This window comes from Pseudorasbora parva, chromosome 12 (assembly GCF_024679245.1).
Source record: "Pseudorasbora parva isolate DD20220531a chromosome 12, ASM2467924v1, whole genome shotgun sequence".
NCBI lineage: Eukaryota > Metazoa > Chordata > Actinopteri > Cypriniformes > Gobionidae > Pseudorasbora > Pseudorasbora parva.
The window spans coordinates 17,974,166-18,035,113 of NC_090183.1; the positions used below are offsets into that span (position 1 = coordinate 17,974,166).

Sequence of the window (60,948 nt, forward strand, 5' to 3'; positions counted from 1 at the left end):
GGGTGCATCTAGATTTCTATGCTAAGAGTAACTGTGAAATTATTAAAAGAAAAAAAACACCTTTCCAAACTAGAGTCTGCCTAGTGAATTTTGTCCATTTTCACCACTGGGTAGACGTGATCAGCTGACAGTCAGCTGATGCGAGCTTGACTAACGTGACCTGCCAGAACATATGCTTCAATGATTTCTGAGCATTTTTATCGAGAGCCTTATGGCTCAGCTCCTTCTTCACCACGACAGATCGGTACATCTCTGCTGTCAATCTCCCGTTCCATCCTTCCCTCACTCGTGAACAAGACCCCAAGATACGTGAACTCCTCCACTTGAGGCAGGAACTCTCCACCAACCTGAAGTGGGCAATCCAACCCCAAGGGCAATCCATGGCCGTGGACTTTGAGGTGTTGTTTCTTATCCGGCCGCTTCACACTCAGCTGCAAACCGCTACAGTGTATGCTGAAGGTCTTGGTATGAGGTTGCCAACATGACAACATCATCTGCAAAGAGCCGTGACGAAATCGTGTGGTCCCCAAACTAAACCCTCTCCGGCCCTTGGCTGTGTCTAGAAATTCTGGGAACAGATCAGATCGGACATGTAATGTTATGGGCCAGGAGGCTCGCAAAGCCCAACATTCCAGGGCCATGTGTTTTCCAGACTGGCTACCAAAACATAAGCACGTCGACAGGCCGGTGAATCTTAAATAGTGAAATAACATTAATTTCTTGATCTGTTCACTCTCTTGACTTGATATTTAAAGAGCATGTGCTTTGAGCTTTTGTCCACCGATAAGAAGGGCAAAGTAATAAAACATTAAATAAATTGCGGGTGGATGAGAGATAAATCATTGTATTTGTTTGATAAATAAATTTTGTGAGCCCTGTTAGAGAATTATTCCGGTTGCCACTTTTAAAACAATCCCTCCCGTGAACTGACAAGGGAGTTGAATGTCATTAAATATGCAAATCTTCTCCAAAGTCTACAGTGCCACACACCCATCAAAACTGAGTGTTCTGGAGAGAGCCTCAAAACCAGTGTAGAAAATAGCCTATTTTTGAGATTTATAATTGAGAGAACAGTACCAGGAAAAAGTACATTTCACTGAAGGGGAAGGCCTCCATGACATAGTGACAATAAGAGGGAAGGCATCACAAATTATACAATCTTATTTCAGTGAACAAGAAAAGGATTAGTAATCACAGAAACAAGCAATCATTCAAACAGCTGCGCGATTGATCAAAAGTGATATCAAGTCCAATGTCCCATCCATTATGGATCAGCACAAAGTCATTTGAGCTTGATTCCTGCCAGTTATGACCAGAAGACTGCTGCCCCAGAAAACCTCCTACAGATAAATAAATGAGGCATTATATACTGCACACTAAAAGTGCTTTACACTCATGTCAGGGGTTTCTCCTCAACCACCACCAGTGTGCAGAATCCACTTGGATGATGCGACAGCCGCCACTGTACAACGGCGCCAGTACACTCACCACACACCAGCTATAGGTGGACAAGAGAGAGGGTGATAGAGCCAATTCAGTGGATGGGGGTTACTAGGACTCCATGACTGGTAAGGGCCAATGGAGGGAACATGGCCAGGACACCGGGGTTACACCCCTACTCTTTACGAGAAGTGCCATGGGAGATTTAATGACCACAGAGAGTCAGGACCTCAGTTTAACGTCTCTTCCGAAGAATGTAGCTTGTTACAGTACAGTGTCCCCATCACTATACTACGGTGTAAGGACCCACACAGACCACAGGGTGAGCACCCCCTGCTGGCCTCACTAAGACCTCTCCCAGAAGCTAACTAGTTTTTCCCAGTTGGTCTCCCATCCAGGTACTGACCAGACTCAGCCCTGCTTAGCTTCAGTGGGAAACCTTGGACTACTAATTGCACAATTGTCTGCCGAACACAATAGTGCAGTTGCAGGGCATATGGACTACCATGTATGCAGGAAGACAGTCGCCATTTTTAAAATGGGGACTTTTTTGGAGTCAAACTTTGGTAAAGTTTTAGTATGTTTTTAAGTACATCTGATACTAATATAAACCACTAAGAAACCTTTTGTTAGAATTTTTTGGGGTCAAACGTCTCGGTTACGTATGTAACCCTCGTTCCCTGAAGGAGGGAACGGAGACGTACGTCAGAACTGAACCAACAAATTGGGATCTGAACTCAATTCGTCGGTTCAGTTCTGACGTACGTCGAACATGACCGACTGAAAGGGAACCATATTTGCAGCTGACTATACATTTTGTAGAAATATGTTGTCAAAAAACAATATATGTGAAAAATTGTTTCATGTGGTAACATTAGTAACACCTTAGAATACTGTTCCATCATTAATGAATAACTACACAGGAACAAATGAGTAATGCATTATTAACATTCTAGTAGTAACTACTATTAAAGCTACAGTGTGTAAACTTTTTAGCTTATTCTTTGCTAAAAACACTTAGTTCTTTCAAAAATATATGTGCTCATTAATTTATATTTACTTCTTTCAAGTAATAAAGTATTCTTGTAAGTTTATAATATGCCATTGAAAATACATACGGGTGAGGGGTTTGAATGCCGGTCGCCATGTTGCCCCTCCATCTTGACAGTACATTAGTCAAAGTGGGACATACCCGTAAATTCAAGCTTCAATTTTCGCGTTTTAACACTCGATGGCACTCATTGACGAGGCCAAACTGGAAGCCAAATCGGCCACCGTAGGAGTTAAAACGAAATCAAAATTGAGAGGAACAGAAATTAATATTCACTGGATTGTCATATACCTTTACACCGCTAGATGGGGGAAAATATCACACAGTGTAGCTTTAACAAGAAACTCTGATTAGTGTCAGTCCTCTGGGAGGTGTGAAAAAAATGTGTTGATTAACTGATAGTTAACTACCACAATAATTGAGCACTTCTAATTTGTAAATGAATTTCTTGTTATTTAATATTAATTACTAGAATGTTAATAGTGCAGTACTCATTTGTTCCTATGTAAATATTCATTAATGACAAAATGGTATTCTAAAGTTTTACTCATTAATTGATTCTATTCAAACAAAAAATGTAATTTAACATTACTGAATCAACCTAAATATCAATCAATCAACTTTATTTATATAGTGCTTTTACAATGACGATTGTTTCAAAGCAGCTTCACAGTGTTAAACCGGACAATATTGCAACAAAATTAGATTTGGCTGTACAGTCTTTCAGGAGAAAACAGTGATGTTATCAACTTAAAATCATCAACTTAAAATGTATCATATAGCGACAATGTTGGCAGATCAGTATTATAGTTTATAGAATTAAATAAGACCTAATTAATTAATTTTATTTGTATATTTAGTTAAATAACTTGGATCATAATTTTAGTGTCCCCAACTGAGCAAGCCAAGCCAAAGGTGACAGGGGCAAGGAACCAAAACTCCATCTGTGCATGATGGAGAAAATTAACCTTGGGAGAAACCAGACTCAGTCTGGGTGCCAATTCTCCTCTGGCTATTATCAAACAGTGTATGATAATTATTCTGGCAACCTTACAGGTCATAAATCATATTAGATCGGAATATTCTAAATTTCTGGGTATTGATGCCACTCTTTTTATGATTGACGAGACAGGTGTTTGTATTGACATCAGGTGTTATGGGAAGTGTTCCCGGTTCCGGCTGACCTAGTTAATGCAGCCTAAAAATCCCTCAATTGATTTGAATAATGAAAGATAAAAAACATTTCTATGTGTATGCCATAGTAAACAATTGCGTTTTTAGTCTAGATTTAAACTGGCAGAGTGTGTCTGCTTCCCGAACAATGCTAGGAAGACTATTCCAGAGTTTAGGAGCTAAATAGGAAAAGGATTGACCGCCTGCAGTTGATTTAGATATTCTAGGTATTATCAACTGGCCAGAGTTTTGAGACCGCAATAGACGTGATGGAGTATAATGAGTTAAGAGCTCGCTTAAGTACTGGGGAGCTAAACTATTTAGTGCTTTGTAAGTAATAAGCAAGATTTTAAAATGTATGCAATGTTTAATAGGGAGCCAGTGCAGTGTTGACAGAACTGGACTAATATGATCATACTTCCAGGTTCGAGTAAGAACTCGAGCTGCTGTGTTTTGGACTAGTTGGAGTTTGTTTATTAAGCAAGCAGGGCAAACACCCAGTAGAGCATTACAATAATCTAGCCTTGAGCTCATGAACGCATGTACTAACTGTTCAGCATTTTGCATTGAAAGAATGTGCCGTAATTTAGATATATTTTTACGATGGTAGAATGCATGTATGAATTTTTTTTATGATGTAGAATGTTTTACAGATGCTAGAAATGTGGCTTTCAAATGAAAGATTGGTATCAAAGAGCACACCCAGGTTCCTGACTGACGACGCGGGCTTGACAGAGCAGTCATCAAGTGTTAGACAGTATTCTAGGTTACTACTTGTGGAGCTTTTCTGTACAATAATTTAAAAAATCTGTTTTATCTGATTTAAGTTGCAGGAAATTACTATTCATCCAATTTTTTAAATCAGCTATGCATTCGTCAGGGCGTGAAAAAATATAGAGCTGAGTATCGTCAGCATAACAATGAAAACTAACGGCATGCTTCTTAATGATATCTCCCAGTGGTAGCACATACAGGGTGAAAAGCAACGGTCCTAACACTGAGCCTTGCGGTACCCCATACTGAACTTGTGATCGGTGTGACATCTCTTCATTTACTGCTACAAACTGATAACGGTCAGATAAGTACGATTTAAACCATGCCAATGCAATTCCACTAATGCCAACATAATTTTCGAGCCTATTCAAAAGAATATTGTGATCGAACGCAGCGCTAAGATCGAGTAACACTAATAGAGAGATACAACCATGATCAGATGATAAGAGTAAATCATTTGTAACTCTAATTAGAGCAGTCTCAGTACTATGATACGGTCAAAATCCTGACTGGAAATCCTCACATATACCATTTCTTTCTAAAAAGGAACATAATTGTGAAGACACAGCCTTTTCTAGTATTTTTGATAGAAACAGTAGATTCGCCTGTAATTGACTAATTCTTTAGGATCCGATTTTTTTTTAATAAGTGGCTTAATTATAGCCAACTTTAAAGTTTTCAGTACATATCCTAATGTCAAGGATGAATTAATAATATTAAGCAGAGGATATATGACACCTGGAAGCATCTCTTTTAATAGTCGATATTGGGTTAAGCATACATGTTGTTGATTTTGATGATTTAACAAGTTTAGCCAATTCTAAGCCAATGAGCCCACTCCGGCTCCAGCCCAAATCCAGGCTTCAGCCCATGAGGCCGCTCTGGCTCCAGCCCAAGTCCAGGCTCCAGCCCATGCCCAGGCTCCAGGCTCCAGCCCATGAGCCCGCACTTGGCTCCAGCCCTCGTCCAGGCTCCAGGCCACGTCCACGTTTCAGCCCACGAGCCCATAGCTTCCCCCTAGAAATTTTTTGTGGGGGAGAGGGGCACATCTAGGCCATGCTGCCGGGGCCCCTTGACCTGCCTCTACCGCCATGGCCTCCCAAACTGCCTCTACCACCATGCCCACTTGAACTGCCGTTACCGCCTTGTCTTCGCCATCCCTGGGGGGATTATGTATGGGATCTGTCACAGGGTTTTTTGGTGTTGGTTTCATGTTTTAAGGTTTTGATGTTCACTGTCATGTTTTGTCATGCACTTCCTGGTTTTATCATGTGTTCCCTTGTCATGCAACTCTGCCATCATGTGTTCCTGCCTTGTGTTCCTGTGTCATGTTGTCATTGGTTTATAGGTTAAGCATTGTTCACAGGTGTCCCTTGTCTTGTCATTAGTCCTTGTGTATTTAAGCCCTCATCTTTGCTATAGTCTTTGTCAGTTATTGTCAATGTAAACTGCTGTCGGTGAGTGTCTGTTCATGTTTAGTCACATTAAGTTTAGCCATGTCTTTTGTTTTATGTTTATGATTGTTTTCAATAAAGTAACTGCACTTGGGTTCTCAACCTCGCCATCCAGAGGATCAATTGTAACAGGATTGAATATTCAGCAACCCGAGTTTTATCAATTGTATTTTCTGTTCATCTGTATTATATCTGTTGTTTATTTGTTGGACGTCAATTAAATTTTTACTGTTAAATGGTTTTTATATTTTTTTGCATTTACTAATTTGGGGGAACAGACAGTCTCTATGTTATATCTAGGTGAAAGAGTCTCTATGTGCTGGGATTTAGCTGAACACTATAGTATTAGGTTAAACCAACAAAGCTACATTTAAGGGTAAGATCAGGTGTAAATAGCTCTTTAATGTAACAATAGGCTACCACTTTTTACTGTATTGTAGATACTCCTTTAAAGGGTTACTTCAGCGATTAGCATATGGCTTTGTATCAGTAGAAACCCTGGAGTATATTTGAATGATTGTGCTCCCCCAGGCGTTGTGCTAAAATAAAAGGAGCCATACAATAGCTGTGTCTGAAAACAATTAGAGCTACTTTGTATTGACGTGAGTTAAAGGGGCGTCTACTTATTAAAATTCCTGCAATATCCCAAATCGTGTACGCGCATTCACCGGCAGCTCTGAACATCACCATAATCGTGTGCGCGCGCGCAGAGAAGAAATAGCCAAACGGGACAACGGAGACGCCGTGGTGTTGGTAAAGCCGCGAAACGAAGTGCTCTTCGTTCAGATGTTTTTTCTTTTCTTTTTTTTCTTTCGGGTTATTAATTACAACAACGCGCGACGTACGCCTCTCGCTGATGTTCCAGCTTTCGATCTGCTCTCGCTCGTCTGCGGAAGGAAGATCCATCATTGAGATCTTGACAGCTTTACAGCCGATGAGAGGTGCACCGGATATGCTATTTATACCCAGACACATTGAGCAGCAATAATGCGTATTGCCGAATTTGTCATAGACATTTATTTTGCAATGTAATCTCAGTCGTTTCGCCAGCATTGTTGCAAGGAGAGCGGAGGTGGAAAGGAACAGAACGTTTTTTTTAATTATTATTATTCACCTAATGCATTATCATAACAACGCTTCCATCAATTATTTAATTGTTTCATGATCAATTCTGGTGTGACAAGAGGACTTATTGTGTCTGGTAAATCAAATCAAGGAAGGACACCGCTTACATCTTTACTACTTCAAATCAGACAAATCTTTATCTCCAGTCAGTGGACTCGCGGCAGAAGCGCATTTCTGAGGGTACCGGTGGGGTAGATAGGGGGAGATAGAGACGCCGGAAATAGCAGAAACAAATCACAGGAGAGTAGAGACGAGAGGAGCAAGCGAGAAAAAAAAATGCTACCTTCGCAAGAAGCCTCAAAGATTTACCATGACAACTATATGCGTAACTCTCGAGCCATCGGTGTCCTGTGGGCCATCTTCACCATCTGCTTCGCTACCATCAACGTGGTAGTCTTCATCCAGCCTTACTGGATCGGGGACAGCGTGAGTACACCACATGCCGGTTACTTCGGGTTGTTCCATTACTGCGTGGGCGACGGTAACTCGAACCGGGAGCTGATTTGCCAGGGAACATTTTCCGACTTCAGTTCCATCCCGTCCGGCGCTTTTAAGGCGGCCTCTTTCTTCGTGCTGCTGTCCATGGTGCTCATTTTGAGCTGCATCGGCTGTATGGCGCTCTTCTTCTTCTGCAACACCGCCACTGTCTACAAAACCTGCGCTTGGATGCAGCTGCTTTGCGGTGAGTATTTATTAGTATTATTATGATGAAGGCTTTTGTTGGAAATGGGTGAATCTAGAAATACAGCACCATTTACCTTCTTTTCCACAAACCCAATGTAAACGTTTGATGTAGAACTGATGCTTGTTTTTTTTTAATTGAGCTCATTGAAGGTGCGTGTGTTTTCAGGGGGTTCAGTAGAGCTGTTTGTCACTGATGATCATGCCTTCATGTTGCCTTGCTATAGCTCTGAGGTAGCGCAGAAGGAAATGTTAATTAGATATATTTGCCGTATTCATTTAAAACAAATAACACACACACACACACACACACACACACACACACACACACACACACACACACACACACACACACACACACTTTTGTGTGTGTCTTTGTATGTTTTTATTTAATCAAGCACATTTATGTTTGTGATATTTATTATTACAAAATACTGTTGGTTATTTCTCTATTTTTTAACAACAGAACAAACTGGTATGAATAAAAAGAAATAAAGCACTGTGTTTTCTGTGCACTTTATGAACCTCTTTTTTATGTTTTCAATATTTAATGCTGTTGATTTCTTCATGACAGAGTTCAGATTTGCTATAGAAGACAATACATCTACTATTGCTATACTATTCCCTGGAAAAACAGACCTTCCACCATGCTGATGGTTGCCAGGTGTTGCTATTTGGTTGCTAAGGTGTTATATGACTATAGAAAAGACATACTATAATGTTTAGATAGAGGGATAAAACCTTAAAAGGAATACATGGCAGGCACATATTAATTATGTACATATACCAAATACAGTGTAGTTATAATGTCTAATAATATTTTAAATGTTAAATAATTGTTAAATATTATTACATTGTTTACTGTGTTACTGATTGAGATAATTTGCATTGTTATTGATTAAATTGTTATCTGTGGAGTCACAGTTAATCCGTTTAATACACATTGCAGTTTCAAGTGGATAGCTTCAATTAATATTAACTAAATCATAATTATTATTGATTTTCAGCAGAAGTTTAACTTAAAAGCCTTAATGATAACCGCATAATTTATTATTACCGCATAATGCTGCTTTCAAAGTTTACAGCAAGGTTTTTGAGTAGCTGTATGGCTAATTGTGAACACTGGAGGGTTTTTTTTAAACATAGTGTCTGTTTAATTAATGATGCTGGCTTATTTAATGAACTATGGAAAATAATTGTTATGTGTCTCTTTCCATCCTTGTTTTTCTTCTCCTCCACGTTTTTCTTTTTAGAAATCATATTTTTATGGTGGTTTTGACAGCTAATTTGTTACAACAAATACAGCTGTTCAATACACAGCCATATGCCTATTCAAACACAGTTAAACACATACAAAATCATTTCCATATTCTTACATTTAGGCTATAAACCTTTTGTATGGTTTCTTTAAAATCTGTTATCTGTTTCTCTTCGTCTGCCTAGCAAGCCAACAAGTAAAGCCAGGTCTGCAATAGTAGGTTGGTGTAATTTCTTGTGTGTATGAAAACATCTTTGTCCCCAATTTCTGTTCTCTATATAGATCATCAGTATATACACATCTTTAACATTGTGGATTGCGGTAGTGTGAAGTTTAATGGTTAAACTGATTTGTTTGGAGCAAAATTAACCAGGAACTCAGGAAATCAGGCCGTGCCAAATGTCAGTATACTTTACGACTCTACCATCAGAAATACTCTTGGCTTACATGGGAAACTGTGGAACTGTGGAAAATTCACAGAAGCTTGTCTCACATCTGCTACTGTATGTAGCAATTGGATAACCCTCAAGAATCCTTGAACAATATGGACAAATTGTGTAATTTTTTGGTTGACATTGGCCCTGTTATGTTTGATGAAATCCAAACACTGCATTTCATGAGAAGAATAGTGGAGGTAGTGTTATGGTTTGGGGATGGTTTGCTACATCTGGAACTGGACAAAGAACTGTAATTTGTGCTCTTTATCAAAAGCAAAAGGTTAAAGCAGCAAGATGATGCATACCTCAGAATGTATTTAAAAAATCCTATTATGCTTTTCCAATTTTTCAACTTTAGTAAGTGTGCGATGTTGCTGTTTGAGCATAAAAAATATATGCAAGGTTGCAAAACTCAAAATCCACTCCAAAGGGAGATATTTTTAATAGGGGTGATTATTGATTAATCAACTTTCCCTTGAGCTTTTGATATATAAAAGGTCATGGAAATATAAGAATATCCTGTAAGTTTCAGAGCTGAAAACTCCCTTGTTAGTCAAAGAAAAGCTTTTATAGATACCAGGCCCAGAAAATGATCTTGTGCGCAACTTGACGTCATCGAGTGATGAAATACCGCTTCTAAAGAATAATAAGCATGTGTATTTCAGTAGCCCCACCCACCAACTCATGGAGGTGTTCGGATCACGCTAGCCAGCAGCATTAAACATGCCGAAGAAGATAGCAAGATATTGTGGAAGAACACAGTCGCTGCATAAGCTTCCTTCAGATCCTAATATTAGGAATGTGTGATACTTCATTTATTTTTAATGAAGTTACAGCTCATGCGGGGAAGACATGTTTGTATGTTTGCTGCAGAATTGTTTGTAAACAAGTCTCAGGTCGATGCTGGATTTGCAGACACAATGTTGTGCTTTCTATATTGGATCCGACAGAAATGGTGCAACACACTTATGTGAGTCAAACATATTTTTTATATGTAATAATAGTTCCGGGGCTACATGTTTTCCAGACAGGCTACCAAAACGGAAACCCGTCAGCAGGCCGGTGAATCTCAAATAGTGAAATAATATTCCTTTCTTGATCTGGGCAGACGCACACGTGCGTGCACCCGGTTCGTGCTTATATGCACCGATTGTGCGGGCCAAGTAATACAGAAATAATATTCCAATCAATCGCGGGTGGATGAGAAATGAATCATTGTATTTATTTGATAAAGATGTTTACGAGCCCTGTGATCGAGAGAATCATTCCGGTTGCAGCTTTCAAAACAATCCCTTCCTCGTGTGAACTGACATGGGAGCTTAAGCTCATTAAATATGCAAATCTTAAACAATAATAGCCGTCGGCGTTTACTTCCAAGTCTCCAGTGCATCACGCCCATCAAAACCCAGCATTCAGGAGAGAGCCTCAAAACTATTGTAGAAAATAGCCTATTACTTATTAGTTATGTTTTTTGAATGTAAAAACCACACGAACATCATTAGTTGACCTCAGACAACAGTATAAAAAATGTAAAAAGCCAGTTCATGACACCTTTAACATAATCCCTTTTTTAAGAACTACAATGAGCAGCTCATTTTGGACTACAACATGATTTTTGGGGGGATCTTATGAAGTCACAATATTAGTCATTTAAATAATCCACGCTCACGGAATATGCAAAAAGGGGAGAAGGCCTGGTTGAGCTGCATTAGAAAAGACAGTGTTTTTGCTATGCCAAAGATTTTCCTAAGGCTGACAAGAGTGGTTAAAATTGATTTGAAAGATTATTATAACCCCAACATTTATTGTGCGCTGCATATTTTATAGAGAACAGCTTGTTTTTATTTGCTTTAGTATGCTCTCACTTTTGTAAGACGGCTAAGCTCTCCTTAGGAAATTAACCATGGTTTTGTGATCGATTGCTGTTTGTATTGACAAATATTGCGATTGAATGGGGATAACATCATAACTATAACGTATAAGAATTTTTTTTTTTTTTTAAAACATACCACTCTGAAACATCCTGTGAAATCCGTGCTTACAAAGTCTGTGCATGAAATCCGTTCTGCATGATCCGCTTGCTAATTTATATTTTCAGGGTCTGAATCGGGATTGAATTGGTTTGAAATGTACGCCTTCCTTAATATTTACACTAGAGAAAAACTCAAATTTTTTAAGGGGTAGGACATTTCCCAAATTTTCACTATAAAGCTGATAAAAATAAAATAAAGCTAAAAAAGTGGCCATCCTCTAGGTCCAAGCATGTCGATGTTCAAATGTGGAGGATATGAATATAGCTGTTTTGGTGTCAGTATCCAACTTCTTTGATCAGAGTAAAAGGGGTCATTAATTTTTTGTACTGTTGTCTGAGGTCAACTTATGACATTTACGTGATTTTTACATTCAAAAACATCATAATGAATAAGTAATAGGCTATTTTCTACCCTGGTTTTAAAACTCTCTCATGGAACGCTGGGTTTTTATGGGCATGACTTATAAGTAAATGCTCGCTGCTATAATTGGATAAGCTTTACATATTATAATGAGCTCCGGCTCCCCTGAGACACGTTAGGGATTGTTTTGAAAGTGTGTGGGAAAATGGCAACCGGAATGATTCGCCCACACTGCTCGCAAACACATTCTTTCTTTATCAAACAAACAAAATGATTTCTCTCACATCCACCCACTATTAATTGGAATTTAAAAAAATTATTAATTGACCAACCCGATATAACCGTGAACGGGCATCACTAACACATTTATTTTTCCTTCATATATCAAGTCAAGAGAATAAACAACGCACCTCTAGAAAGGAATTTTATTTCGCTGTTATTCACCGGCCTGCCGATGGGCTTACATTTTGGTAGCCCTTATGGAAAACACATAAATTAGCCCCAGGACGTTGGGCTTTGCAAGCCATGGCCCATACATGTCAGTCTGATCACACAATAAACCAACAACACCTCAAATAAGGTTCTAAAGTATGTTCAGTTAGACACGTACACATAATCAATAGATATCAAATGATCTATAACAATGCAGTAGTATCGCATATAAAAAAAATCCTTAATTTATTCATGTAATCTCGTCCTGTCTGCAAATCAAGTCTCTTGTTTAAAAATGAATCTGTAGTGAAATGAAGGAACAAACATGCAATGTTTTACTCACGTAAGCTGGATCGTCATTAACTCTTTCCCCACCACCGTTTTTAAAAAAAGTTGCCAGGGTTTTTGAACATTTTCACCAAATTGAATAGCCCATAGAGTATTTTGTTTTATGAATATCTGAGCATGCAATATATCAAAAAAAGAGCTGACCCTCTTATTTTAAACAAAAATTCTAGCTTCTTGCATTCGTTCTTTTATCAGCACTTGATTATGGGTAAGTTTATTTTAAAAAAGCTGAGAAAATCACGTTTTTGTGAAAGACTGTTTCCAGATCAGATTCGGAACGAGGATCAAACACAGATGGAGTAGATCGAATCCATCAACACCCCTAATGCTTTCACAGTCCTGTAGCTCATTCTGGGTCCACATTTCATTCACTAAAATTAGGCAGTTTTTATATCGTTTTATGATGTTTAATGATGATGATCACGTTATTTTTCATATGCATATGATTACATATGATCGCTTGTTTTACACAGTCTTACTCGTGTGTGTTTTGATCAGGAGATTCAGTACTCATTCAGAAGATGCGTATAAGCGCCCCCTATCGCCTAACAGTGAAAACACAGAAACCCGGATAATTCTGTTTTTGGCCTGGATGCGTTTTCTAATAAATAACGGAAAATTCTGTGTTTGGCGGGGAAAGAGTTAAAAATAAAGTTCACATTAAACATTCCTAATATTAGAATCCGAAGGAAGCTTATGTAGCAACTGTGTTCTTCCACAACCAGGCACAGAGCAATATCTTGCCATCTTAGGCACGTTTATTGCTTGATTTTTTTAGCTCCATGAGTCAGTGGGTGGGGCTACAGAATCAGGCATACTTATTTTACTGGTGGCGTTTCACCACACGCTGACGTCATAGGGAGGCAGATTCTGAGATTGAGCGTTTGCTGGGCCAGGTGTCAATAAAAACGTTTCTTTGACTAACAAGGAAGTTTTCAGCTCTGAAACAGGATATTCTTATATCACAATTAGCTTTTATATATATCAAAGGCTGAATGAAAAGTTGATTTCTCAATTCATGACCCCTTTAAGGGATTTCTCAAGCTATAACAAATCATTCAAGATACTAAAAACCTTTTGATTGACTGCAATGCTCCTCGAGGCAACGTTGCTTAAAGTGAGGAGGCAAATCATTTAATATGAATTATGTGTGACAAACACTTTTGAGTGTAGAGCCATTTATATAAATATATAACATGATATGGTTTTGAATATTGGCCATATTTTTAAAATTGTACACATTCCTTTTGGGTTTGGGAGGCAAACCATGATACTGGGTATTCAACTTTCAAGGTTTCACACTTCACATTCACACAACCTCTTTAAATAACAGCTTATCAAGACAATTCAAGTCACCTTATCGAAATATACAGATAGTTTCAAAGCAGCTTTACGGTGATAATAGAAAAATAATGCAACAAAGTTTGTTTTGACTGTACAGCAGCGCTAGAAGAAAATAGTGTCATTGTCTAGCTTAAGTAAGTTCAGTATTGATTAATTTCTGCTGTAAAAAAGTCATAGTTACTTTATCTATATAGCAGCTTTGGAGAAAACGGTGATGTCATTGTTCAGTTCAGTTCTCATACAATGGTGTCAATGTAAGCAAATCAATAATATTGTTGAACACTTGTCTCTCTTGTGTATCAGTTGTGCTTATAAATCTGAAGGTAACAACAGTTGGTCCTGAACAGATTTTTTTGGACCATACAACAATGGATTAAAACATTTAAAAATAAGATATTCTTCACTCCAATTAATATGTTTTCAATGACTAAAGAATGTGAATATTTATTATGGGCAAATTACGTTTAATTGGTGATTTGTTTGTTGCTAAACAATTGGCCATTATACACTGCTCAAAAAAAAATAAAAAGAACACTTTTTAATCAGAGAATAGCATCAGGTCAGTTAAACTCCTGGGATATTGATCTGGTCAGTTAAGTAACATAAGGGGTTGGTATTGTAATCAGTTTCAGCTGCTTTAGTGTTAATGAAATTAACAACAGGTGCACTAGATGGGCAACAGTGAGACGAACCCCCAAACAGGCCACATGTTTTACCCTACTAATCTTTTTTGACTGTTTTTCACCAGTTTTGCATTTGGCTAGGGTCAGTGTCACTACTGGTAGCATAAGGTGAAACTTGGACCCTATAGAGGTTGTGCAAGCAGTCCAACTCCTCCAGGGTGGCTTATCAGTATGTGGCATTGCCAGAAGGTTTGCTGTGTCACCCCGCAAGAGCATGGAGGAGATTCCAGGAGACAAACAGTTACTCTAGGAGAGCTGGACAGACCCGTAGAAGGTCCTTAACCCATAAGCAGGACCGGTATGTGCTCCTTTGTGCAAGGAGGAACATGATGAACACTGCCAGAGCCCTACAAAATGACCTCCAGCAGGCCACTGGTGTGAATGTCTCTGACCAAACAATCAGAAACAGACTTTATGAGGGTGGCCTGAGAGCCCGACGTCCTCTAGTGGGTCCTGTGCTCACTGCCCAGTACGATTGGCATTTCCTATTGAACACCAGAATTAGCTGGTGCCCTGTGGTTTACACAAATGAGAGCAGGTTCACCCTGAGCACATGTGACAGACATGAAAGGGTCTGGAGAAGCCGTAGAGAACGTTATGCTGCCTGTAACATCGTTCAGCATGACAGGTTTGGTGGTGGGTCAGTGATGGTCTTGGGAGGCATATCCATGGAGAGACGAACAGACCTCTACAGGTTAGACAATGGCACCCTGACAGCCATTAGGTATCGGGATGGAATCCTTGGACCCATTGTCAGACCCTATGCTGGTGCAGTGGGTCCTGGGTTCCTCCTGGTGCACAACAATGCCTGGCTTCATGTGGCAAGAGTATGCATGCAGTTCCTGGAGGATGAAGGAATTGATACCATTGAAGAACCACCAATCTCACCTGACCTACATCCAATAGAACACCTCTGGGACACTGTGTTTCTGTCCATCTGACGTCACCTGATTGCAACTCAGACTGTCCAGGAGCTCAGTGATGCCCTGGTTCAGATCTGGGAGGAAATACCCCAGGACACCATCCGTTGTCTCATTAGGAGGATGCCCGACGTTGTCAGGCATGTATACAAGCACGTCGGGCCATACAAACAACTGAGTACCATTTTGCTGCAATGAAATTTCAGCAAAATTGACACGCCTGCTGCATAATTTTTTTACTTCGATTTTCGAAGTAGGTGTCTTTGAATTCATTCCTTTGGAGGTTGATCATTTTCATTTCCATCAATTGATGTGGAATCCTTTCATTCATAACACATTACCCAGTCCATATTTGTATAAATATCCAGCATGATATTTTTCCCCATTGAGATCTGTACTGTTTTTAAAGTTTTCCTTACATTTTTTTAGCAGTGTATTTAGCATTTTAGTAATTATTATTTCATAATTCAAAAATTTTTGACACAATTGTAAGAATTAAAGTCAGAACTGTGAGACAAAAAGTGGCGATTGTTTTATTATTTTTATAGTCCATGGAGGGATAAAGTCATCGTCCTCTGGTAAGGCATATCAGCCAAACTGTCAAAAACCTCAATAACCTTTTGTTATTTTTTGTCTTAATTCAGACTTTTTGTATCTCAGAATTGTGAGATATAGAGCTCTATGATACACCTAATGCAATGCAATACCAGGTACCAAGTGTTTTTTGCTAGTTTCGGCCTGACGCAGTTATCTTTTTCATGTCCTGTGCCACATTGTTTAAATTGCAAATGCACTTGCACCCATAATCTGTTTGCCCAAGGGCATGCTGGTTTGAAAACAAGGTGCATTCAGGTGCATTGATGGCACGTTGCTATTTTGGGGCAACTGAAAACGACTGCGCCATCGGCCGACAAAAACCTGGTCTAATCTCAATAGCACAGTATTTTTTTGTGTTATTTAGGCCCCGTCCACACGGAGACGCGCTTATCTGTATACGAAAAAATTTTGTACCGTATCAGCGTTTCGTCCACACGGATCCGGCGTTTTAGAAGCATGCATCCGATATTTTTCGAAACCGGGTCCCAAATATATTGGGATATTGGGATGTTGCATGCGGATAAATCTGAAAACGATCATCTTCCGTTTTCGCGTGTACAGCGAATCCGTATATTTTCTGAAACGGTGATGTCATCACACTACGTCCTGCACGGTGAAAGAGGTAAGGGATACAACTACGGGCACTTGGCATGCGCACATCAATATCGCGTCATTTAATTAACGTATCTGCATACCTGTGAGGGTATGTTTTGGGTTGGGGTAGGTGTAGGCATTAATAAAACACATCTGTTAAGTAGCAAATGTATTTATTGTTATTTTATTGTGAGATTTTGCCTTACCTCCGACCACTGCTATGCCCCTGCCTAGCCACAACTCTTCTTCTCCGTTTTTAGTGTATTTCTGTGGCGCCACACACTGGCCTGGCATGCAAACTACATCGTTTTTAGTCCGTTTTTGTAATCTCGTGTGGACGCAGATATTTCTTGAAACGAGGGGAAAACAAGATTGGATTGGGAAAGCGCTGGCTGTGGACAGGGCCTTAAAGGACACGTTAATAATATGCGCCTATAGGCGGGTCCACGACGCACACACACTCTGCTTATTACACACACACACACACACACACACACACACACACACACACACAGGAATGCATAGCAGCGCATAAACATGCCAAATATTAAAAATTATTATTGTTGTGTATAAAGATAAAAATGCCCTCATGTCATAATCAATATTCATATCGATTACATATATCAAAATTACCCATTTGCAGTAATGAGGAATGAATTTGGCAACTCATTTAACCAGTTGTGGCAATACACACATCTCATCAGGTTGAGTGTATCTATATTCCGTAATATAAATAGCAAATCCACCATGGTGTAAGCGCAACTGGCTTTTAAAAGGAATGGGAGATGAGACTCTGATTGGTTTATTGCACATTACACCCAAAACACAAGAGAATAAGTACAACCATTTTAGACCCTATGCTTATGGCCCATTAACTTGCAATTGCAAGTTGTAAAGTCCGAATTGGGAGATATACATTTTTTTTTTTTTTTTTTTTTTGGGCAGAAACAAGCTTCCATACTCCCGTTAAATTCCTACCAAGGATTTTCCCTGAAATATTTCAACATCTTAAAGGGTTACTTCAGCGATTAGCATATGGCTTTGTATCAGTAGAAACCCTGGACTATATTCAAATGATTGTGCTTTCCCCCCTCATATCCCCCTGAGACAAGATATTTATGCATTTTATTTCTCGAAAAGTTCCTCCTATGATGCAAATTGATGATATTTGCATCATAGGAGGAATGTTTGCCCAAAGGCTAAAGACTACAGCCAGCAGAGGGAGCCATTTCCGCATGTTTTGAATCTGCGCATGGGGGAGGGGAGATTACACTCAGCTCGCAGGGAGAGCTCAGCTGTCAGCTACAGGCACTCATTTAAATGGAGCTATGGTGAGCAATGTAAGTCTTTTAACTTCTCAAATTAATTTCTATGAAAGTTAAGCTTGTAAAGGCATGAACTGAAACGCGCCAGACTGAACTCGCGTTGTGAATGTATGCCGCGAGTGTAGTCGCGATTACCTCAGCTCTCATCACTCCTGCAGTTAGTGCTCAGTGCTGTGATACTCGCGCGGTGACTCACTCATTATATTGAACAGACACGTTCAGTTTTTAATTGTAGTTTCTTCTCTAACTCCGTCACAGTAATCAAGTTGGTGGCTTTGGAAATGGCCTCACAGGGCAGCGAAGCATTCTGGGAATTGTAGTCTTTCATCCCCATGGGACAAAAATACATTTTCTGTCTTTTCTCGGTCTAAAAGGCATCAAATTCAAAAATAATTTCACATTTCTACTGCATTGATGACCCAGTTTAAATACAGATTCATCTTCCCAGCGCTGAAGTACCCCTTTAAGGAGTTTTACTCTTGCCACTGTTGCATTACACAACATGTTTGTTGTACAGCTGTTTGTTCACTGGGGTAACTTGAGATGTAACTTCATGAATGTAAAATCTTCATGGAACTGATCATGGTGAGTAAGAAGAGTGGGACTGCAGGAGTCTGATCTTGGATGATTTGAGAATTAGACCTGACCTGGTAGCCCGGAGCAATTCTGCAGTACATTATCTAGCCTTGGTTTTAATTTCTGTAAAGAAATAACATTTGATGATGTCATTTCTTTGGAAAGAACAATACAAATTGCTTTAAAGCAACTTAATAAAAATTCATGATGTTTTTGTTTAAAATACCTTGAGGCCTATCATGTGATATGAATTATTTGTGACAAACACTTTGGAGTACAGAGCCATGACTAAGTCGTGGCACTTTACACATTCCTTTGTCATTGTCATGTGTAGTCTGTTCTGGTTTTGTCTACCCTGTTTTCCGTTCCTGTTTTGCTGTTAATTAGTTTTCCACACATCTGTTTCGTTCTCTCTGATTATGTTCCCTGTGTATTTAAGCCTTGAGTTCTTTCTGTTCAGTGTTCGGTATCGTCAATGTTAATGTGGTTGTGTGTGAATAATTGTCGTTGTTATCTCCTACATTTTCCTGGTTTGATTCATAACTAAAGACTTTAGTGACTGAGAGCCCGACGTTTAGTGATATTCCTTTGTTGTGCACTCATTGCAGCCATTTCATGACAGTCATAGACATATGCTTAATTGTGTGGACATGCGTAATTGTCCACAATTAGCAGTTTACAGCTGGGAAATAGTATAGTAAATATATAAAATGTGTTACCTTCTAAAAAAAACTAACAATAATACATATTTTCTTTATTTATTGTTACTTTTTCCCCATGGTTTCTGGTCCTATTTTAGATATTTTCATTTAAGACATCAGCGTGATGCCTACTGTCATGACTGTCTGTCGTCTTTGCATAGGAAATAAGTAACAGCGTTGTTGCTGTTGAGTTTCTTTTTTTGTTCTATTTTTGTTTAAGATTTTCTTTATTTCTTTCTGTTTTAAGATTTCTTCAGTTTCCCCCGGTGGACTGTCAGGCTGCCATCTCACACAACTATACTGAGCAGCTGGTCCTTGTCCCCCTGTCTTCTGCTGGTGAACTTGAAGCCCTTTTTTTTCTTTCTGTCTTGAGATACTGAGGTGCTATGATTAACATGCTTAACTCAATTAAGCAAAGCTTCGGAGTGTATCAGTCATCATTTCATTCTGTCAATCTCACCAATGTCAATTATTTTGCATATATTTTAGAATGGTAACATAACTTTTATGTTTCTTGTGACATTACACATAAAAACAATGAACATTACAACAGTGATTGTAAGTGCCTTCAAAACAGTAATTATTTGGAATAACCATATTGAAGTTACCATTAAATCATAATGGACCATTAATTGCTATTTATTATAAATGATTTATCCGTGCACATTATTTTTTATTTATCCTTGCACATGGGGGAGGCTGCTGCTGCTGCAGAGGAGATGTGCCATTCTGTACTCACATGCTCAAGTTCAAAGCGGCAGTCCAAAAGTGAATATATATCATACAGGCAAAAGTTAACTTCAAGAATGGCTACACTGCTGAGGTGATCTTATCTCTAGCACTCCTTGCACATGTGAGTTATCACAGGCACATAATCATCACTTTTTCTTATCGGCAAAGCATAATAAATAATAAAGACACAATTTTGTGCTGCTGGCGACTATCAACAAACTCTTGTACAAATAAAATACTCTTGTGCACTTTATGTAACTTTTTGTTGTTCCTCGTCATCTTTGCTTTATTTTTAAGCATTATCATGCTTCGCTCCAGCTATGATAAAGAGATATCCACTCTTGCAATGGATGTTCATGCATTTTGTGGGCGGAGAAATGAATGGAGGGATGTGCTTGTTAGGGTTGATTTCAGATATCAACAGTGTTTCTCAGAAATCGCTTTCTGCACCTTTAAAGGGATAGTTCACCCAAAGAAAATTCCTGCGGTCTATTATTACGTGTTCTAAGTATAACTGACGTGACGATGACGTTGAACGTAGCGTAAGCATTTTGACTTCTGTGAGACGTTACACTTTCTTCATAAGTTGAATATAGAAGGTGGTCTGCCGGAAGCTAGATATTTTATTTTATAAAGTTTTGAATATGGATATTTTTCTTACAAAAACCCATCAGTTCACTTCATTAAGCCTTAAAAAGTTACTTCACCGCTTTTTCATATTAAACTATGTTATTCCCTTAACTAAAACGAGTTGACACATCCCTCTCTCGTCTCAGTGCGTGCACCCAATCTCTCTGACGCGCGGTGATGATCTGATAGCATTTAGCTTAGCCCACTAAGCCCAGTTCATTCACTATGGTACCAAACAGAGATCAAGTTAGAAGTACCAAAAACCTCCATCTTTTCCCTATTTAAATACAATTACACGAGAAGTTGAACGATCAAGTATGGTGACAAAATAAAACGTGGCGCGTTTCTAATCGGATTAAAAAGGAGAACTATAATGTATGGCGGATTAGCACTTCTGAGAGTACTTCGGCTCGGCGCAGTAAAAAGTCCCAGCCGAAACATCTTCCCTCACATCAGGAAAGATGTTTCGGCCGGGACTTTGAGATTGAGTGCACGCACCGAGACGAGAGAGGTATGTATCAACTTGTTTAAATTAAGGGAATAACAGTTTAATATGAAAAGGCAGTGAAGTATCCCTTTAATCAACACTCCAGAGCCATGTGGATTACTTTTATAATGGATGGATGCACTTTTTTGAGCTTCAAATTTTGGGCTGTCATTTTCTGCCATTATAAAGCTGGGAACCAGGACATTTTATAATTTAACTCTGATTGTGTTTGGCTGAAAAAAGAAAATCATATACGACTAGGAGGACTTGAGAGTGAGTAAATCATTAGTCAAATCAAAAGACTATTCCTTTAAGCTGACTGTTTTATTACACAGTTTATTTTATTGCTATTATTTTTATTTGTATCGTTTTTTAATATTTTCTCCAACATCCCAAGCATAGGCCTATTTTTAATGTAAGAATAGCCATGGCTTCCGCTGCCATTCCCTACCAGTTATTTTACTTGTACAACAACAGTCTGTTTATGCTGCATGACATTACAAACAGGTATTTGTTATCATATTATTTTAATTTATTATCATAATAATCATACGCACACTGGTTTGTAGCTCAAATAGTTTTACTGCACTGTTATTCTTCTAGTTATTTACCTATAGCAGCTAATTGATTGGAAGTCTCTCATATTCAAACAAAATACCTTACTTCTAATTTGAAGAATGGTGTATAAAACAAATTCAAGGCAAAAATTGTAAATATATATCAGCTTCATAGTAGAGATGTGCACAACGACTAATTTCATTTAATTTTGTAACCAACTAGTAGACTTGTTGTTGTTTTTTACACTTTTCAAAAATGAATAAAAAAAGTACAAGTAAATTAACTGGTAACAATGAAAGGTTTTGTAAAAAAATTATTAAAAGACTAAGAGGATAAATGGCAAAACATTCACAGTCAGTATTTATGAAGGGTCTCAATATTTGTGGATCCCACTGTACATCCAAGACCACAAGACGGAGGAAAAATTTAGTGAAAGAAGAGCATACTTCTTCATCTCCCCCCACAAGAAAATGCATTTCTTTTTTACTTTGTGCCTTTCATAGTTTGTCTCTACATTAGAGTTCTAAGTGTAATTAAATGTTGCATTTCCCTCTTAATGCTCTTAAAATTATAATTACCAACATAAAATGTTTTTCCTCTTCCCACCTGTATTACAGGTGGAAACAGAATGCCAAAGCCGAAGTATATTTGGAAGGGCTAATATTTTGGTTAATGTAGCACAGAGGCTCTTAAAGTTAAGCATTATTTTCGTCCACAGTTGAAAGTGTCTGTTTACTTTCAAATCAAATGCATACAAATAAGTCACAGGAAACAATTTTTGGCCACACAGATTCTGTTGAACATCCTGCTGATAGGACAGCTTTCGTATTGAACCAGCTGACCATGGACTAAAAAATGTCTATGCTTGCAGTATTTACTTTTTCTGTTAGTACTGGCTGCATATAAAGTCTTAATTGTTGGTGATTTTAGTGGCAAATGGTAAATGGACTGCATTTATATAGCGCTTTCAACAGACCTATGGCCATCCAAAATGCTTTACATATTGCCGACATTCACCCGACGCCGGTGTCAGCCATGCAAGGCACCATCCAGCTCATTGGGAGCAGCTGGGGTTAGGTGCCTTCCCCATGGACACCTCGATACTTGGTCAGGTGGAACCGGGGATTGAACCACCAACCTTCCAATTTGTACACAACCTACATGAACCAATAAGCTAGTAAGTATTAGTAATAATAATAAGAGTTAGACAATGTGTCAGTATTGTATACTGTAGTATTACTGTACAGTAGTTGTATACATTACCCTAAAGGATTATTAGGAACACCTGTTAAATTTCTCATTAATGTAATTATCTAATCAACCAATCACATTGCAGTTGCTTTAATGCATTTGGGGTGTGGTCCTGGTCAAGACAATCTCCTGAACTCCAAACTGAATGTCAGAATGGGAAAGAAAGGCAGTTTTGGGCCTTTTGTGGTGGTAGCGTCGCTGTTTCCACACAAGCTAACGTCACATTTGCCGCGGATATCACAAGTCGCAGTGAATGAATGAATGAAACTTGTTTCATGTTTGTGGAAGATAGAACACACACACACACACACACACACACACACACACACACACACACTTGGGCTACATGTTTTGTTTTTTGCCATGTTGGTAGACTACTGTTTGGAGCAGGTCTTAATTATTTTACTACTGTACTACTGACTTTTTTTGTGCAAGTAGAGTTGTAAATTAACTTACAGTCCTGCAAAAGTGCCCAAGTCTAAATTGAGCATAAATGCACAGGTGTGTATGCATATCATACACATAGGCTACATAAGAACATACACACACATACTCTCAACACCTGGTTTTGTTAATATTATGGATCACATGTTTGTGTTGCCAAATTGATTTCAGATAGTTTTTGAATAACTGAAAAGTATGCATGTCTATGTGCTTGACTTTTATTGATCACTGAGATAGCATTGATTGGAATGAAGTTGGTTCAATATAAAATTAAATAAATACATTAAAAAAAAAGTAAATTAGTAAACTACATCTGCTCAGTTACTGGGATTTTCACGCACAACCATTTCTAGTGTTTACAAAGAACGGTGTGAAAAGGGAAAACATCCAATATGCGGCGGTCCTGTGGGCGAAAATGTCTTGTTGATGCTAGAGGTCAGAGGAGAATGGGCCGACTGATTCAAGCTGATAGAAGAGCAACTTTGAAATAATCACTCGTTGCAAACGAGGTATGCAGCAAAGCATTTGTGAAGCCACAATACGCACAACCTTGAGGCGGATGGGCTACAACAACAGAAGACCCCACTGGGTACCACTCATCTCCACTACAAATAAGAAAAGAGGCTACAATTTACACAAGTTCACCAAAATTGGACAGTTGAAGACTGGAAAAATGTTGCCTGGTCTGATGAGTCTTGATTTCTGTCTCCGAATTTGGCGTAAACAGAATGAGAACATGGATCCATCATGCCTGGTTTCCACTGTGCAGGCTGGTGGTGGTGGTGTAATGGTGTGGGGGATGTTTTCTTGGCACACTTTAGGCCCCTTAGTCCCAATTGGGCCTCGTTTAAATGTCATAGCCTACCTGAGCATTGTTTCTGACCATATCCATCCCTTTATGACCACCATGTACCCATCCTCTGATGGCTACTTCCAACAGGATAAAACACCATGTCACAAAGCTTGAATCATTTTAAATTGGTTTCTTGAACATGACATTGAGTTCACTGTACTAAAATGGCCCCCACAGTCACCAGATCTCAACCTAATAGAGCATCTTTTGGAATGTTGTGGAATGGGAGCTTCTTGCCCTGGATGTGCATCCCATAAATCTCCATGTGCCAGATGCTCTTCTATCAATATAGGCCAACATTTCTAAAGAATGCTTTTAGCACCTTGTTGAATCAATGCCAAAGCAGAATTAAGGCAGTTCTGAAGGAGAAAGGGTGTCAAACACAGTATTAGTATGGTGTTCCTAATAATCCTTTAGGTGAGTGTATATCATACAATAATACTGTAGTCTAGGCTATATATTGTCACATGGAATCGTTGATCGCATTGAAATTCTGCAGCAAATCAATGGCATCTCAGATAATTACCTATTCTTGTGTATAGTCCATTTAAGGCCATAAAATCAACTCCTTCTTACAAATATGGTAGAACCATCTTTTCTACCACTAAAGAGTACTTCATGAATAATCTCACCTAGTCTGGGTCACACTGACAAGGAATGGGGGGTGGTTTAAGTGAATTGGGGTTGATGTCTGTGTCAGCTGTGCTCACCACCAGTGGTCATTTGATTTTGATGACTGGTCTAAAATTCCATAGAGCAGAGATTATGATATTATTGTTGTTGTTATTATTATTATTATCATTATTATTATTGTTGTTGTTGTTTTAAGTTTTTTGGATGTCTATCTACCACTGCATTTATAGCTATAGCTTTCTCCCCATGACATCACCAGAAAAATGTTTAATGTGTACATTTTTTTACATTTAAAAAATTAAATAAGAATAATTACCATTATATTACACTACATTCATCTATTGCTTAAACTTATCAGTGTATCTGCATACCCTACCATCTACACATCTATATATGTTGCAGAAATTTCTTTTTCTTTTTTGTATCTGTGTGTATATGCCATTGGTCTTGTCCTTTGTGTAAACTGCTATTTCAGGTTGTTCATTTGTGTTTTGTTCATTCAATAAAAAAATCTTCCTGACTCAGAGTTACAAATGATTTGCTCTTGTCATCTCCCTATTATCTCTCTATTAGTGTTACTGGATCTTAGTGCTGCATTTGATACTATCGACCACAACATTCTTTTAAATAGACACATAAATTATGCTAGCATAGTGGAATTGTATTGGCATGGTTAAAACTTATCTGATTGTTATCAATTTGTAGCAGTAAATGAAATCACAAGTTCCATATGGAGTACTGCAAGTCTCAGTATTAGGACCGCTGCTTTTTACCATGTGCTTACTACACTTAGGAGATAGAATTAGAAAACATGTTTTCACAGTTATGCTGATTATACCAAACTAATGCAATGCATAGTCGATATTAAAAAATGGGCTTATGTCCAGTTAAGTCCCCTAACAGGAATAAATTCAGTTTCTGGTTGAACCATTAGATTTTCAGGCTGGTTCTGCCAAAGTGGTTATAGGTCTCTCCTGATTGTAATACATCTGAGAGGGGCATGGCTTGTGTAGCAATTAAAGCCCATTCACACCAAGAAATATAAGGTTGTTTTTATTTTTAAAATAATAGACATAGTAGTTATTTTCTGTTATTGCCATGCCATTGTGTTTTGGTTCTGTCTTCCTTGTTTGCCTGTTATTGACCTAACTGCTCAGCTTGTTTGATTATAATTCTGTTCACGTTGTCTTGTTAATTATCTCATTATATCCTTTCTATACTCACGTTTGGTTCTGTTTCTTTGTCTGGTGTTGTATAATGTGTTACCTCTGTTATTCAGAGCTGTATTCTGTTGATTATCTTATTAACGCCTGTTTTTGTGCATTCCTCACTCTGTGTGATTACTAATAGCAGTAATGTAGCAAGTAGATATCATGTTCTAGTTTGGCTGTATGCAATTCACTCCTAAAGGTCCAGTTGTCCCCCTTTTCAGAGCCCTGCTGCTTTAATTTAAAAAATGTGTACTAATACTGCAATAATGAGTGTAGAGTGTAAAACTATAAGATATCTAAACTAAAGCTAAAAATGCATTGGTTTCAGCACCAGTTTTGGCCTATGGCTGAATTCCAAAAATTTTGTTATGGAGATTAATGCCAACCTTTTTAGCCTGTGGGCTGTGCTTTTGCATGAATATGACTAAGGCTAAGACCTTTCTAGCAGGGGCTTAGACCATCTGAAAGAAATATACAAAATTAGATTCTTATGCTTAAATAAGTAGTCTCAGAAAACAAAAAAGAAAGGTATCTTTGAAGTGCCTATTTAGTGCTTACTGATAATCCATTGAGATAAATGGACAGTGTGATGTCCATTTTTCTCTGCAGTGAAAATGAAAATGCATATACTCTGTCTTGGCAGTATACTGAGGTTCCAGAGGGAATTGGTAGAGGGATGAGAATGTCTACCTGTTCTTAGTCTAAGGTTGCCACCTCCCATGTTGCTTGAGTGCAGACCATTATTGCAGGAGTTGGACCGTCTTGTACCTTCATATCTCACTTTTACAGACATCCTTGAAGCATAGATGGCCCTCTGTGTCCTTGAGCTCTCTTCCTAAAGTTTTTTTGGGATTCTCCAATTTTTCAGTCGGTAGATAAGGTCAAGCAAGCAAAGTCAACTCTGCCAAAGGAGCATGAACAAGTTTGGGATGTTACCACTGTCCAAGACCTCTTTGTTTTTACCTCGGTTGCCTGCCAAAATGCACCACAATATTGCATGTGATAAACACCTAAACTTTTCTTGTCTTAAATAAAAGGTCTTCGCAGCCATATATCAAGATACTTAGAGCACAGGCTCTAAAAAATGTTAGTTTGGTGTTTTGACAGACATGCATTTTCAGCCTGGCAAGTAATGAAATTGTTTGTCCAATTCTACTGTTTATCTCAGCATCCATGCTGAGGCTGTTTGTTATACTAGAGCCAAGGTACATGAACCCATTATAATTGTTAATGATAATTGAAAGGGGATCCTCAACACATTGGCACATCACGTTTGTCTTCTTCAGATTAATGATCATATGGAAAACCTGGCATGTTTGAGAAAACAAGCTGCTATAGATCCCCTTCCTTATTTACTGACAGAGCAGTATCATCTGTAAAAAGCTATCATGAGTACCTTGCATACTTGGTTTTCACTTTCAATCAAGAGAGACTAATGATCTTACCATCTGACCAAGTATGGAGATAAATCCCTTCTGGTTCACCAAATGTGTTTTTTAGCATGAACCCAAATAGTGTTGGGGTAAGAAAGCAGGCCTGTTTGAAAACACTCTTGATGTTAAAGGTCCTGATGATGAGCAATCAAACTGAACAGTTCTCTCCATGTCTATGTAAAATGACTGAATCATGCTGAGCAATTTAAGTGGGCAACCAGTCTTTGATAGGACTGTGAACTGTCCACCTTCAAACACCTTGCCAGGTCTATCAAGGGGATTTGCAATAGCTGTTTCTATATTCTGCATTCTATTTTCCTGAAACTTTCACAGGGAGAAGATCATGTCTATTGTGGGGTGTTTTGATATGAAACCACAGCCTGACTCTGGATAATCCCAGTTTGCAAGTTATTGTAGACAAATTAGAATTACCTTTAGAATTTAAGACTTAAGCCAGTGATGTTTTAAAGAGAGATCCCGTTATAGTTATTGTAATCACTGTGATCCTCTTTATTTTTATACAGAGTGACAATGTTGCAGTCCATCATGTCTCAGGGTACTGTGCCTTCCTCCCAGCATTTGGAGAGTATTTTGTGCAGGTGACCTGCTAGCACACCTTTGAAGCAATTTACAACCTCTGGGGGAATTCCATCCAGTACTGATGCTTTTTTTGTGGGCAGACTATCAATGGCTTTGACTGGTATCTTCTGTGGTGGGCAAACCATCTAGAATCTCCATAATAGGCATCTGATTATGACTTGGAATGCAAAATCAGGAATGACATGGGCTCTGCCAAGAGGTGGGCGATATACCAGTAGACAAAATTAAAGATTCTAGATCAGATGAGGTGTTGGTCAAAGTACCTCTCTTTGCTAGTCTATGTATATAAACCCATCCATTAGTGAACTGATAGAATTTCATATTATCTAATTGTTTTGGCGAAGACTGCAATTTGGTTTATTTCAAGATTCATGTTGTAAAAGTCTGTAATAAGATTCAAGATTCGGGAGTGTTTTGGCAGCCTGAAAACCAGAGGCTGTCTTTTGTATTACCTCATTGGACCAAGATGGATTTATAGAACTGAGCAAAGAAATGTGCAAGTGGGAGCTAAAGGGATTCATAGACCTTTTGTAGGAAAACAAATAGATGATTCTGAAAAAGAAATGTCAGCATGGTCTAGAGCTGATGTGTGCAAAGTTTGGAGGACTAGGAGGAGTTTGAAAAATAACATTTTCATTAAAAAAATAAGGATACATTCACAACCTGATTGGTCAGCTTTTTAAGAACTTATGGAACATCCAAAACAATGCTGTTTACTGGGCTAAATGTGCTCGTTGTATGTGCATAGCCTGCATATGATAGTATTTTGACCTGCTGAGAACTCGTGAAGAGCTTATGAAATGTGTGAAGGAGACAGCGGCAGGAACGCTTCTGTCACAAACAAGCAAAGATCTGCTGCGAGGTAATGCGGTTCTGATGTCTGTTCCGAACTGTGATGGCAGCATTATGACGATGATGAGAACAGGTATGCACGAGCATTGACCTTTTTAGTGTCTCATCGTGCTATTTTTTTGGTTTGTTTATGTGTCTTTGGTCAGTGTTGCATTCATATTTCATTCGAACCGCACCAGAGTTTGTTTGGAAGTGGGCTGAGATCCAACTTTTTTAGTGTTCTCGATCCGCTTGTTTGGTCAAGTCAAGTTTATTTATATAGAGCTTTTTACAATGCAGATTGTTTCAAAGCAGCTTCACAGACAGGAAAATACAGCAACAGAATATGATTTGAGAAATCCCTCAGGAGAAAACGATGATGTCATCCAATTATTATTAGCTAATTTCAATTATCATAGAGTCAATGCGGGCAGATCAGTAAAAAAAAATGCATTTGATGTTATTAGCTGCTGAAATTTGATTGGTTGCTGGCCAATGGGTGGGTACAGAAAGTAAGTGAGGAAAGTATTCAGACCCTCTTAAATTTGTCACTCTTTGTTATATTGCAGCCATTTGCGAATGCATTTGCAATTTTTTTCTCATTAATGTACACACAGCACCCCATATTGACGGAAAAAACAGAATTGTTGACATTTTTGCAGATTTATTAAAAAAGAAAAACTGAAATATCACATGGTCCTAAGTATTCAGACCCTTTGCTCAGTATTTAGTAGAAGCACCCTTTTGATCTAATACAGCCATGAGTCTTTTTAGGAAAGATTTAACAAGTTTTTCACACCTGGATTTGGGGATCCTCTGCCATTCCTGCTTGTAGATCCTCTTCAGTTCTGTCAGGCTGGATTGTAAACGTTGGGGGACAGCCATTTTCAGGTCTCTACAGAGATGCTCAATTGGGTTTAAGTCAGGGCTCTGGCTGGGCCATTCAAGAACAGTCACAGAGTGGTTGTGAAGCCACTCCTTCATTATTTTGGCTGTATGCTTAAGGTCATTGTCTTGTTAGAAGGGGAACCTTCGGCCCAGTCTGAGGTCTTGAGCACTCTGGAGAAGGTTTTCATCCAGGATATCCCTCTACTTAAAACTGTAGTTTTAGCACCTCTATTGATAGAATTTTACGAAACTTGTTCTGCATCCTTAAAATGACATGTTTAATGATGTAAACTTGGACAATGTGTTCAGCAGCTATAGGTCAACTCTTAAAAATGGTCATTGCTTGATAACTGAGTATGGCAGATAACTCATGTCGGATACATCCATGTCATATTTGCATAGGCCATACTATTTGCATTGACAGTTTGACTGCCAAATAAAAATGGCCTATTAAACAATAAACTGTTGCTATTAACTGGTTATAACAGTTTTTGTGACATATGAGGACACAAATGTGTATAATGACATGGTATGACATAGATATTACAAGGAGAGGGTGACTTGTTATGAGGACATTGTCCATTGTCCCCACTTTTCAAAATACTTATAAATCATACAGGAGTTTAAAAAAAAAAAAAAAGTCAAAATGTTTCCTGTGATGGGTAGGTTTAGGGGTAGAGGCAGTGTAAAGGGATAGAAAATATGGTTTGTACAGTATACAATCCATTACGCCTTGTGTCACAAAAATGTGTGTGTGTGTGTGTGTGTGTGTGTGTGTGTGTGTGTGTGTGTGTGTGTGTGTGTGTGTGTGTGTGTGTGTGTGTGTGTGTGTGCGCGTGCGCGTGCGTGCGTGCGTGCGTGCGTGCGTGCGTGCGTGCGTGCGTGCGTGTGCGTGTGTGTGTGTGTGTGCAGACTCTTGAATTCTTCTTTGGCTCCATTTGTCACTTCTGTTTTTCAACTTGTGCATTAGTTTGGTATAAGCTATAAGCCTCTTTCACAACATGCAACACGCTCAATCACCTGCAAAGCCACCAACAGGGGTCTGACTGGTACCAACATTGTGCAACACACTGCAAAAACTAGGTTGACAGATGCTCAATGCCTATGGCTTGGTGTGTCAAGGTCTTTACCATTCATCTTTCCGTCTTCATTAGTTTACTTTGTTTCATTTGTGCTTCTTTGTGTAACAGTTCTGACTAATAATTGAAAAGCAAATGACATAATGCTATACTGTCGGCATTCAGCAAATACACAAGCCTTTGAATATCTAATAAACATTTTAAAGAGTCATGACAATATGTGTTTGAACACTAACATTGTACAGTATATTTGTGGTTACTACAACTGAGTTTGTAGGTTTAAGGGTGGCAACCATTGTAAGTACTCCTTTACAGTCACACCTAGTGGCTATTCTAAATGTACCCTCTTTTGCATCACAGTGTTTGTCTTTCTTAGGCATTGTGGTGTTTTAAACAAGGTTCTTATATTTTCTGCCACCACAGATCCATTTTGAAGTTGTTCAAACAGACATGTCATTGAGCTGAAGAATGTGTAATGACTGAGACTGGGACCGGACTCTTAGTCTCTTCCTCTCTAGGTCACTCATTAGTTGGGTCAGCAGACATGTCATTTGACTGATGGTTTGCACTGATGGTTGCAAATGATGGTTTGCATTTATCAGTTGACTGATAGTTGTGTCTTGCCTGACATCGAACGAGTCAGCAGACCTATGTCAGTGTGGGGTGGACATTCGACCACGGTAGATCTCTCCCTACCCTGAATGCAGATGTGCCCAGGTTTTCGAAAAGGCTTTTTGAGGTTTGTGCGGACAAGGAAAATAAGGACAATTGTCATTAAGGACAATTAAAGAAAAAAAGAAAATCGCTCACTTGACTGAATAACTTAAGGATTAACATATAATTTATGCAGTTGAGAATGTGTTGGATAACCATAAAAATGTTATCCTACCTGTTATCCTAAAATGTTATCTTACCTGTTAGACCTAAAAATCTTAAAGCACTGTTTACAAGGTTGCATTGGTCAAAAACAACAACAACAACAACAACAACAAATATTGGTGCATTTTGACAGGGCAAGTTAAGATTTGAACTGTTCTGCCAGGGCCAATAGAAAAAAAATTGAGCCCTGATATATTCACTCTGGGTTAAAAACAAACCAAGTTGGGTTGGAAATGGACAAGCCCATAAATTAGGTTGTTTGAATGGGTCCGTTTTACACAAGGCTGACTCCAGCTCCTTTTTCGCCAGCTCATTCACCGAACTATCCGTTCCACCTTAAAATGTCGGATGTCTGTTAACCTCTCCCTCTCAGAGCCTTTGGTCATATTTTTTAAAGGAATAGTTGTGAGGTTGTAATTCATGCAGCAGTTTACATTAAACTAAAGACATATAGCCCTGTACTCCAAGCTTTTTTTGTGTGTGGCATTGATGGCATTTGTGTTTGCATCTGTCATTTTTGTTCTTTATTAGAAAATATCAATTACTCCATTCTGACAATTCATTGCATATAAATAAAGTTCATTCTCTAACCAAATCCTGCATTATAAATTTTTTATGTGTTACTGTTGAAATATCATACCCAGAACATGACACGCTTTGTGCCGACAAACCATACTGGAGGTAGCATTATTTTATTACTTCACAAGTTCTCAAAAAAACAAGCACGTAGAGGGAAAGATTGTCACGTCACAGACAAGGGAAAATGGTGCGAGGACTCATGTGCAGGAGAAAGATGATTTAATACAAAATAAAACAAACTCAAAACAACAACCCACGAGGGGGAAAAACACATAATAGAATAATAAAATATAAACTTAAACAAACCAACAGAATCACGGGGAGGACGGAAGACGCAGACATTACACAAGGATCCAACACAGACTGACAAACACAAGGAGCTTATAAAGGGAAGAAATCAAGAGGGAACAGGTGGGAGAAATCAACACTAATCAAATAACAAGGGGGAGGGATCAGACAATGACAGGAGCACATGCAAGACATGACAAAACCCACATGTGCACACAAGACAGGACAGGCAAGTGACATTACCCCCTCCTTAAGGAGCGGCTACCAGACGCTCCACTAGGGACGGGTGGGACAGACCAGGGCGGGACGGAAGGGACACACCAGGGCTTGACGGGAGGGACAGACCAGGGCGGGACGGGAGGGACAGACCAGGGCGGGACGGGAGGGACAGACCAGGGCGGGACGGGACGGGAGGGACAGACCAGGGCGGGACGGGACGGGAGGGACAGACCAGGGCGGGACGGGAGGGACAGGCCAGGGCGGAACGGGAGGGACAGACCAGGGCGGAACGGGAGGGACAGACCAGGGCGGAACGGGAGGGACAGACCAGGGCGGAACGGGAGGGACAGACCAGGGCGGAACGGGAGGGACAGACCAGGGGGGCACGGGAGGGACAGACCAGGGGGGCACGGGAGGGACAGACCAGGGGGGCACGGGAGGGACAGACCAGGGGGGCACGGGAGGGACAGACCAGGGGGGCACGGGAGGGACAGACCAGGGGGGCACGGGAGGGCCAGACCAGGGCGGGACGGGAGGGACAGACCAGGGCGGGACGGGAGGGACAGACCAGGGTGGGACGGGGAAAACAAACAAGGAAGGAACAGACAAGGGAGGGGACAACAAGGGAAACATGAGGAAAACAAAAAGTTCAGGAGACCATGGTGGCCCACAAAGTTCAGACACCCAGGGAGGCGCTGTCAGAGCAGGGTGCCGGTTTTGCGCGGGCAGGGCAGGGCGCCGGGGCGGCGCAGTCAGAGCAGGACGCGTCAGCGGCGCACGGAGAGCAGGACGCCTCAGCGGCGCAGGGAGAGCAGGACGCCTCAGCGGCGCAGGGAGAGCAGGACGCCTCAGCGGCGCACGGAGAGCAGGACGCCCCAGCGGCGCACGGAGAGCAGGACGCCCCAGCGGCGCACGGAGAGCAGGACGCCCCAGCGGCGCACGGAGAGCAGGACGCCCCAGCGGCGCACGGAGAGCAGGACGCCCCAGCGGCGCACGGAGAGCAGGACGCCCCAGCGGCGCACGGAGAGCAGGACGCCCCAGCGGCGCAGGGAGAGCAGGACGCCCCAGCGGCGCAGGGAGAGCAGGACACCCCAGCGGCGCACGGAGAGCAGGACGCCTCAACGGCGCAGGCAGAGCAGGGCGCCAGGGAGGCGCGAGCAGAGCTGGACGCCTGGGAGGCGCGGTGAGAGCTGGACGCCTGGGAGGCGCGGTGAGAGCTGGACGCCTGGGAGGCGCGGTGAGAGCAGGACGCCTGAGAGGCATCTCCGGCCCAGCGGCGTCCACCGGAATGCGATCCACCAGCACAGGGACCACCGGAACACTATCCACCGGAACAGAGACCACCGGCATCGGGACCACCGGAACACGATCCACCGGTACAGGGACCACCGGAACACGATCCACCTGTACAGGGACCTCCGGAACACGATCCACCAGAATAGAGACCACCGGAACACGATCTACCGGTACAGGGACCTCCGGAACACGATCCACCGGAATAGGGACCACCGGAACACGATCCACCGGAATAGGGACCACCGGAACACGATCCACCGGTACAGGGACACCCGGAACACAGTCCACCGGCTTAGGGACCACCGGAACATGATCCACCGGCACTGGGACCACTGGAATACGATCCGCCAGTATTGGGACCACCGGAACACGATCCGCCGGCACTGGGACCACCGGAATACGATCCGCCGGCACTGGGACCACCGGAACACGATCCGCTGGCACTGGGACAACCGGCACAGGGACCACCGGCACAGGCACGGAGGGAGACTTCCTTCTCCTCCATTTCAGGACCACTGGAACACGATCTGCCGGTACTGGGACCACCGGAACACGATCCGCCGGCATCGGGACCACCGGAACACGATCCGCCGGCATCGGGACCACCGGAACACGATCCGCCGGCATCGGGACCACCGGAACACGATCCACCGGCATCGGGACCACCGGAACACGATCCACCGGCATCGGGACCACCGGAACACGATCCACCGGCATCGGGACCACCGGAACACGATCCACCGGCATCGGGACCACCGGAACACGATCCACCGGCATCGGGACCACCGGAACACGATCCACCGGCATTGGGACCACCGGAACACGATCCACCGGCACAGGGTCCACCGGAAGTGGATCCACAGGTACCACCGGACTCCGGAGAGGGGCCCTCCTCCGCTGTCCAATGAAATAATCCACAGTCACCTCGAATGTTGCCCCCTCCAGTGCCCTCATTACAGTCCAATCGAATGGTTTGTCGAGGGCATAATTGAAGAGCTCCTTAAGAGTCTCATCTCTGTATCCCAGTCCCTCTGCAGCCCTCTTAAACTCCTGTGCAAATTCCCTCAGATCAGTTCCTTGTTGCCGCATAGCTCTAAGGGAGCTAAACTGGACTATACGGTCCCAGAGGGGACAGGAGATAGCAGAGGGAGGGGATTGCGGTGACCTCTTTCTCCGCTGAGTCCTCATATTGGTTGGATCCTTCTGTCACGTCACAGACAAGGGAAAATGGTGCGAGGACTCATGTGCAGGAGAAAGATGATTTAATACAAAATAAAACAAACTCAAAACAACAACCCACGAGGGGGAAAAACACATAATAGAATAATAAAATATAAACTTAAACAAACCAACAGAATCACGGGGAGGACGGAAGACGCAGACATTACACAAGGATCCAACACAGACTGACAAACACAAGGAGCTTATAAAGGGAAGAAATCAAGAGGGAACAGGTGGGAGAAATCAACACTAATTAAATAACAAGGGGGAGGGATCAGACAATGACAGGAGCACATGCAAGACATGACAAAACCCACATGTGCACACAAGACAGGACAGGCAAGTGACAAAGATAAGTTCATTCTCTAACGAAATCCCTCATTACAACATTTTCTGATGTGTAATTGTTGAAATATCATATCCAGAACATGCCTTCCCATGCCACCTCCAGAATGCTTTTCGGCACATACACTGTAAAAAATTATTTAGAAAAAAAGTTACCTGGTTGCCTTAAAATTTTGAGTTCATAGAAATAAAATTTTGAGTTATTACAATGAACATTTTTTGAGATTCTACAACCTCTATTAAAAGATTATTAAAAGATTTTGTAAGCATATTGGGTAATTGTGTGTGTTTTATTTCTGAAACATGCCAAATAGTGCTATTTTCATGATTTATCACATTTTTTATGTGGTTCGGATACAATAATATTAATAATATTTAAGTTAAACCAGCAAAAACAGACAATTTTTTTACAGTGTACAGTTGCATGGGAAGGCATGTTCTGGGTATGATATTTCAACAACTACACAAAAATGTTATAATGCATTTTGTTAGATAATGAACTTATCTATCTCTCTACGTGCTCATTTTTTTGAGAACTTTTGAAATAATAAAATATATGTCTGTTTATAGACTGGCTATATGTCTTTAGTTTAATGTAAACTGCTTTCTGAATTACAACCTTACAACTATTCCTTTAAAAAATACGACCAAAAGCTCTGAGAGGGAGGGGTTAACAGACATCCGACATTTTAAGGTGGACCGGGTAGTTCAGTGTTTTTAACCTAGCATTTTTTAGAGTGTTAACGGGCATAGGTAAATGCAATGTTTATTGTTATGGTTTCACAAGCAAGGACCACGCCACAACCATGAATGTTGGAGAATTTGATGAAGAAAGTTAGAGATGAATAAGGAGAGTATGAAGGGTATGGAGGAAAGGGTGGTATTCAGATTGATCTGGTGTTGGTGGTCTGGATACTCAGAGTAATAATAGCGGTAATAGGGGGTATCATGTAGATGAATGTTGGCTAAGTAATAGGTCCCCCCCACCCCATACAACATGGAAGGGAAGAGAAGAGAAGAGAAAAGAGAAAAGGGGATGGTAAGGATAGTTGAATGGATGAGACAGTAGCCTAGTCATGGATTGACTAGCCTGGATTGACTGTAGTGAGAAAGGAAGGGATGGTTCGAGAGAATGAGACAAATGCGTAATAAATGTTAAAATGTATAGCTTTTAATTATACTGTAATGCTGAATGGTTATAATTAACAGCTAAAATTGAGTTACAAAAAAATGTGATTAATTAGTAAAAAAAAAAGTATGGATTAAAGGCACTTTTTATAAATAAAACGTCTTCACATTAGACTGAATGCAGAGTAAACCACACATTCAGTCATCTAAGTGCTTAGCCAACATTATTGATATTTTAAATCTTTAAGACGTGTTAAAAAAAACAATTAATCAAAGACTTCTGTCAGCAACATGCCTCTTATTGAACCACTTAAAAATGACATTGTGTTGGCTTGAGGAAAAAAAACTCTTAGACTAGGCAGTGGATTGTTACTCATACTTACTGTACAGAAAAATACTGCTGAGACTACAGATACACAGAGTAGAGATGAACTAGGGTACAACGGGGCTAAAGGCAAGAAAGGTGCTTTTCACTACTCCCAAAGTGTATGGTTACAGAAAAAAAAAATGTTTGTATTGAACGCTGATGGAGCAACATATTTTGTGTGAAAATAAATCATAAAAGTGGTTTGTTTTGTTTAAAAAATTAAAATATATATATATATATATTCCAATACTGTCACTAAAATATGTTAATATTGAAATATATTTAAAAAATGCAAAAACTTTTTTTTTAAGTAAAGATTCTGAAATTAAGGAGATCCAATACAAATGTAATACAGTTTAGTACAGTTTACTACAGTTTAGTAACTAAATTATATTTTATTTTATTATATGATTAGATTTCATTAATATCATATTTTTAAATATGATTGTTTTATTTTAAATTTGGGCATTATCTCAAAGGTGGACACCAAACTTAATATGATTACCATCTGAATCTAACCATGTCATGTCAACAAAGTCAGGCAGCCCTAACAGCAGATGCACTTTTTACCAAATACCAAACTTACATTTTCTTCCGCTATTGAAAAACTGTCATTTTGTCTAAAAATATAAACATTTATTTTATCGATTCTCATTTGCCACTTAAATCTACAACATTTTATATTAGAATCAACATTAAATATTAGATCAAATTAGCGCAGAATCAACTTAGCGTTGTTGCCCTCGCATCAAGGATCAAATTAATTTCCACGTGCATCTTGAAAAGCAGATGTAAACTAAATAAAAGAATAAGCAAGTGTATAACTGATCTCTTGCCGCTTGAAGATAACCTTCATCTATGCGGGTATCAAAGCACATTCAACTATGAGTATGGTGGCTGGGTTTCACCAGGGTCTCAGGTGCTTATGTGCTAGATTTGTGCTCACTATTATTCACACTAGGGCAGATCATCCTAAATTCAAATCTGCTCAAATCTGCGTAGGTTCACAGTTGTTGTTCAGATAACATAATATTTAGATTTTCTATTAAATAATCTAATCTTTTTCTTTGTATCAACTACATTTGTTTTTGTTTAAATTAACCCAGCAGCCGGGTTAGGCTACTTACTTTTAGTTAAACCAACACATTTATTTATTTATTTTACAGTGTGATTGTGTCTTTAATACTTTTTTGCAACTTTTTTGCATGTTAACCTGATGCAATAATATATTTTAATAAAAATAAAATAAAAATGTATAAATGGAAAAGGTATGTCTCCACATTATGTTTTTGCTGGAGGAAAACAAATAGTGTGAAGAGGTAAACAGTGAAAACCTTACAGTGTATGGGTAAATGTCTTTATATCACTCCTGCATCACATTATGTATCTGCATTTATGACAAAGAGCTGGCGATGCAGATATCATGAAAATCTATCTATAAACACACACTTGTCCTCTGTTTCTGACGCTGACTCTAAGCCGCTGCGGACTGAAGAGCACACTGAATAGTGAAGGGGAGCTTAAAGGGGACTGAGGCAAAAATTAGTGTATAGTTTATGGAGCTAATCACAATTTTTTTTATGGAGGGCCTAGTGACGCCCCTGGTACTGGCAACATGTGAGAAATGCCGATAAGCAAGGAAAAGTGAAGGTACGCTACAGCTTAAAATATAGAAGTGTCCCACTTTGAGCACTGGTCATATTAAATTAAATTTTTGAAAAATGTATATAGCACATTATTTACATTTATCTGGAAAAAAAGCCATTCATTGTTTCCCGCAATTTAAATATCTGTGTAAATACATTTATACTGCTCTATGCATTAAATGTCCTGTGAAACCTGTCTTTTAATTTGAAATCATATTTGGCACTTGGATGCTCTATTACTCTGTGTGGTGAAAAGCTAATATATTTTATTATTAATGCTACAATTTATGCTACATAAATCCTCTTATATATGTCAAAACATCGAGGAAATGTTGATTTCTCAATGCATGACCACTTTAACTTTAACACATTTTGAATCTGACACCTCCTACAACCTTTTCATCCTCTAAAAATAGATTTATTCTAAAAATTCAATTTATATTAACTCTCTTTAACTATTATGTACTTTATTATTGTACATTATTCATGTTGTATTTTAAAACACTTGTGCTGCTACTGAGGTGGATACGAGTAAGATTAGGGACAGGTTTGGTGGTATGGGTATAGGTTTAAGGGTGGTTTGGAAGGGTCAACCGTGCAACTATAGATTTAATTAAATAAATTAAATACAGTTGTAATTAATATGCATAAAAATATAAGTACAATGTAAAATGTACATGTATGTAAATAATAAGTGCATCGTATCAAATAATTATTTAAAAGGTTAGTCCATAAGCAGTTCAAGTATTTAAATCCGCCTAATATAAAGTGGGACCAAGTGGGATAGTTATCCGAGTGCTCAGCCATCAAAATAATCCTTTGTTGGACTCCTGCTCCACACCTGTGCAAACCCATATTTCGGGAACAACATGGGAATTTGAAAACTAGTGCATTGAGGTGCATTAAAGCAACATTAGTAACAGTGTTTGTAATATGATTATGGCCCTATAGTGCAAAAGTACTTTATGGTTTCCCTACCACCCCCACTATTTATTATTAATTAAATGAAGTACAAGCAGCTGCCCAAAATAATTACACATGAGAATTTTGAATGAATATTAAGAATGAATATGAATGTACACAGAGACACTAAAAAATGAATGGCGACATTTTTTTTACAAGCTTCTATTGACAACATTTTTAATTAGCCTTAATTTATGTGTAACTTTATGTGGGCCAGTGTACATATAAATTCACACATTTACATGCCTGCCAACTGAATCTTTTTTAATGCATTTTCTTTTCTTTTTTTTTCTTTTTTATTATTAAACTATTCTTTGTCTCAGTCTCTCAACCTTTCTCTCTTGGCAGCTGTGTGCCTGGTGCTGGGCTGTTTGATTTTCCCAGATGGCTGGGATGCAGAGGTCATCCGGGATATGTGCGGAGAGGAGACAGGAAAGTACACACTGGGAAACTGTTCAGTTCGCTGGGCTTACATACTGGCCATCATCGGCATCCTAGATGCTCTCATCCTGTCCTTTCTTGCTTTTGTCCTTGGAAACCGCCAGAACGACTTTATGCACGATGAAATCAAGGCTGAAAATAAAGGTGAGGGGGCCTACAGATCACTGTTTATGCATGCAGCCTTATAAAATGAGCTGATAACATCATTCATAACCAATCAATAAAGGGGTTATTGATTAAATGACAAAACAGTTACAGGGTTGCTGTGGATTTTTGTGATATGTTTGGGATAGCCGTCATGTTTTGTTTGCTCCTCTTTGGTTACTGGTATGATTTGTAAATAAGCCTGAGTGTCTGGGGACACTTTTACACATTTACACTTGGTCATCATAACCAGGGTTGTAGCACCAAATGTTGGGCCCCAGTCACAGAACCGAGAGGTGGGCCCCTAACAACTATGTAATTTTGTCATATAAATATTATGGATTATCAATATATATTTGTGCCCCCCCCCCCCCCTCGCTGAGGGCCACTGTTACTCAATTCCACTATTAGCCCCTGTCTGACGCCCCTGAATAACTATCACTTCAGGGTTTGTTTTAAGATGTATTTGAGATGCAACTATTTAAAATAAAAAAGTAATCTGCTTGTTCATGTCACATATGCAAGCGTTATTCCTTCCAAATAGGAATATGTAAGCATATGGAAGATTGTAGCCCCACAATCCACTTTCGAGTGAGCAATAATGGATGAGACGGATGGAGCAACTGCGAAACTCAAACATTAATTGAAAAAGAAAGTGTTATCATCAGCATGGAAGAAATGCATGAGCAAAATGTGATCAAAAAGTGCAATAATTATAGGGGTATAGCTTTTCATTGGGCCAGTACCTTTAAAGGACAACCCTTGTTTTGTGGATACATATTTATTTAGCTAGGAGCAAAAACATTCTCAATTGGATCTGAAGAAGAAGAAGAAGAAGAAGAAGAAGAAGAAGAAGAAGAAGAAGAAGAAGAAGAAGAAGAAGAAGAAGAAGAAGAAGAAGAAGAACCCCAATGGTCATGGTTACATTCACACTCTAAAAAAAATGTTGGGTTAAAAACAACCCAGGTTGAGTTGAAAATGGACAAATCCAGGGAAAATGGACAAACACCAAACCCAAAGGGTTGTTTGAATGGGTCCATTCCCTGGGTTCAAACAACTCAATTTCTGGGTTTGTCCATTTTCAACCCAACTTGGGTTGTTTTAAACCCAGCATCTTTTTTAGAGTGCATGATTCCATGAAGATAAGAGGATCTCCTTTTCTCTCCCAAGCAACTTAGCACTCCACAGTTGTTCATGCCACACACATGTTGCCTATCACCCTTTCTCTCTGCTTATTAATTTGCAAAGAGGGTGTGGAGATGACAGAAATAAGATGAGAATGTGTGTGCACAATATCTGTGATATCTGGGCCATAGGTTATGGAAATCAATACAGACCTTGTGGGAGGTTGAGTAAAAGGTGAATAATGACTCGAAAAAAAGAGTCAGTGTTCAGAAGTTATCAATTATTATTATGTTTTGAATTATGCTTTGTAGCTGTGTGTTGTAATGTTTTTGTTGTAAAAATTATTTCATGGTATTATTTCATATACCATTATTTCATAAAAAAAGATTGTATTTTATTGACAAAATATTTTAGTTGGTCTTGGATATTTTTTTAAGCTCTCATTTGGTCATGTTGCAATGTATGAGAGCTATGGGGAATGTCCTATGGGGAATGTTGTCGCATTTCACTTCCATTCTTCCGGGGGAAATTAAGAAAAAAGTATACACTCTATACATGAAACAAAACCACATAATTGTACTAGACATGTGAAATTAATGTGGGGAAAAATAAATACTCTGAACCCCAAATGGATATACACAAAGAAAAGAAAGTCAAAGAGTGTTAGCTTAACTCTCCCCTACTCAGCAAGACGTCCCTTACAAAAATCTGTCTCACACTGATTTTCGTTTACTTATAGTAGAAATGTATGCGATTTTAAAAGCAGTCTTCAGGATTACTAGAAAGTGACTGGCAGGTGAGTTTTATCAAGGTTAGAGCTTAAATTTGCAAGGAGGTGGGCGATGGACCTTGAGGGCCAGAGTTGAGAACCCCTTGAGTAGTGTATGTTTACAAGTGGGTAAATAAATTACGCATTTACGAATATAGGTCTAGTTTTAAAGCCTTTCCACGCCAGGAACTATAAAGATAACTAACAATAACTATAACTATATAGCAGATGATAACATTCTGTTTATTATCCACCTTAATTTAACTGTAAGAGAGTTTGTGACCATTTGTAACCTGAATGTGCAAGGCTTCCTGTGTCAGTTGGCTCCAGTTATTTTACCTGTGCAGAAACCATCTGTTATGCTGCTTGATATTGCGCACTGGTATTTGTTATCATATTATTTAACTGTATTATCATAATCAGGTCTTTACATTAACTTTTTTTGCTCACAAGCCACTGTGGCTAGTGGTTTTCCAAAGTTACTGAAAGTTACGTCTCAACATTTTCACAGGCCATAATTTTGACAGATACCATGGGAAAATAAACTGCCATATTATAATATTATCTTGTAATTTGGCAGCAGGAATATAAGGCTACTGTAACTTTAAGACCTGCACAGACCCATTATACTGTTAAGCATACAATCTTTCTCAACTGTTTACGTTCACTTCAAATATAACTGACTGTGTTAATGTGAATACTCGCCAAGACCAGCATTGTGACATTATTTTGTGTGTATCTGACTGTTAAAAACATGTTGGAGACTCAACACTGCTGAAAGGGAATATACTTGAATTTGACGGGTGTTAATGTCAAGCCCTGATCATAATTATAAACACGTGGGTTTGCACTGCAAATAGTTTTACCGTTTACTGCATTTTGTTATTCTTCTAGTTAGTTACCTATAGTGGCAAATTAATTGGAAGTCTCGCATATTCAAAGAAAATATAGCTGCTGAATAGTTGTGTGTTGCAGTTTTGTTGTCTGGCACTTTAAATGCTCAAGCGCTTTAAAGTTTGGAGGATTCTGATTGGGTATCAGTGGTTGTATCGTTCATCAGCTGAAAAAAAAATACTTATAACGACTTATATATAAAATATAATGTGTCTTTGCACTCTTCTTTTGAAGGCTTTGTGGAGAAAATGCTGTATTAAATAATACAAACTCTTTGCACAACACACATACACACACATTGGGTTTAAATTTTTTATGGGGATATTCCATAGACATAATGATTTTTATACTGTATATTCTATCCCCTACCCATTCTACCCATTACAACAAAACGTCTCTGTTACTGATGTAACTCTCTTTCCCTGAAGGAGGGAACCGAGACATTACATGGAAAAGATTGACGTTATGGGATCTCTCTTGAAAGCCCAATCACCTTTAAGTGGTAACAAAACAAGCCAATAGAAATTGGCAAGTGAGATTTGTATGGCAAGCCACTCCCCGTATATACGTGTGTAATAAATTTGCATGCAACTCACTCACTTGGTACAGAGTTGTGGCAGGTGGGATGTAATGTCTCTGTTCCCACTGCCAGGGAACAAGAGTTCTCTATCACTCAGCCATGTTCAATGTTACATCAAAAAGACCATTGTTATGAGGCCCCCATGTAAAGCCTTACAACTGCTAACCATTGCAAGGACAGGACAGAAATTTCCAAGAGGAAGGTTGATAGCTACTGTTCCTTTCTGACACAGCCATGACTGGTTGGATAACACTGGGGAAGCGTGGCGAGTCCAGGTGGAAAAGGACACTACAGAGATCCCTTCCTGCCTGTAGGGAGGCAACATGTGGAATATACACATATGGACTGACCCGTGGGGCAGTGCTACATATGAAAGATCACAGCCATAAGCCTTGCCTGGACAGGGATTGAACCATTACCAATGCAAATTGGGGAATAAAATCTGCCCAGGGAATATTTTTGCAGACAGGGAAACAGTATCTTGGAAGAATACACATATGGGTTTATCAGGTGGGAATCACAACATATGGGGCAGTTGTCTGACAGAGAGAAGCACTGCACACCAAAGCCCAGGAGGAGGCAACACTCCAAAGGGACAAGGCAAACCTTGGGAACTCAACTGACTGCAGTACATTTTCTTCAGGCTTGTAAGTACCACAGAGAGGTCCCAAGAGGGGATGAGGCATGGCAGAGGAGGATTCAGTCTCCTTCACGCCTCTCAGAAACCTGATGATCAGGTCAAAGAAATACTATCTACTTCATCGTAATGTGCCACAATAGCAGCAACATAAATTTTCAAGCTGGAATGAGACAGCCTTCACTCCAACCTTTTTTTGCAGGAAAGAAATCTGATCTGGCATTTGGGAAGAACACCAATCAACAAACAGACATAAGCTTCAAGGCATGAGCTCGCTACTTAGAGGGGGCTATGGCTCAAGTGATTGTCTCTACTACTACTGGTGATAGACCACTTAATTCTGCCACAGTGCAACATGATGCCCCATCAGGTCTTTCCTCAGGGAAATCCGCCAGGGAGGGGCTTACCTGTGGAATGTCAAGTCCGAAAACCAGGTCAGGGTGGGCCTGTAGTGCACAACCTTCAAGACCTGCTGTGAAGAGAGGCGAATAGGTCTACCTGCGGGTTGCCAAAACATCCCCATATCAGCTGGACCACCTGGGGATGAAGTCTCCATTGTCCTGGGAGTTTGACTTTCGTGAGAGCGAGACAAATGCTTGCAGAGGGTAAATGGCACAGAGCAACCTGAGTCGCTGCTGACTCCAGAGGAGGAGATGGTGGGCGAGGGGCAACATGTGATGTGAACGTAGACCCTTCTGATGGTTGATGTATGCCACCATTGCTGTGTTCTCTGTCCAGACCAACACATGCTTGCCCTGCAACAATGGTCAAAACCAGCATAGGGCCAGCAGTACTGGTGGCAAACTCAAGGCAATCGATGTGCCACTTCAGTCAGGGTCCTGCCCAGGAGCCTAAAGCTAAGCGCCAATTGTATACAGCGCCGTTACTGGAGGCATCCGTTTTAACAACAAAGTGACTCGACATCCGGTCCTCCATGGGAGCCCCAAATGAGATGCTAGGTCCCCCATGGGAGTGACCCGCGGCCGCAACAGGAAAATCCACAGCATGTGATGTGTAAGAGGAGTGGGAGGCCTGTTGGGAGCTGGGCCAAAGGGAGAGCTCCCACTATAATCCTCAGATCATAGGATGCTTGCTTTTTTTAGGGAAACTGCTCTTTTATTAATTGAAGCACCCAGGGGTGTGATTGCTGCACTTAACCATGCAAGTTTGCTTTCTTATGCGACACACATCGCTGAATGCCTCTCCAACTTAGAGCTGCTTCCTCTTCTTGTCAGCTCACACAAAGGCACATGGTGGCTCCTTGCAGTTCAAAGGCACATTCAGCTCTGAAGCAAAAGGCTTAATGAGGGAGTAACCTGCCGTAGCGGTGGGATGTACTCAGTAACAGGCTGAAGACTCAAAAGATGAAATCATAATACCAAACCAAACACCATACCAAACATTGTATCTTTAATTGTTATATTCAGGAACAGCCAAATGGAAACACACACAAACATAACAGTGACTGGACAAAGACTGGGCTGAAACTAAGGGCTTATATACTCAGGCAAACTTGACAAAAAGGGGTGGCGGGAAACTGAACAAAGGAGCACAGGAACAAATCAAAATACAACCTGAAAGCTCAATCACAAACAGAACCATGACACATGAAAGCGTATATACTTGTATGCATGGGGAGTGGATTGCCATGCAAATCTGACTCGCCAATGTCCATTGGCTTGTTTTGTTACCACTTGCTCTCAAGCGAGATCCCATAACGTCAGTCTTGTCAACATAACTGAATGTGACTGACTGATAGGGATCTTTCTTTCTTTTCTTTTTTTTTAGATCACTTGTAACAAAAAAAAAACAACAACAATATATTCACCAGGACAAGGTTTTCAGATATTGACATATTTTGGGGACATTTCGTCCCCATATAGGGTTCACCAGGATAACACACACACACACACTCACACCTTACTAAACAACCACTTCTATTCTGTCTTCACAGATTTGGCAGTATCCAGGGTAAGTTGTTCTGCTGCTATAACTCTCGTGCTTGTGTGGTTGTGTGAAGTTGTTGTGGTACAAACATTAGTCTTGTAGTACCTTCCTTACTATGTACTCTCTGTTGTCATGGTTAGAATTCAGTTTAGATTATTTAATCACCATTTTAGCAGACATATTATTTTTGAATATAATTCAATGGGTAGACAATGAACACAAATCATAGCAAGACAGTTTATAGCAGGAAAAATACTGCATGAAAAAGTGCATGTGTCAAAAGCTATGTTGCAGTGCATGGAAGCAAATATCTGTCCTGCTATTTGTGAATATAGTGGCAATGCATAACTCTCCGTAATTTATTTATTTGCCAAACTATGACCATTTCCTTCACATCTGCCACTCACTGAGAGTTTCATAGTATTTTGTTTTCTTCTCAAGGAAATTTAATTAAAAAAAATTAAAAAAAATTAAACTGTTGAAGACAGACCTAATGTAAGTACATTAACTATCCGAGGCTGTTAATCAATAGTTTATGCATTGGTAAAAGTCATTGATTTGCATTATTTCAACAAAATTATATTTGTATTATATACTTACATTTATTCTTTAAAAAAATGTATTAGGAGTGCCAAACTTTTACATTTATTCTAATTATATAGTACTTATATTTCATTTATAATAGGCTACCATGTTAAATATAAACTAAAAACTAAACCATTTAGTTGTGTTGCTGTGTCATTACTCTATATAGAGCGAACATGAATCCCATCCAACGTATCTGCACCAGGTGCATTTTTGACATAACACACACCCAGTATGCCCACTTTAAAAAGTCACCGCTTGCCACTGATGTACAGTATCTTTGCAGTGTTAACAACTCAACACTGCATATTTGATACACCTGATGGTTGGTATTTTATGTTTACAGTAAAATGTGTATTACAGCATTATCAGAGGATTATTAACAGCAATTTTCTTCCTCAGCTGCCTCTACGTGTAGGGTCTTCTCTTCGAGTGGATGGAGTAAGCTTAATTTTAGTACAGTTTAATTTCACTGTATCCTATCAATTGATCCATTCCCTCACAAAAAAATGCATGCAGTCATAGCATGTAGCTTTAATCCTTACAAAGGAACTTCATACTTGGAATATTTTCTGCTTCTGTCAGTTCCAGTTCTGATCAAATAATGGTGTTTTACTCTTCCTTGTTGTGTCCTTTTGTGTGTACTGTAATTTCCTTGGTAGTGGCGTAACTAATATGTTTAGGTGAATCAGTCATTTCACATACACTCACATACAATCCTTTTTAAAACAGTGCTTCTCAAACCTGTCCTGCACTGCACGTTATATATTTTCTTTATCTGACACACCCAATTTAAGAATTGCAATCTCTACTAATGAGCTGTTGAGTTGAATCAGGCGTGTTAGATGAGGGAAATACTAAATTTGCAATGGTGGGGAGTATCTCCAGGACAGGTTTGGAAGCACTGTATTAGAAGATCTCAAAATGTTTTGATTAGTGGTGTAGTCCTAAAAATAAAAAATAAATAGTGATTTTTTATTAACCTGTGCCTTAAAGGGATAGTTCACCAAAAAAATGAAATTAGCCAATGATTTACTCAAGCTCAAGTCATCCTAGCTAGGTGTATATGACATTCTTCTTTTAGACGAATACAATTGGATATTAAAAATGTACTGGCTCTTCCAAGCTTTATAATGGAAGTGGCTGTTACTGGTTTGAAGTCCATAAAAGTGCATATATCCATCATAAAAGTGCTTCACACGTTACAGTGGTGTTAATAAAGGCCTTCTGAAGCGATGCATTTGTGTAAGAAAAATATCTATGTTTTACAAACTGTAATCTCTAACTTCTGCTCGTACGTGCATTCACGAGAGACTGCAGTTCCAATGTATGACACAAACACATTACTTTTACTTACCTTTATTAATCCCCAGAGCCATGTGGAACACTTTTATGATGAATACATGCACATTATGGACTTTAATCAGAAACAGATAGTAAATTTACTATCATTCTAAAGCTTGGAAGAAGGACATGTTTTAATATAACTCTGATTGTATTCGTTTGAGAGAAGAATGCCATATAGATCTAGGATGACTTGAGGGTGAGTAAATCAAGGGCTAATTTTTATTTTCAATTTTCATTTCTTTTAAAGACAACACTCCCCACTAGGTGTTCACTATCTTAACAATTCACTATCTTGCAATATTTCTTGAAGGTTTTTTTTTAATGTATTTCTGAAAAACTGCTGAATCTACTGTTAAATATGTAATGTGAAGTAATGGCAAACATTAAAATCAAAATGTTAGAAGTGAAAGAAAAAAACATTGTCACTGATAAATATCTTGTCAAATTAAACGTACAAAGTGTTTGTCACTGAGAAAAAGCTGCGGACTACTGGCCATATAATCATTAACTATTCAATTAAATTGACACCCTAAATAAGACAACTCTCCATCCAATGGCTAATTTCTGCTCTTTACTTTACTTTCATTAACTCAGTGATGCCATTATGGCATATATTAATTGTGTAGTTATTTACCCCATTTTAAACTTTAAAATGCAACATTTAAAAATAAATTTTTAGAAAACCCTATTAGGTGTTTTTTGCACGAAATCCTACCAAACAATAAATCCAAACAATAAATCCAAACAATCCTAGGCCCATACAATCCTAGTTACGTCACTGAACCCTACAATACTTTTCCAATTAATGCACAGCCTCATACTTCCAGCCTAAGTTTTGTAACTCAGTTTTGTAACTCATGCTACAAAGTTGAGATTAGATGTGCCCACAGTCATAATAAAGTCAACTTATAGAGTCTAGTATCAGCTTCTAGCTTCGCATATAAAAATTCTGATCAGAAACCTCTCTGATAATTGAGCAAAAACTAAACTAGTAAATAAAACTATAAGAAAGTGTGTAAGTTTGACATATTGTCACAGTGTATGGCAAATTATTGTTTGTGTAATCCATACTTTACTGTAAATTGCATTTGTTTCAAAAACACACAATGGTTTATTATGAATAATGTTTGTAATCTCGTTTTTGTTAAATGTTTCAACATTAATCATCAGAAAGTGTTATTATTAAAACAGCAAGGAAGACAGTGAACCTCCAAAGAGGCCCAGTCCAATAAATGTCTATATATGTTTGTAAAATGCTTTGATGTATTCATAGAATATTTGTCATATACTAAGTGTGAAGAAAACAAAATCAACAACAACCCAAGTATCAGCATTCATTAGGCCAGTAGTTCTCAATTCTGGTGCTGGTGACCTACCGCTCTGCACATTTTGTAAGTCTCTCTTATCTGACACTCATAGTTGAGTCCATTGAGCTCTCTCCTAATGAGATGATGATCTGAATCAGGTCTGTTAGAAAACGAACAAAATGTGCAGAGCGGTGGATCCCCAGGACCAGAGTTCTGGGGCCTTTATGTATAAAAATGTCCATAGATTTCATCTTAAAAGCGTGCGTACACATAAAAGCCATTCCCATTCAGTTATTTCCTCAAGCTTTGTCTTAGTGTTTCATCGGTCCCTAGATTCTTCACCTGTTTTTGACTATGTTCTGCAGGTGCTAGTTTGTTTGCATATCTTGCTGCCCGGCAGAAACCCATTGGCAGCTCTGTTTATCTACCAATGTCTTTCTGTTTGCCTTTTTCTGAATAATTCTCATTAAAATCTGTGAACTGACCATCTTTTAGTGATTCCTTATTCAAACTTGGCATTACAATCTAGCCAGCATGGAATAAGAGGAAGGCTGTCAGCTGTGGCTCTGCAACATGTACTTTTGGGAAAGTTTCAGATTTATGCAGCTAGGCTAATCAGTCTAGGTGGTGGGCCCCATCACTTCTCAGGTCACTAAAATGATTCATCTTCCAGTATTTGCTGGCTTGCATCATTCAACCTTCAAAGCAAAGTTTATTAACATCATCATTCCTCCTACTGCTGGGGAGTGGCCTCACCTGTAGTCATGGCAAAAAAAAAACAGAATTCTCAGAGGAGATTAAGTGCTCAGTTTACTGCAGGGAAGCACATCTTCTCTTTTACCTTTACCAGAGGAGTTGAATATTGGACTATGCCATTGAGTCTAAATGGACTGTCATTGGAAATAAAAATAAGATCTTCTTCTGTAACTGTATTTGTTTTTGTTTCAGCAAACTGAGTCATTATTTGGATGCATGATTAGTAAAAGAAGATGCTTATCATTAGTTCGGTGTCTAATGCTCATTAATAGTTGGTTTTCGTTAACTCTGGGGTTAATGAGAACCTTTTTACATAGCACTGGAAGAAAAATAGGGTCTAATTGTTACTGAGTTAAGCTTCATTCTGAGCTCCAGCATCCTCAATGGCTTAAATCTCCTAGGCAACAACTCCAGGGAGTACTCTCCATTCCAGTAACCATTGAAAGGATATTGATTTCTTTTTGTTATACTTGTCTTCAATTCTTTGCCTCATGGTGGCCTCTTCACTTTATATCTTTGCTTTATGGTTAACTTTTCTCTTTATCTGCACCAGAGCGTGGAGCCATAGAAAAATACATCTCGGAGATAGTGCCAGTCTAATCTGCCCTCTTAATGGCCTGTGGAACCAGGTTTATTCTTCATGAGCAAGGAGGATGTTTCCATGCAACCACTTATTCACTATAAAGGACTTGCCTTCTCCTCTGGAACTGCAAGGAGCCACCAGCTTTACAAAGTTTGGTGTTCAGAAAGCATACTACTTGGACCGTATTCATGATGACAATAAAGGAAAAACTTCTGAGTATTTGGTGATGCTCTTTAGTTTGACCAATGCCCCGGTTGTCTTCCAGAGGCTAATCAATGTCATATTGGGGGCCTTCACCTTCATCTATAACAGTGGATCTCTTGTTAAGTGTTATTGGGGACTCACTGTACTGCCCATTGTCTCCTTTATTTATACAGCAGATTTGAAGTGGTCATGAATTAAGAAATCAACTTTTAATGTAATGTAATGTAAGTTCATTGATATAGGAAGAAGGAGGTGGGAACTGGTGAACATTTAAAAGGCTGTAATTAAGTAAATAAACAAACTGAAAGTAACCGAGGCAGCCACACACTGATGACTGCCACGCACACAAATAATAAAACATAAACAAAACACAACACAACGTAAAGTCCAGGCCTGGTCCTCTCTCATCCTTCACTGATGTGGCTCGTCCTTACATGCCACTGACCTCTCTCAAAAAAGGACTCACTTGCTCCTTCCACATCTCTCACTCGTCAACACAACCTTTCCTTGAGCTTTTGATATATAAAAGGTCATCATAATATAAGAATATCCTGTAAGTTTTGGAGCAGAAGACTTCCTTTTTAGTCATATACAAGTTTTTATTGACAGCTGGCCCATCAAATGAGGGATCTGCGAAAATGCCTCCCTGTGACCTTAGAGAGCAATGCAAAGAAGACCAATGCCTAATTCTGTAGCCCTGCCCACTGATTTGCGCAGGACATATAGGTAAATAGCATAGGCCTATATGTGGCTCTAAACCGGATTGAGCTACCAAGCAGTAAACATGGCATTAAACGCAACTTGATCCTAAAGAATTAGTCAATTACAGGCCAATCTCGAATCTACCGTTTCTATCAAAAATACTAGAAAAGGCTGTGTCTTCACAATTATGTTCCTATTTAGAAAGAAATGGTATATGCGAGGATTTCCAGTCAGGATTTAGACCGTATCATAGTACTGAGACTGCTCTAATTAGAGTTACAAATGATTTACTCTTATCATCTGATCGTGGTTGTATCTCTCTATTAGTGTTACTCAATCTTAGCGCTGCATTTGATACTATCGATCACAATATTCTTCTGAATAGAATCGAAAATTATGTTGGCGTTAGTGGAACTGCTTTGGCATGGTTTAAATCGTACTTATCTGACCGTTATCAGTTTGTAGCAGTAAATGAAGAGATGTCACACCGATCACAAGTTCAGTATGGGGTACCGCAAGGCTCAGTGTTAGGACTGTTGCTTTTCACCCTGTATGTGCTACCACTGGGAGATATCATTAGGAAGCATGGCGTTAGTTTTCTTTGTGATGCTGACGATACTCAGCTCTATATTTCCTCACGCCCTGACGAAACCTACCAATTCACAAGATTAACGGAATGCATAGCTGATATAAAAAAATTGGATGAATAGTAATTTCCTGCAACTTAATTCAGATAAAACTGAATTTTTAATTATTGGACAGAAAAGCTCCACATGTAGTAACCGAGAATACTGTCTAACACTTGATGACTGCTCTGTCAAGCCCTCGTCATCAGTGAGGAACCTGGGTGTGCTCTTTTGATACCAATCTTTCATTTGAAAGCCACGTTTCTAGCATCTGTAAAACCGCATTCTATCATCTTAAAAATATATCTAAATTACGGCACATGCTTTCAATGCAAAATGCTGAACAGTTAGTACATGCGTTCATGAGCTCAAGGCTAGATTATTGTAATGCTCTACTGGGTGGTTGCCCTGCTCGCTTAATAAACAAACTCCAGCTAGTCCAAAACGCAGCAACTCGAGTTCTTACTAGAACCAGGAAGTATGATCATATTAGTCCAGTTCTGTCAACATTGCACTGGCTCCCTATTAAACATCGCATACATTTTAAAATCTTGCTTATTACTTACAAAGCACTAAATAGTTTAGCTCCCCGGTACTTAAGCGAGCTCTTAACGCATTATACTCCATCACGTCTATTGCGGTCTCAAAACTCTGGCCAGTTGATAATACCTAGAATATCTAAATCAACTGCAGGCGGTCGATCATTTTCCTATTTAGCTCCTAAACTGTGGAATAGTCTTCCTAGCATTGTTCGGGAAGTAGACACACTCTGTCAGTTTAAATCTAGACTAAAAACACATCTCTTTACTTTGGCATACACATAGAACATTTTTAACTTTCATTATTCAATTCAATTGACTGATTGTTAGGCTGCATTAACTAGGTCAGCCGGAACCGGGAACACTTCCCATAACACCTGATGTACTCGTTACATCATAAAAAGAGTGGCATCTACGCTAATGTTAGTCTCTCTGTTTATCCTGAAGTTTATCCCGGATCTGGGCCCTATCCGGATCGGATGGTGGACCTGCCTGGACATGACCAGCTCATCCTGGAGTGTCTGCTGAGCCGTGTCAATTGGTGTCTCCTCTGAATTTGCCTCACTGGCACGACATGCTCAAAACCCGTCTTCGGCGCAATAATTCCGATCTTTCATGTATTCATACTCTTGTGTAATCGACGCCCCATCCCATCATTTATATCCAAATAAATCTGTCTCTTCCGTGATACCCTGAAATTTTGAATATTCCAATCTAATATGATTTCTGACCTGTAAGGTTGCCAGAATAATAATCTTACACGGTGTGTTAATAGTCCAGAGGAGAACTGGCACCCCGACTGAGTCTGGTTTCTCCCAAGGTTTATTTTTCTCCATCACGCCCTGATGGAGTTGTGGTTCCTTGCCACTGTCGCCTTTGGCTTGGCTTGCTCAGTTGGGGACACTAAAAATATGATTAAAGTTATTCAACTTATTATACAAATAAAATGTATGAATTAGGTCTTATTTAATTCTATAAACTTAAATACTGATCTGCCAACATTGTTGCTATATGATAAATTAAAATAAGCTGATAACATCACTGTTTTCTCCAGTACGACTGTACAGCCAAATCTAATTTTGTCGCAATATTATCCTGTTTGACACTGTGAAGCTGCTTTGACACAATCGTGATTGTAAAAGCGCTATATAAATAAAGTTGATTGATTGATTGATTAAAGATCACAAAATATTGTGCAGTGCCTGATTGTGGAAGAACACAGTCGCTGCATAAGCTTCATTCAGATTCCAATTTTAGGAATGCGATTGAACTTTTTTTTTTTTCAGTTATCTATCTCACATAGGCAAGACATTGTGCGTTTGTCTTTTTTGCTAGTTTTTGTCGTTGATTCTTTTGTAAAAAAAAAAAAAAAAAGACCAGTTAAGTCTGGATTTGCAGACAGAATGAGATATAAAAAACTATGCTGTGCTTTCTATATTGGATTTGACAGGAATGGTGCAACACACTGTGAGTAATACAATTTGTTTTATATATGATAGTATTGCATTGCAAACTCATTGCATTACAGTACTAATGCATTGCATTACAGATCGATTGATATCTACTGATTATGTGTACGTGTCTAACTAAACATAACTAACGATAACTTACCATGCTGTAACAGGCTGGAGTATCATTTGTATTTGAGGTGTTGTTGGTTCATTGTCCTGCCATTATGGATCTGACTCTGGGTCAAACATGTATGTGAGTTTTCAGAACAATTCCTTGTGTACTGACGGGAGAGTCGAAAGTCATAATATGCAAAACTGTAGGGGTGTCCCCGACTAAGGATTTACACATTCGAATCAGATTTTTTGAATCTCTCTATGGTCGACCGATAGTCGAATCATCTATGTGTGTGTAAACCATAGACCGGAAAAAAATAAACGGTATAAATGGGTTGGGAAGGGCAGGACACTAGTCAGCAGGAGGCTAAGACTATTTTTATTTTACTTTACACAGAGGTGGCACACAGCCACTACTTTTAATAAAGTGATCAAAACTAGGCCACACTACGCGTTCGTAAATTAAACGTTCTCTCATAACATTTAAAAGCCGCGATCGAAACACAGAACATCACACAAATATATAAAAGAACATTTTGATAAATAAACCTAAAAAAAATACCTGCCTAGAGAGGAAAAGCCCTTTGAGTGCGTTTATAACTAGCTTATTCGTGCCTAAAGGGGGTCGCACTGAGCTCAGGGGACTGAAGCTCAGCGCCATGCCTCAGGTATCTCACACCAGGCAGACGTGAACATTACGCCCGAGCTCAATTTTGAATCGACTTCTGACAGAAGAGCTGCACGATGAGTGTATCTTGTAGCACAGGGTGAAATCAGTATGTACATTCACGATTTGAGGGAAATATACATTTAATCGCCGCTGACAGGCGTTGAATGCTTCCGTCGGTGTATATGTGTTCAAATTTTAAAGGCGCGTCTTTATAACACTAATATTGAGCATACCCATATTGCCAAAATCGTATGATCCTCGTTTCATAACACCCGCGAAGATTCGACCATGAGATCAGTGGTCGAATCCGGTCCTGCATATCGATGCATCGAATCTTCGACTATTAGGGGTCACCCCTACAAAACTGTTATCCAATCATAGCAATGGCCAATTGCTTCCAAGTCTTGAATGCGTTACGCCCATAAAAACTGAGCGTTCCAGAAGCTAGGCTAAAACCCAGGGTCAAGTTGACCTCAGATAACAGTATAAAAATGTAAAAGCTAGTCAATGACTCCTTTAAATAGTAAGCTAATAGAGAGCTAGGTCTGTCAGGGGATAAGCAAATGCAAAATGTGCAGAGCTGTGGGGCCCCAGAACTGGAATTGAGAACCATTGGGGTATAATCATTAACAGCATCCTCCCCCTTCAGCTAGTCCAAAGACAAAGAAGTGCATCTTTCATATCCAAGTTCAGATGAGTTTAATGAGCACTTGATTATACAAGTTTGCAGACTTCTTCAAGAGGTCCTCGCTGCAGCCTGTAGCACGATGACATACTGGATCAGATCTAACACGTACTGGACGCGCATGCGTGGTGGTTTCATTTACAATTTGATGATGTCACACGCATTCGCAGTAGAGTTTTGGAGAAATGGTATTGCATTCACAGTTGAGAGTTTTGGTGAACTGGATAGATAAATACTCGAACCGCTCGCGCAAAAATAATGATTAATAACATGCTCACGCCATCAGGACACAAGTTTTGCATTTTCCCTTGAATGTGTAGGCTACTGGTATTTTAAATTCTTTACAGATCGTGTTATATTGTACCTTGAGGATTAAAATTATAGAGACAAATACTTCCTTCAATTACTGTTCCACTCAACAGCAAATACGACCAGAATATATTAAAATTGTAATTGTTTTGCCTGCATGTGGAGAGACACTAGGATAACTTAAGCATCGCATTTATGAAAAGAGGACTTATTCATCAATAATTACTTAATACTATTTATCAGCAGTTACTACTACACAGGTTAGAACATCATCTATATAAAACATTGATCATAAATGTCAAGACCAGTCTTAAGACCAGTGCATATGCATTATAAGTTAACCCAGAGATCGGTAGGCTATAAAATCGGAGTAACGATCCTCCATCCAGTAAGTATTTAATCTGATCTAGAAACGTTATCGTGCTACAGGCTGCAGCGATGGGTGTCTCGACTTCATACCATGGTTTGTCTGGAACTACAGCCAGGTTCCCTGACTCAGTTGTCTGGCATAGCTCTTCTCAGAAAGCCTTGAGTGACCTTAAGATTCACTAATTCACTTCTAGATCAGTCCCCGGGGGGAAAGAACTACGACATTGGAAAGTTGACTTTAGAGGAATAATGACTGGATAAAGCACTCAGAGGTTTTGTTCTTGGTGTAGAATCTTGGTGTAGGTTGTCTACAAACCGGAAGGTTGGAGGTTCACTCCCTGGTTTCACCTGACCAAGTGTTGAGGTGTCCATGTGTGAGGGAATATGTAAAGCGCTTTGGTGGTCTTGGGTCTGTTGAAATTTATATAGATATCTGCTATATAAATGCAGTCCATTTACCATCAACTACAAAAACCTAGTATGCATCCAATCAGTCAACTGTTTTAACTACCATCAGACCAGGAGGGCACTGTTCTTGGCTTACTCCAAAATTTCCTTTAGTTTGGTCTTGATTTTCTTGTGGGACGTCAAGACATTCAAGTCAAACACATTTATTGTTTTTCATTTGCACACTTAAGTCATTTATGATGGAGGAAAAAAGAGACAGTGGCTTCCCCGATTGCAGATTTATTACAGATGTTTTTGCGCCAATTCCCCAGGAAGTGATGAATTTGTTCTCTTGAACACATGGATGGAAACATAACTAGTGACATCTCTCGTCTCAATGGAAGAATAAATTCATAGCATATTTAGTGGACACTTAGTGGTCAGTTCACCTGGAACTTGCATTGATTTCTATTTGCAGGAACATATTCCTGTGTTGCAAAAAAACTAGACTCAACTATATGATATAAGACCAAGCAGGATTTTTAGTAGGTATTTAGTATGAATATAAGTTTAGGAGATAGCTCACCCAAAAAATTTAATTAGCCCAAGTCATCCTAGTATATGATGTGTATATGACATTCTTCTTTTAGACGAATACAATCGGCGTTACTGTATATAAAAAAAAATGTCCTGGCTGAAAAGTTCTTCAAAAAGGCTCTTCCAAGCTTTATAACGGAAGATAATGGCTGATCTATCCATCATAATCTATATCCATACAGCTCCGGGGGTTATTAAAGGCCTTCTGAAGCAAAGTGATGTGTTTGTGTGAGAAAACTATCCATAATTAAAACTTTATAAACTAAAATAATTAGCTTCCAATAGCCATACGCATCGACTTACAGCAAAAGAGTAACTACTGACCTGACGCATGACGTATTGATGAATGCTGAAGCGCAGAGGATAGAGCAAAACAAAACACTTTTCATGAATTAGAAATCTAAAGCAAGAACTTTTAAAGAGAAATGTCGGAGGATTTCGATACAAGAGAAGAGGAGCTTGAGTGTGTTGCCCAGCCCTATTTGAACCGCAGAATACTGTAGGATATTCCTACATCCTGTGTCATATATCGCATCAGAGGTAATGCTTATTCCTTCCGACTTGCATAGGCCGACGGCTGGAAAAGTTATTTTAGTTTGTAAAGTTTTTTTTTTTCTTACACAAATAGTTCTTACACAGGTTTGGCCACAATCTTACATACGCTTCCTTTAATTAATATGGAGCACTTGTATGATGGATAGATGCACTTTCATGGACTTCAAAACAGAAAAAGCCATTCACTCCCATTCTAAACCTTGGAAGAGCCACATTTTTTTATATAACGCTGATTTTATTTGTCTGAAAGAAGAAAGTCATATACATCTAGGAAGACTTGAGGGTGAGTAACTGATGGGTTATTTTTTTTATTTTTGGATGAACAATCCCTTTAAGTTCAAAAACAAACGGAATGAATGTTTGTAACCTTGCACTTATAAAACATTAGAGAAAGCTAAGGTCCACTTGTGCTTGTTTGATTGAACAGACAGCACTAAATACAAGAACTGTGTAAACTTTCACCAGCATATGGTATCTATCATATGAGCTATAGATTCATTGTTTAATCAGAAAACACTTCAGTCTATCTCTGGTTGTGGTTTTTCACATGTTTTCACATGATCCAGACACAAAACATGGACCAAACGCGGTTAGGAGGTAGGAGGATGTGTTATCTGTCTGAATGAAACCTTTACCTTCCTCTGTGAATCTGTGCTGACCCAGGCTATGCCATACTACTCCTGTGCCATCTCTCCTCCAATTCCTTTTATGTTTGAATGTTCACAGACAACTACATGTCACAAGTCAATTCGGCAAGAGAAAGCCTATTGAGTGTAATTCTGTATTTTATATAAACTCATCTTGCTCCTGATTAGATCATTGTTATGCTGTATACTGGGGTATGGATTATTGTGTTGGGTTTTGATCATTGTTTGTTTAATTATGTATACATGGAATTAACACATTTCTTCTCACTGGTTCACCCAAAAATGTAAATTCTGCCATTATTTATTCACCCTCATATCATTTCAAATCTATATGAGATTCTATCTTCTGTGGAACACAAACCATATTTTGAAGAATGTTGGTTACCCAATTATTTTGGTGACAACTGACTTCCATTGTATGACCCAAAAAATGGTTTTGTTTCTCAAAATATATTCTTGTGTTCCACAGAAGAAAGAAATTTATACAGTTGTGGGACTACATCAGGGTGAGTAAATTATGACAAAATTTCCCCTTTTGGGTGAACTATCCCTTTAAAGTATATTTAATTCAGATTTTAAGGTCTGCACTGCTCTGTATATAATGATCTCTCTCTCTCTCTCTCTCTCTCTCTCTCTCTCTCTCTCTCTCTCTCTCTCTCTCTCTCTCTCTCTCTCTCTCTCTCTCTCTCTCTCTCTCTCTCTCTCTCTCTCTCTCTCTCTCTCTCTCTCTCTCTCTCTCTCTCTCTCTCTCTCTCTCTCTCTCTCTCTCTCTCTCCCTTGTATATTTTAGATTGAGATCCGGGATACCAGGGACCCTCGCTTTGGTGTCCAGCGGTTTCCGTAATGAGACAGCATCCTCTCTACTTTATCTACTCCTCCATCCCTCTTTCCTTGTCCTCAGGCCTGTGTCTCTAAACTCAGTCAGGATGCTGCTAGTGCAGCTCTTTGTAATATAGTAAAAGACTGGAATACACTTCAAGAAGAGAACATATTCAACATACACCTATTTAAAAACCATGAGAAATTAAAACCAATAAAAAGAAGAAAATATCAGCTTTACATAAACCTACAACTCTGGGAAAGTAACAAGTTACACATATTACTACTGTTATTTAATAATGCTTTGATGACAATTATGATGACAGTCATGATTATGCTTGCAACAGCGATATTATGTTCAGACTTTCATATTTTATCTAAAACGGGGAACATATTTCTAGCTTTAAGATAATAAGGAATCAATGCATATGTACAAGAGATTGGGTGCTACTCTGGACATGCAGATGAAAAGGGAAAAACATCAAGCCAAAAATTTAAATAAACAAAAAAGAAAGAAAAAAAAAGAAAAAAAGAAACATTTTGTACAGCACCAGATGTAATTTTGAAAACCTTCTTTTTCTGACAAATTTTGAATTCCCCTCTTTGTACATGTGGTCAGCAATCAGAGTTAATTGATTAATTAAATAGTTAAATTGTGAATTCTATATTTATATGGATACAGGGTACAGCCATTAAGCATTTATTCACCCACATTATATTCCTTCTACCAACTGGAGTGGACTTAACAGATTTATTATTTTATCTCTCAGTTCACCTGAAGGTATCAATGATCATTCTATGACTGTGCAGCAGAAAAGACTAACAACAGCTAAATGCACCCTATCCCATAGATATCTAATTTGGCATGCACATATCTTCTTACATTTCTTTTTTACAGACACTTCCTCTCTTGATATTTCCTTTTTCAATGAACTGTTGTGAGATTTATGATTAGTGATTGGCACGAACATTCTTTGGAGTCTGCGACATTATTTCATAAATGATAATTTTCTTCAGCTTTTTGTGGTTATTAGACCAAGGTTATATTGTTGTGTTTTGCTTTTTTCATAAATCATTTGTCTTGAGGAAAAGCCCTGCATGCTGCATTTTACTCAGGCCCTTATCTGCCATTTCCCACACTTTAGGTAGAGCACAGTGGCACAGCACAAAGTTAACCGTAACACATCTAGTTGAACCCTGCTGAAAAATGTAGCCATGATGGTTTATGCTTAGAACTGGCATAATGCTGGCTTACCATAGTCATGCTGTTCTCAAGCAAAACTGTGCTGGTC

At 39.2% G+C, this 60,948-nt stretch overlaps 1 protein-coding gene across 4 annotated transcripts; it reads left to right on the forward strand.

Moving 5' to 3' along the window:
• The first annotated feature begins 6,523 nt into the window (after positions 1-6,523).
• On the forward strand, positions 6,524-60,672 carry lhfpl4a (LHFPL tetraspan subfamily member 4a). 4 transcript variants are annotated; one of them, XM_067459394.1, is made up of 6 exons: positions 6,524-7,699; positions 40,216-40,452; positions 46,412-46,428; positions 47,392-47,430; positions 59,307-59,343; positions 59,628-60,672. In XM_067459394.1, the coding sequence occupies exons 1-6, from the start codon at positions 7,294-7,296 to the stop codon at positions 59,630-59,632; spliced, it is 741 nt and encodes a 246-aa protein (XP_067315495.1). In that variant the 5' UTR covers positions 6,524-7,293; the 3' UTR covers positions 59,633-60,672. The 4 variants fall into 4 exon arrangements, with proteins under 4 accessions (XP_067315495.1, XP_067315494.1, XP_067315496.1 ...); XM_067459393.1 differs by lacking the exon at positions 59,307-59,343 and having other exon boundaries at positions 6,525-7,699; XM_067459395.1 differs by lacking the exons at positions 47,392-47,430; positions 59,307-59,343 and having other exon boundaries at positions 6,526-7,699.
• Positions 60,673-60,948: the final 276 nt, after the last annotated feature.

Excerpts from the sequence above, each read along its gene's own strand:
- lhfpl4a (XM_067459393.1), top strand. The coding sequence starts at position 7,294 with ATGCTACCTTCGCAAGAAGCCTCAAAGATTTACCATGACAACTATATG. Across the intron at positions 7,700-40,215 it reads TTGGATGCAGCTGCTTTGCG|CTGTGTGCCTGGTGCTGGGC; the intron begins GTGAGTATTTAT and ends CTCTCTTGGCAG. Across the intron at positions 47,431-59,627 it reads CTTCTCTTCGAGTGGATGGA|ATTGAGATCCGGGATACCAG; the intron begins GTAAGCTTAATT and ends TGTATATTTTAG.